The sequence below is a fragment of the Beta vulgaris genome, chromosome 5 (assembly GCF_026745355.1).
Source record: "Beta vulgaris subsp. vulgaris cultivar EL10 chromosome 5, EL10.2, whole genome shotgun sequence".
Classification (NCBI taxonomy): domain Eukaryota; kingdom Viridiplantae; phylum Streptophyta; class Magnoliopsida; order Caryophyllales; family Amaranthaceae; genus Beta; species Beta vulgaris.
The window spans coordinates 51,660,395-51,732,483 of NC_079206.1; the positions used below are offsets into that span (position 1 = coordinate 51,660,395).

General features: G+C 35.2%; 1 protein-coding gene and 1 long non-coding RNA gene across 3 annotated transcripts; one reads left to right on the forward strand and one right to left on the reverse strand.

Annotated features, from left to right (window-relative positions):
- Positions 1–3,842: 3,842 nt before the first annotated feature.
- On the reverse strand, positions 3,843–57,755 carry LOC130591624 (uncharacterized). 2 transcript variants are annotated; one of them, XR_008969551.1, is made up of 4 exons: positions 57,475–57,755; positions 57,276–57,345; positions 56,363–56,461; positions 3,843–5,076 (listed from the first exon to the last, which is right to left on the reverse strand). It is a non-coding gene; the product is annotated as an uncharacterized LOC130591624 (long non-coding RNA). The 2 variants fall into 2 exon arrangements; XR_008969550.1 differs by having other exon boundaries at positions 3,843–4,584; positions 57,475–57,747.
- LOC104908224 (transcription factor TCP18) lies at positions 16,305–18,434 on the forward strand. The gene is made up of 2 exons (XM_010697320.4): positions 16,305–17,915; positions 18,072–18,434. Exons 1-2 carry the CDS (start codon positions 16,949–16,951, stop codon positions 18,122–18,124), a joined length of 1,020 nt encoding a protein of 339 aa, XP_010695622.1. The 5' UTR covers positions 16,305–16,948; the 3' UTR covers positions 18,125–18,434.
- Positions 57,756–72,089: the final 14,334 nt, after the last annotated feature.

Consider the following 72,089-nt stretch of genomic DNA (forward strand, 5'->3'; position numbering starts at 1 on the left):
GAGTTTTGAAAAAAGGCTCATGGTACCAAAAGGGTTCAAATTTGAAGGGTTTAACAGTGGGATTTTCATTTGGGATAGACGAGCTACATTTAAGTAAAACAGGGGAGTGGTCTGAGCCCATTTTGGGAAGGTTCACAATATTTATTTCAAGCTAAGCCTCTAACCAATTATCATTGACCAAAGCCTTGTCCAGCTTTTCAAAGATTGGGTTTCTCATTGATTTATTAGTCCAGGTGAAATGAAGACCAGAACTTTTCAATTCAGTTAATCCACAATCATATATACAAGCATTAAAGGCCATACAACAATTAATCTTAGTTGGGTTGCCACCTAATTTTTTACTTTGGTTGCAAACTTCATTAAAATCACCTATTACTAACTAAGGCATATCAATATCCTCAGACATGTCTTTGAGTTTATCCCAAGTGAATTTCCTACGCTTATACTCAGTACCAGCATAGATACGAGACAAAACAAACGAGAAATTTTTAGGAATTACCTGAACCACACCATGTAGTGTATGGGAATCTTTTCCAATGGCTGAGTAGTTCACCCTTATAGAGTCCTATAGCAAAAGGAGTCCACCTGAGAACCTTATAGGCTCCGAGTAATCCCGCTAGTCATAGGGAAGGGAGGAATGATAGATTGGGTGTTAAGACCCGAGGTACGAGTTTCGGTAAGAAGGAAAAGGACAGGATTATGTTGATCAATTATACGAGGAAGGTTTAGCTTGAAGCTTAGGTGAGCAATTCCCCTCGTATTCCACGCCACAATATACATATTATTGGGGATTGTTTGGGATTGGATGGGATGCCCTTTGATCTCACTCTCTTTCAGTGATCTCACCTTCTTCATATGATCTCACTTGCTCTTTCTACGGGTGAGAAAAATTGAATATATCAGGTAATCTCCCCCCATTTCCTGTTTTTCTATGGAGATTTTGATCTCCAACTGGGATATATCCCCTAGCGTCTCCAGCAAGTCCTCTTTTTACTGCTGTGGAATGAATGACTCTGAGATTCAAAGAGTGAAGAATGTTTCTGGTTTCCCTGGCCTAGATGTTCTATGCCATTTAGATATCTAGGTGTCCCTATATGCTCGAAGAAAATCAATTCAGCTCATCAGTGTGATGTATTGATTGAAAAGATGATTAGCAGGATTAAAACTTGGAGTTCTAGGAATCTCTCATACATGTCCAGAGTTCAGCTCATCAATAGTGTTTTGATGAGTATACACCAATATTGGGCTCAGGTATATATACTTCCAAAGAGAATCTTATCTGAGATTGTAAAAGTCTGTAGATCGTTCCTTTGGAGTGGCCATTCTTATTCTTCTAAACCAGGGCTGGTTGCTTGGAATGATTTATGCTGTGCAAAGAAGATGGGTGGTTTAGGCATTCGAGATATTTTTCTGTGGAACACTGCTAACATGGGTAGATATGTCTGGGCTCTTGCTGCCAAAAAAGACAATGCATGGATAAGGTGGGTGGATGCTTTTTATATTCATGATCAAACCTGGTGGGATTATGTTCCTAAACAAGGAGCATCATGGTATTGGAAAAAGATTTGTGCCACTAGAGACAGGCTGAAGCTGGTGTTCACAATAGAGAAGCTAAAAAATATGCCTATCTACTCTGTTAAACTGGTCTATAACAAGCTAATTCAACAACAGCAGCAGGTGTCTTGGTGTAACTTCACTTGGAATAGGCTGACTTTGCCTAAGCATAGGTTTATAAGCTGGTTGGTTATGAAGAATAGATTGCAGACAGTTGAAAAGTTGAGCAAGATAGGTGTCTGTATGAGTGATCAATGCCTTCTGTGTGGGACAAATATTAAAAATTATCCTCATTTATTGTTCGAGTGCCGCTCTAGTAAGACATGTTTGAAGGCTATGTTATGATGGCTGCAGATCAAGTGTAATGCTACTGATCTTGGAAAGATTATCAGATGGCTTCATCACAGTAAGCTATCTAAATTCAGGCGAAATGTGGGATATGCTGCTATTGCTGCTACTGTCTATAGCATATGGCAATGTAGAAACGAAAGTTTTTGGTATCAAAAACTTCCTTTGCTTCATCATGTAATTAGAAAATTACAGTATGTAATTAAAAGTAGAGTGATAGCAATACTTCCTGAGAAAATTTCTCAGCGAGATAGATTTTGGATTGAGGAGCTAGTAATTGTATAGTTGCTCCTGTTGGGCCTTAGTTAGGCTTGTTTGGTTGTAAATCTGGTTTTTGGTCATAATACATCTATTCTTACTTAGCAAAAACAAAAGTCAATGAATAGATGTATCTCGATCGAGGTCATCGACTGAGGATCCAGACAATACAGAAGTTCGTCCTGTGTATGGATGTCATCGTCGCTGCTTGACATGCTTCTCACCCAAGATTTGAAGGCTTTTGCTGCTACTAGAAAGTATCCTTGCAGAACTTATAAATTTGGGAGATGAGTAAGAATTAATTCTCCTCCTCCGGATCTTCCATTAGCAGATCCACATACGGTAGATCTACTATTTGTGGGTTAATTATAAAATTCTGATGCACTGAGGGGTCACTTTGATCATGGATAATTGAGTATGGGCAAGAAACACTCTCTTTATAGGGTCTACTTCCAAGAACTTCCAAGTGGGTTTCTTGAAATATTGAAGGATTGGAGGGGAAGTAATGTGGTATTTGATGAGGATGGTTATTGGGGAGAGATGGACAGAATTTGGAAGTCGTGGTGTTCTGGCTCCATGGATGGAGGAGGAAAGGAATGCTAGAATTAGGTTTGAAGATTTGAGGGGGACACAAGATGGGAGTCATCAGGCCAGGGGGGAATAGAAATAGAACTTCGAGAAAAAGGCCTGAGGCCCAAATGTTAGGGTGAGGAGAAAGGGAGAGGGAGGTTTTGGTTAGTGTAAAGGCCTAATAAAATATTAATAATTTAGGGGACCAAATTTAGGCTGATCAGGAAAGAACTTTTCGCAGGGTTTACCCCTATTTTGGGTCCCCTAGTGGAAGATGCGGCGAACGACCCCGACGACACCAAAAGAGAAACATGCATCTCCTTCTTCTTCCATTCAACTCTTTTTCTTCTTACGATTCCTCTTTTTCCCTAAATTATGTTTTTCCTTTCGAGACAGAGGGGTTCTCTTCTCAACTTCCATAATGGAGACAATGCTTCCCTCTTACCCAGATAGTGTGACCCCTGAAGCTTCACCCACATCTTTCTGCGTCTGGAATGCCTACGAGGACTTCAGATTGGGATTTTCAATGTTTATCTTAAGCTTTGGGCACCCTTCTTTTAGATGACTCATAACTGAACATTAGGAGCACCAGGCAAGAGGAACCTCCTAGATCACTCTTTGGGGAACATTCCCCAACCAAACCCTCTCTTTAAGAGGTAAGGAGGCATTAACCATAATTAGGGTTCTAGAAACCGCATTTGTTGATTCCTTCCTCTAGCTTTAAGGTCAGCTGAGATGAAGGTTCCCAATTTATTCCATATCTTTTGTAGGAATTCAGAAGTATAAAATTCCACTGGAAGCTCAGAAAATTGAGCCCAAACAGGCACCTTGGAAATGCGAGCCAAGGAGGGCTTGAAACCAGAATGTCAGCCTTGCACCCAAATAAAACATGAGTTAACAAACCAGGGGCCTTTTTCCAAAAATTTTGCTCTAGCCTCCGGAGATTTCGTAACTTGCCTACGGCAGACCTCAAATAATCGAAAGAAAAGGAACCTAGCTCCGAGAGCTTTCAGGATGATACTCGACTCCCAGGTGGAAACAAGAGGAAGAAGACCTTTCATCAATGGGGATGAAAACATCTAGGTCAGGGTCAAATGATACAGGGGGGAATGAAGGTAGAGGGCTTTAAGGTTTAGAGAGGGCAAAGAAAGGGAGATGGCGGGGGAGGGCTAGGACGACGGGGGTGGAGAAATGACAGACGAGTATGCACTAGTACATAAAAGGCAATTTGCGTCGGATGTGAGGCGCCTATTTGCGTCGGACTATGGTGCAACGCCAAAGCCCTCGACGCAAATGACTCAAAAACGATCTGTGTCGTATGCGGAAACGACGCAGATGGTTCAGCTATTTACGTCGCACCTTTATACGGTACGACACAAGTGGTTCCCCCTTGCCCAACATAGAGCGATAATGTGCGTCGCACATTACCTAGGGTGCGACGCAGATAAGTGATTTGCGTCGCACCTTGGGCTACGTGCGACGCAAATTTCAATTTTTTTTAAAAAAATTTTTTTTATTGGGGAAGAAAAATTGATTTTATGAACAGAATGAGGCTCTGTGCAAACGCAATCGTATTTGTAATAATAAATTACTGAAAATAAAGAAAAAGAGATAAATTACAACTCCACAACAATATTATTTTGATTCTGCACATAATTTATTACTGTTACTATCAAAAAATGTATTACAAACTAATCGAATGAGAGAAAAAAAATATGTAAAATAAATATAAATAAAATACATTTTGCAGTAAAAAAAAGATGTAAAACCAAAACTGAATCTAGAATCATGAGAAATAATCTTGAAGAGGAAGAAGGCTTTGAGAACATGGCTTCGATAACAAGGCTTCGAGATCTGAAAACGAAAAAAAGGAATTTCAGAAGAGAAAATTTACAAGAAAATCCTAAATCTGAAAAATAAATCCTAGACTAGGATAAATACCATAAAAAAAAAAAAAAAAAATCAGATTTAATAAAAACGAAATAAAAAACTTAAATATTTAGATCTAACATACAAAAAAACGAAATTAAAAAAATAAACCTAAAAAAACAAAATCAGATCTAACATACAAGAATGAAATTGCACTAAATATATTTAAAAAAAACCTAAATCGCCAAAATCAGAGCGAGGAATTTTCGTTCTTTCTTCAAATCTCGTTCTTCTTGAATTTTCGTTCTTGAATTTGAGAAAACAGTAGCGGCGAATTCGGACTCGTCGGCAAAAAAAGGATGCTGAAGATTCGATGCTTGTCGGGTCTTCGATGCTGAAGATTCGCTCGCCGGAATTACAGTTGAGTGAGGGAGAAATTAAACGACTGAAGATTTGATGCTTGTCGGGTCTTCGATGCTGAGAGATGATGAGAGTTGATGATGATGAGATTTAAGAGAAATTATCACAAACAATGAAGATCTTATTCAAACATAAACAAAAGTGAAAATAACAATAATTTAGTGGGCGAAAATTGAAAATCGAAACTAAAAATTACCTGGGACAAGAAGAAGAAGATTTGAGTGTGACGGAGGAGAATTACAGTTGAGTGAGAGAGAGGGGGAGAGAGAGAGGGAGAGAGAGAGGGAGAGAGAGAGAGAGAGAGAGATGAAACGGCTGAAACGGCTGGAGATGAGTGAGGAATTAGGTTAAGTGAGGGAGAGGGACGCGTTTTTAGGGTTTGAGTTTATGGGCCCAATGTGCGTCGGATGGTGGACACGGTGCGACGCACATTAGGCTCAATCCCCCAAACTGAGAAGCTCAGTATGCGTCGCACGCGGAGCTGGGTGCGACGCACCAGGGGCGGAGCCAGCAGGGGGGACACGGGGACAAGTGTCCCCCCACTTTGGGAAAAACAATTCAGACTTTTAATATTATTTTTTTGAAAAAAAGCAGGCAGGAGGCGAACAGTGAAGAGAAGACTGAAGAGAGAGAAAACAAAAGAAAGACCCCAAAACACAGAGTGAAAACCCTCACACTCTCTCTCTCTCCTCCGCAGACTCACAGTCTCACGCCATTAACAACCATCTTCATCTTCATCGTAAACAATTTTTTTCATGTTGCAATTGCATTCAACACATCTTCATCTTCATCTTCCTCACTTCACTCGTTTTCTACTTTCTAGAATTTTCTCTCTCCTCTCCTTCATCAATGGCTGACGCCGCCGCTGCAACTACCACCACAACCGGCACCTCCACCTCCGTCTGCGTCGATGACGCCAAACTCCCAGCAAGTCCGGTCGCCGCGCCGAAGTGAGTTGTTCTAAAGTCTAAACCCTAAGTTTTAATTTCATTTTTTCAGGCACTATTTGTAGTTGTAGTATAAATTGACTTGTGAATTGTTATTGTTATCATTGTTTGGTTGTGTTTGGTTGAATACTTGAACTGATTCGTTCTTGTTCATGATTTGTGGATTCATGTTTTAGGTTTATTTGGTTTGTAATTTGTAAATTGTAAATAGTATGAGATTATTTGGAATTGGGCTGATAATATATTTAAAATTGGAGTTTGGTTTGATAATGTAGTTGATTCATGATTATCAATTTAATTAGGAAATGTCAAGTAATTCACATTCACCTAATTCAAAAAAGTCCAAACTAAGGGAAAACAACCCGAAGGATGCATTTGTAATTTTCATTTTTACTTTATGTATTTTTTTTTTTCATTTCTATTTGGATTGTAAGACTAAGCATTTTGGATTTTCGGATGTAAAATGTTAAGTATTAAACAATATGAGTTGTAGTGTTTTTTCCCAAAAAATTTCATCCAAATACTCGACGTCCGTATTTTGTCCCCCCACTTTGAGAATCCTGGCTCCGCCACTGCGACGCACAAAGGTAATTTGCGTCGCACTTACATACGGTGCGACGCATATTGCTCGTATGCTGATATGAATATTGATGTTTTGCGTCGAGTGCTCTTTGTCATGCGACACACAAAGGTAATTTGCGTCACTTCCGTGTCTGTGCGACGCAAATCTGGGGACGCAAATCATCCTTTTTCTACTAGTGATGATTTCACCGCCGGGGGTACTAAGGTGGATGCAAACGGGGGTTGGGGGTGGCGGAGAAAATGTTCACCCACGTCCCCTTCTCTCTCTCTCAGTACACTCATTTTCTTATCCGAGTAAAAAAAAAAAGAAGTATATATGAGAGCAAGAAAGTAGTTGATAAACTGGCTTAATTTATGCCATCTGGAAGGCAAGGGATGAAGTTACTAGAACAAGATCTTCAAATGGAACTGAGTGTTGCTATGTGGAGTGATATTATTTGTAGTTCTAATACTTTGAAAAACTGATAAGTAGTCTGATGTTATTGTTGGATATCAATGGTTAATTAAGTGGTAGTGTTGATAAGTAGGAGACTTTTTGTTTGATTTTTCTTTGATGTTGTTTCACATCCAAAGTAGCTACAAGGAGCTTTCACAAATCATAAACATATATACCCAGGATAATTTGCCAAGTATGCGCCCTTTCTAATCTTGTAATTATGAAGTTTCTTTGGATAATAAAGCTACCTAATCATTACCAAAGAGAAGATAAAGATAATTTTTATCGTGCAAAGCTTTGTTTTTTGTTGAACATTATTGTGCATAAAGCTTGATAAATCTTTCTTCATGCCTTTTTCCTACAAAGGCATAAAGCTTGATAAGTATATGTTTTTCCTACAAACATGCCTTTGTCCTGTTCAAGCAACTTCAACCAATAATCGCCACGTCGATTGTGAACATAATCCCCCACTACTTATATTTGGCACTTATTTACATATTCTATTTTAGTTATTAAATCATTCCTCTAATTTTCGACTCACCTTTCCTTCTTTTTGAGGTTTTTTTTTTCTCACAATCTAGAAAACATGAATTAATATTTCATATGTTTTGATTACATAAAATAAAATTACATTTTTTAAATGTACACGTTGAAACGAGTCTAATAAAAACGAAGGGAATACGCCAAAATTCTTTCTTTCTTATATTATTAAGCCAAGATTTAAGTTTTTCTTTTTTGTTTGAATGAGTCATACTTCTCTTAGGCTAGGATTTTACACTACCTTGTGGAGATAGCTATATTTACTTACTGGGTATATTAGCCATACACAACAGATAAACTTAAAACAAATGTTGCTACGAAGCTAAGGATACAGTGCATTTTCTTTAACTTACAAATATCGAGTTTAAGGTCTAATTAGGCGAGATAAATTCCAATAAACTTAATAAAAAGTTTTGATAAGTTCTAAGACCTCATAGGGTGAGTTGCAATAAAACTGATAAGCTCAAATTAATTTCATAGTAAATTTAACAAAATTAAGGTGAATAGAACACACACTAAGTTAGAGTATACTAACTATTATTAGTGTTTTTGAAAAAAAAAATTTGAGGGTAAACTATCAAGTGAGTAGCTAGATGAAGTTTTTATGCGATTTACCCATGCATCTAACTGATATGCAGTTGTTAACCAGGCAGGTAATCATCAACAATATATATGCAACTTCAAATATGAATATATTCAATGAAAACCAAAAAAGAGAAGATATTTTTGAGACAATCTATTCTGTTTAAAGTAGTTCATGACTTCATATTACCAATATATGATATGGTATTACTGTGCGCAAATTAAGGGCATGAGAAAGATTCATTTAAGGCAGAAGGATGAAGTGACAATGATGTACGAACGATAAAGGCAGTCTGATCTAATCTACAGGGGTGGATAAGGACCCTTTGCTTTGGGAGGGTTAAGGCCTAAGGAGATAGTGAAAGAACGGCATGCATAAATAGTAAAATTTGTAGGGCGTAAAGGGGTGAACATGGAAGGCATAATGCACAAAAGGCTTAGCTTTTAGAATATAATAATATAGATAAATTACTTATTTGACAATAACAACAATAAAAACACATATACATAGACGAGACAGAAGACATAAGTGGAAAGCACTAGCTAAGTAGGGTATGAAAATATTGTGGTGTAGAGAATTACAAGTACAAGCAACATAACCCAACATTTCTTCCTTTTCCTCCAATTGACAAAATTGAATAATGGTAGTTTTGAGTGAGATTCATTAACCCCATTTCCCAGCTTCTTTTTAACTTGTTTCTTCCTTCTCTTTTTGGAAAATAAGTTCAATTAATAAGCTTTTTTTAATTTTTATGATGTCCGGTAACATATTTTATCATTAATATTTTGAGATACATACGCTATTAAAAGTTACAAAAAGTAAATATTATATATTTGATTAGGGTTCTGGTATGTTTAGGATATACAGGAAGCCAATCAGCCATAATCTAAGTATAATAGGTTTAGGTCACTAGATCATTAATCTTCTCTTATTGACGTAGGATACAAGAACTTTTTATAGTTGGAATTGAAGAAGGGCTGCATGATTGTTTAATATTCTCTTCAAGTTGTAGTGATTAATTGTTTGAGAGGATAAAGAAACCTAATCCAATTAGAGGGATCATACTTTATCTCGTGGATAACTGTGTATTCATTGTAACTACATTAACTAATAAGACATTTTTTGTCCATAACTAACAAAAATAGTAACATCAGGTTAACGACGACTATGATACCATTGAAGCACATTTCATTGTCAGGACTATGACACATAACTTTTTAAAAGTAGAGGTACAATAAAAACAATCCGTCTTGTGTGGACCCGGTTCACATTAAAAATAGACTGGACCAGGCCTAGACACGTGTCACTATAAACTAGTCACTCCCGCTTTTCAAAATTAGTGCGATTTTCTCTCTCTTCAGTATGATTTTCTCGCCCTAAATTTTTAACAAAAGCAATTGTTCAGAATAAACATACACTATATCATTTTAAAATACACTATCATGTCAAACACTACTATAACGATCGATTATGATAATTTTGTGTAATATACAAATAACTATACTATAACATTTTAAAATACAATATATTACGTCAAAACACACTATATCATGCAACACTATCATGTCAAAAAACACAGCAAAACACTATCATGTCAAATTACACTATATCATTTCAAAATACACTATATCGTGTCAATTTACACTATAACATGCTATCATGCCAAAAAACTCAGCAAAACACTATGATTTTAAAATACACTATATCATTTCAAAATACACTATATTATTTTAAAAATACACTATCAGGAGAGTGAAGTTATCATAGGAGAGTGAAGTTATCAGGAGAGAGAAAAGAGCGGAAGACTGAACGCAGCAAAAACGAAAAATTGTAATCATTAAAACTCACGTGAGATGGACAATAAGGTATACACTAAGTTAGTGTACACCGAATTCATATTAGTTTTTTTACCGTAAAAAAATTTAAAAACAAAGAATACATCATATATAGCAAAACCTAAGGAGAATTTCAACATTAGTTCCCCCGGAGGTTTAGCCTAATCCATGTTTAATTTAGTGTCCTCATCGCATCTTTTCTTAATCCAACTTTAGTTCCCTAAAATTACGAAAACAATGCTACTTTAGTGTAGGGCTGGCAATCAGGTGGGGTTGGATCAGTTTTAAGTTGACCTGATTTATATTTCAGGTCATTTATCCCTGACCCAAACCCGGCCTGATTTATATTTCAGGTCGAAAGCCTCAACCTAAACCCGACCTTATATTTTTCGAATTGACCCGAAACCAACCCAAAATGACCTGAAATAAAAATCTAAATATTCAATGACAAAAAACTACCAACTTAATTAAAAAAGGTATTTTACATGTAGCATGTTTAAGTTTCAACATTCAAAGCCGGAATTTCAGCTTGAAGTGAGTTGGGCTTGGCCCAAGCTTATAACCTAACCGGCTAAGGGCTAACCTAACATAATATAATTTATTTTTAAATCAGTTCATTTTGGGTTACTATCAGGTTCAAATGGTCAACCTGAACCTAACCCATTATATTTTCAGGGCGGGTTGGGTCGATCCATTTTTTTTTCAGGTCGAAAATCTCAAATCAAACCCGAAATTTTCATGTCATTTTCAGATCAGGTTATCAGGTTGGGTCAGTTTTTGCCAGTCTTACTTTAGTGGCTTGAGGGCTAATAATGCTAAATTTCCTACAATGTCAGGTTCACAGTTCAATAATATTTAATGTGTTAGAATCATCTTTTCACTGTATTAATCATTAGAACACAATAAAAAAATTTATTGGCAAGTGTTTTGAAGTTAAGATTATTTGTGTTCCAATGAAATGATACAATGAGCACATGATTTTGACTTATTACAATATTAAAGGGGACACTCGACTATAACGAATATATAACACTTTCAGTCCTCGCATCATTAAAATTGGATTGTTTTGTAACCTCAAGATACTAAAGTTGAAATATATAAAGCTCGCTCAGAATACTAAACTTGAATTAGGTTAGACCTCGAGGCATTGATGTTATATTATGTGAATATCAGGATACTAAACTTAGATTAGACAAGCAACAGGGCACTAAAGTTTGGAATTCTTTCCAGAACTTAACATACATGCCATTGAAATGAGGGAAGGGAACCCAAGTACCCAACAATATATTCAATTAGAAAATCCTAATGGAGAGAGAGAGATGGATAGACATTAAACAACCTAGATAGATACCATTATAGCTGTAACTTCACTAGTTGTGATCAGAGAGAGTATGTGTGTGAGATGAAATGAGGGGCTGTTCACCCCTTTTTAATGAAAATGACCTTCAGGAATTCGTAAGGCCCTCATCTACAGTCCAAAGAAGGCTTTACTTTCTATTTCAATGGCAGGCCGAATTTTTGTCTTCACAATATAGCCCTCGCACTAGGGCTAAATCAAGCACATCCATATACTTGTCATACTCGAGTTTAAGAGAAGATTATATTACATGTAAATTTTTGCGGAATTCGATACTTACGATTTGTTTGGTAGTCACTTAATAATTTGCGGTTATAAGAATGAATTTTAAGTGTCAGGTTACAAAGGAAGTACACTGAAAATCTTCATGAGGACAATTTCAACCCCACAAGTTTGCGTTTTTTCTTTATAGGGAAGCAATCTCATTCCTAAGCTTGTATTTTTTTTTCTTCAAGAGGAAGCAATTTTCATTACCACTCATTACCAACTACAAGGTGGTATTAGATGAAAATGAAAATTCAAGAAGAGAAATAGACACTTTAGGATAATGGATAAATTAGCATTACCATGAAACGAACAATGATTTTCTTCACAAATTTACAGACAAATTCATTCCCATTACCACCATTCATAACCAACTATCAAATAGGCGGTAAGGATAACAAGAAATAAGGAAGAAACTGCAAAAAAAGAGAAATAAGGAAATAACAAGCTCATCTTCAAATTATTCCTATCTTTTACATTTGGTGCAGTTGTATAGAAAAGCAGTAAAATATACTAAAGCGGTTAAATATTTACACTTCGTATATGCCATACTGAATAAGTGAATATCACAAGGTCTCCCAAACCAACCTTAAACCATTAGTATATATATATGTTCATATTAAAAATTATGGAAAATCAATATCATGAAAATACATATTATTAAAATAAATCTATCTCATATATTAATGGATAAGCTTATAAACTCTTACCCTAAAGGTTAAATAACAAATATAATAAGTAAAAAAAAAACAAATGAGTATATATAATTTGAAGTGCAGTAGATTTTGTTGAATATATTATTGACTTGAAATATTCAGACTGTCTTGTGTAATTATGACTTGTATATGTCTAGATTATTGCTAATTACTCCCTTTGCTATTTTTACCTGCTAAATTTTTCATAAATGATTGTTTTTTTACAACTTGCTACATTGTTTCAACTTTCGTTATCTGGAGACTTGATCCACCAAAAAGTAATAATTTTTTATTTTGTTTTGTATTTTTTCTAGCAATAATTTTTTTTTTACTACTTTTCCCTTCAAAAAGTAAGACTATCCCACTTCATTCAATATTTAAAGGGTCAAAAAGTATACCAAAACAGATTAAAATTAAAGAGACATTCTCCTCAAAACTAGTAAAAACAATAATGTAGTAAGAAACAAAGGGGTATATGAAATAATTAAATCACATGTTGATCAACGAAACATTTGCAGCTCCAAAGAATTTATGAATTACTCTCCGTCTATATTTAATTACTACATATACTTTTGTAGAGTCTTTAAGACGTGCTTTTGACCATGAATATCTCTTTTTTCAGCAAAGTAAAAATCATAAAAAAAATTTGATATTATAAATCTACATATCGAAAACAAAAATATAGCAAGTAAAAAAAAAGAAGAAGAGGGAGTATGTGAAATAATTAAATCACATGTTGATCAAAGAAACATTTTTCTTTATAGGGAAGCAATCTCACCTCTAAGCTTGTATTTTTTTCTCCAAGGAGATACAATTTTCATTACCACTCATTACTAGCTACAAGGTGGTATTACATGAGAATGATAATTCAAGAAAAAAAAATAGACACTTTAAGATAAATTAGCATCATCAAGGAATGAACTACTAGAAGTGGATCACATGACCTAGGAAATAGTGGAATTTAAGAAGAAAAATAGACACTTTAAGATAAATTATCATTACCAAAGGTTAAAATGATAGAGAATTTCATATCTATTAGTAGAAATTATAAAAAATTGAAATCTTTTTAAGTGAAAAGGGTACCATCAAATAAATTAGTGGTGACTATAAAATAGCCTCATACAATTCGTAGCTGAAATGTTTCAACATAAACTAGGGGGAGAGAATAAAGAATTGATCAGATATAACATATTATAATATTTGAGATAGTTCTTATCCTTTGTGTAATTTTTCATACTTTAATTACTTAAGAAAAATAATTATTATGTAGGATCTTATTAGATATATTTTTAAAATATCAATTTTTCATAATCTACAATACATAATTAAAACATTTTTGTTAAAGGATGTGTATGGGAGATTTAAAAAGGCAAACTAGTAAAATATAAAACATTCTTATAAAAGAAATAGTTTTTTCAAAAATTATTAAAAGAGACGGCCTAATTTTAATATAAAAGTAGACATAATTACTAAATGAAATAAACTAGTCACTAAAAGGAAGTAACCTAGTCATTATAACATCATTGTAACAAGATACATCATATTAACCTAGCACAAGATACATTGTAACCGTAAAGCTTCTATCTTTCTATTTATTCTTTGTATTTTTGGGTAATTGCTAAAGCATCTAAGATGATGATAGGAGAAAATTATCTCTTACATCGTAATTTTTGAGTTAATGCTCTCCGTTAATGTGGATAATATATTCTTACTCATATATATTGGATTTTATATGTCTCTTCACTTTAGAGTTTAACTAGTTTTTTTTTGTCCGAAGTAGGGGTGCTTATCGAGCGAGCCGACCCTGAATAGCATTGGACTCGGCTCGAGCTCGTTTAACTTTTCATGGGCTCCGCTTGGGATTGCTTGTCGTGAGCTTGCCGAGCTTGGGGGAGCCGAGCTCGTGATTAGAATTTGCGGCTCGAGCTCGGCTCGTGAGCTCGTTTAGGCTCGGCTCGTGAGCTCGTTTAGGTTTGGCTCGTGAGCTCATTTAGGTTTGGCTCGTGAGCTCGTTTAGGCTCGGCTCGTGAGATTGTTTAGGCTAAGCTCGTGAGCTCGTTTAGGCTTAGTATTATTTTTTTTTTTGTTTTCTTTTTCTTTTTAATTGTTTTTACCTTTTCTTTTTATCTTTCTTCTATTAGAAACCTTAGTTAATATCTTAAAAGAAATATAATTTTTATATATATAAATAATTTTTTAATATATAAACAATTTTTTCGTATAAAATAATTTTTAATATAAAACATTTTTTTAATATAAAATATTTTTTTTAATATAAAATAATAATCGAGTTGTTCACGAGCTTTACGAGCCGAGCTTTGCCTAGCTCGGCTCGGCTCGTTTAAGTCTCGAGCCAAGCTTCAACGAGTTGAGCTTTGACCGAGCCTAGCCCGAGCTGCTCGCGAGCTTGTCAGGCTCATTATCACCCCTTGTCCGAACGATGCCTCGGGTCAATTACAATAAACAAATATGTTATTGTTTTTAAATTTCATAATTTATTTTGTTACGTTTTCTATTTTTTATCCATTAAGAAATTGAAAATTTCATGTTAAATTACGACGTGATAAGTAAAAAAAAAATTGAAAGGTTTGAGTTTAGAAACAATACCTTGAAAGGAATTGTGGTATGAGAATATGATATCAATATTCTCTTATAAGTTACGTAATAAGAGTGTTAGATATGTAAATACTTGCTTAACTATTTTTAGTTAATTATAATTATTACAAGACTTCATCATATTTTATTTGAAACATTAAATAACAAAGTCATAGTATATTGACGGTTAAGCTCTTATTTTTCATTTCAAAGGTCACGTCTTTTAATATATTTGCATATATTTTCATTTTCTACTAGTTGTTGGTCTATAACAAATTGATTAGTCTTTTTATTTTCAATGTTTATTTCTATTTTCTCTCTAACTAGAGCAACTCATATGTAGCTTTAATGATCCACACGCACATTCTTTGATAACTCCTCAAGAACAAAGTGGAAACAACGAGAAAACTGCAATATAAATAGTTTATATTGCCAAAATATTTCGAGGTTAAACCAAGAACTTGAAGATAAGAGCAATAGAACATTTGTTTGATAACCTACCAAATTAATTAAAACTAGTACAAATATACTGCAAGAGTCAAAGTGCTACTTTTATTTCGAATCAGACATTAAAGTGTACTTTTTTTGGGAGGAAAGAAGGAAACAAATATTAATGAATAGAAAGCAAGTCTATCAAAACATAAGGAGCCATATCCGTCGTCAGACAATAGTTCTTCTAACATTTTTCAACCCCAAAACAAACCTTGCTAGATAATGAGCTACATAGTTCCATTCACTTTTCACATGTGAAAACATAATTGAACTAAAAGAAGAACTAATAAACATGATATCTTCTAAGATGTTATCCAAGTCCGAGAGATAACATTGAACAAGAACTAATAAAGCAAAGTGTACTTTATAATGGATTAATTTGCTTTATTTTCAATCTATTCTCACATAGTACTTTGTTTTCATTATGAAAAAATTATTATCACATTTTCTTTCTTTATGTTGGTAAGGCGGAATACCTTACTTGACTAAGATTTTATACAGTTCAACACGATCCAACTATATAAATAAGGTCCTTGAAGTAAGGACGAGGGGAGAGTAAGATTGTAAAGGAAACTTGAACTCCCACAATACCTCTAGTGGAGTTTGTGAAATACAAATATTTACTAGTAGACAAATTTGGTTGGTTTTTTTTTTTTTTCCATTATCTAGAAGCGTGATTTAAAATGACAAATAAGTATACTTGATAGTGACATTAACTCCCATTTAAGTATATACTTGATTTAAAATGACTACCAAAAAAAACACACTCTATATTGATAGGCTGGTAAGAAAGCATTGAAAAGTTGTGGGGAGGAATTTGCTGTCAATATCTTCACATAGTCATTTGACTCCCACGTGAAGAGGCCCTTGTAGTTGTTATCATCCACTCAGTCACTTCCTACAGCAGTATTGTCTTGGTCTTTCTCCTTTCCCCCTCTCCCCACCCTTCCCCCTTTCCTTTTCATGGTTGCTGCAACACAACTCCAATTTCAACCAACTCAACTTTCCCCTTCCTAAATAAAGAGATGTGACACAAAAACAATGCTAGCATCTTACCTTTATATTCCCTCAAATATATCTTCTTGCATCTCCATTTTCTTTCCCTTATTCTCATTTCTTTTTCCAATTTCCCATCATCTTTCCTCCTCTTCTTTTGCTTTCTAAAGCTTCAATTCATGTACCGTCTTTCTCAAGCTTTCCTCTTCCACTTTTTTATCATGGTATAAGGTAGGTCAATTAACAAATTATCTCCTTATTTGTTCCTCTTATCTTCTAATCACATAGAATAAGTAGTGTATTCCATCATGAATTAGTTAGCACCTTGTCTTTGTCATGGAATTGTATGGGTGCAAGTAATATACTTGTTGTACTCATTATTGTATCTCCATTTTCTAAAGCTGTCTGTCTAGTTCTTTCTTTGCAAAAAAAGGTGAATGAAAAAGACATCAAGCTTATTATGACTTTAGTGATGGAACAAAGTACTTCTTGAACAGAAGCTCTTCAAAGTCTCCGGCTTATTTCGTTTTCCTTTGAGAGTTCCCTTTCATAGCTAGCTTAGTGTTAGTTCTTGTTTGATAATAACGCGTAAAATAGATCATCAATAATGTTGAGATCCTCTAGTTTCACCAACAATAATACTAGTCCCATATTATATGTGGACAATATATTGAGCTACCTCTTAGATGACTTGAACCCGAATTCCAAGCAAGAAGACCCTACTACTTACTCAACATCTTACTATCATTTGCCTTCTCCTTTGATTTACAATGAAATCGATGATTTTGTTAGCAACCATGATCTTGAGTTCATCCAACAAGCCTTGAATGCTAATAATAGTAATAACTCGTTTAATTTCACGGATGATTCTTCCATCTTGGATGTTGATAATAAGGTGGTGGATGGTTCAAACAAGGGTGATGAAATCAATGGAATAGTAGAAGATGGTGAAATGAATCACACCATTATAAGCTCAACAAAGAAAAGTAGTACTAGGAACAACAATGGAGGGCTGAAGAAGAAGAGAGCTTCGAATAAAGATAGGCATAGCAAGATCAGAACGGCTCATGGATTAAGAGATCGGAGAATGAGACTATCTCTTCAAGTTGCTCGCCCGTTTTTCAAGTTACAAGACATGTTAGGCTATGATAAGGCTAGTAGAACTGTGGAGTGGTTGTTGTTACAATCTAAATCCGCCATTGAAGAGATCCTTCATAGCAAGAGTACAAGCCCTAGTGGTGTGACCAAGTGTACAATATCTTCAACTTCTGATGACTGTGAAGTAGAATCAACAATAATTGAAGAAATGAAGGAAGATCGTAAGGAGAAGAGAGCTTCAACATGTGTTACTAAAAAAGATGAAGTTAAGCAGAAGAGAAAGAGAACTACAAAAGAGGAAAGAAAGGTGGCAAGAGAGAGGGCAAAGAAAAGAACATTAGAAAGGATGCAAAGTAGAGGCCGTGTTACAGGCGAAGGAAGCAATAATTTTGTTCTTGATGACTTTGATCTCACAGAAAACTGGAACCCCTTAACAACTTTTAGTTACCAACAAAGTTTTGAAGATTGCCAAACTGGTAAACATTCCATATATAATACCTACTTATAGCATACAATAATTGTTATATAGTACTACTATATATGTTGTTACTTTGAAGTAGACACACATACATATATACATTTATTCTTGAAGATTTTATAACTAATTTCGTGCAAGTGATCATCTTTTGCAGTTCCTAACTACACGATTTCGACACAACAGAACATGGTTCACGGCCCACAGTAACAAAAATCAAGCTGGCCTGACTGAGATGGTGTACAAAGTACCACTCTTAGATGGTTTACACCGAGTTTGCTAGGTTTGTTGTGCGGGATACCTCACTTTCTTTGGTGGGGGTATCGGGTATGTACTATATGTACGCATAAGGTGAAAACCCTTCTGCTGTCAAGAGTACTTAGATTTACTTTTTATGCTTCAAGTAATGCTCTAGTGTTGCCTTGGTCTTGAAAATATCTCAGAATGTATTTCATGAATGCTGTATATAGTACTAGTACCAAATGCTAATAAAGTAATAACATCAGATTATTTAGAATGAGTAAGAACTGGTTCCTCCTAGACATACAGATACAGTACTGTCAGATTAATGAGCTTGTTCCTGTATATATAACTTAGTGATGAAACTCAAATTTGAAGAGTAAAATAGTTAATATTTGTGAAAGTAATTTACATCGCATACATTATTTTGGAGTAATAGTAAGAATAATTTATGACACTTTTAATTGGTGTAATAGGATGCTCTATTCCCTGACCCCTTGTGGTGCAATCTCCCAGAGATAATACATGTAATAATACATTGTAGGCATTGAAAATCCACCTACATAAGCAACGAAAGTGTTTTGGGACCCTTTTCCAGGTTGCATTAAAACGTAAAATTATTAGGAAGATTTAGAAACCTATGATTCATCAAATTTGAAAATTGAATAGAGACAATGCAAGGTCGAAGGTTTGATATCCAATCATAGGTTTTCCCCCACTTATTGACTTCATGTATTGGTTCATAGTAAACTTAAGTGATTTTTTTCACAGGTTAGAGTGTGAACTTGATGAATGAATCCTAATTTGTCTGTGACCTTAGTGGAACAAGTCCTTGCTTGGATGTCGTTCCCGTTGCCATACTGATTTTTGCTTATGGGTATATGAAAGTTCAAAAGATTGGTGCTTTGATTTTACTCTTTGTAATTTCAGAAGAATGATCTTTCTACTTCTATGATGTAATAGTATTACAACCTTATAGAAAAACGGCTAAGGAGCTGTAAGAGACATTTATATACAAGTTTTAGCTGCCAACCCTAGTTATTAGGTATACAATAAGATAAAAGGCAAAAGATACAATCAACGAAAGTTCACAGCTTCACACCAAATCAAAACAAAAGAATAGCCAAGCATAACTCTAATATAATGTAGTAATCTGCATAGTGAACTCAGTACACTAGCAATAAATATGCATAAAGTAATTAGCCGCAATGCCATATTCTTTACACCCCTCCCCCTTTAACATGGAGCTTATGTAAGAAGACCCAACTTGAAAGACTAGTGGTTATGTTGTTGCTCGCTCATAACTTACTCATTAAGTGACGTAGGCAGATTGGTGGAAAAGTTTGAAAAGGATTTGCGACAAAAAGCCTAAACTATTTTGCAGAAAATGGGCCAACGGAGTCCGATTGACTATTGTGATACCTTTTCGGAAGCGGAACGGCCCAACGAGTCAAACACACCGCTACGCCGTGACGTATAGGCTTTTTAGGCCATCCGGGTCCGTTTAAGGCCCGAAATCAGCTTTTTAATTATTTCCGAATTTAATTATTTCCTTAATTTCGTTTTAGGGTTTTGTTTAACGTATTTAAACATTATTAGGTCAATGTTTGGAGGCAGCTTTTGACTTTTAATAATATTACAGAGTTTATACTCTTTTCTGGTGGATTCCGGAGTTTTACAGATTTATCGCTTGTAAATCTGTGTGTTCTTGATTCGAGAATTGCGCTTGCTTTTCTCCATTGATTCCGAATGCGTCATTAAGTCAGCTAATTGAAGAAAATATACCATGTGTAGTGTGTGAATTTTTTCATGACCCTCACATAGTGACAGTCTAGCTTTAAATGTTTTATTCTCTCATGAAATTCAGTTATGAAAAATGTAGATAGCTGCTATGTTATTCAAAAAAGATGGGATTTGTGCTACTGAAAATTACATTTGGTAACCGTTTTTAAATTTTTATTTAAAAAGCGACCTTATAGTTCTATTTTATAAGCAGGCGTGACATTAATGACGTTTTTGGTTAAATTTTCCATTAAATAGAGTTGCTAGTTAATTGTTGGCCATCTGAAAGTTGCTTGGTCTTTCTATCTCTTCGTTGTTGGCCACCTCTGTTGGAAAGTTTTAACAAAAATATAAGAGGATGTTAAACACACAAAACACTAGCTTATGTTACTCATGGCTTGCTTGCATACATATACAGAAGGGAAAACATGACCTAAATAGCCAAACCACTAACAACTTAATGCTTAAAAATAGGACCTAAAACCCATGATCTAATTTCGGAGGAATGATCTTTTTTATATCTATGATGCAATAGTATACAACCTTATAGGAAAACGTTTACAGAACTGTACAAGACATTTTTATATACAAGCTTTTTCTACAACCCTAATAATTAGGTATACTGTAAGACAAAATGACACAAAAGGGGATACAATTAGCCTAGGATCACAAATAAGCAAAATAAATTAAAAGAATAGTTGACATAACTGTAATACAGTGTAGTGATCTACATACGACACTTAGTAGTAATAACTATGCATAAAGTAACCACAATGCCATATTCTTTACATTTTGCTTAATGCATTAATGCTTTATTTTGGAAAAAAAAATCTATCTATTAAAGATATACAGTAATCACAAAGTCTTAAAAAGACGGTATCACGTTAGTCTTAACGTGAGACCTGACCAGTCCAAGAGATGTGTATTTTTAGAACGCGGACCACGTCTCACAAATTCTTACGATAATATTTTGGCACATTAGTTAATATTTTTAGTGAATTAGTTAATATTTTTGGCTAATTAGTTACGTATTTTAGGAAAATAGTTTAGAGCTGGTAATCTTTATGTAGACTTTCACTAATTCTTAGTTAACATATTCAATACATTAGTTAGTGTTGTTCTATAATTAGTTAAGATTAATTGAGCATTATTTTGGTTTTTAATATTAACGAAGAAACAACTTTTTAAAAATCTAAAATGTCAAATACAAAAGACAAACTGAAAAAATAACTTAAAACAAAAAAACAACCTGGCATTTGGAGTAATTATTGTACCAATTTCAGTTTGGTTCTTGGAATATATTTTTTTAGGCTTCTCAAAATGACTTTTCTTTCTTGCACTTCCTCTCTTTATTTGTTTTTGAACCATACGAGTATTAAATAATCAATGTAGTTGTACTTCATGAGCATCATTCTTCTACGATTGGTTTTATAGTTAAGACTTTGTTTATAATTGCAGTAGTATTTTCGTAGACTTCTTGGAGTGCCTTTCTTGCATCTTCATTATCCTGACTTTTGAGAATGAGATTGTAGAACTAATTTTCTCGCATGGGGTTACATTGGTTTATCTATTCATGTCTAGCTTTTTCGCACTTTCCTCTTTACATATCTGATCCACCATTTGCACATATATTATGTAGTATTTTTGTGATTGAACGCATGTGCATGATTCTTAAGGCATGAAAATACAACAATCCTAGCAGCATAACTATTACTTCATATTATTCAACTATTACGAATAAATTAATAACTAATAACGTTAGGTATTAGTTATTTATTCAAATAAAAAGTTAAACTTTCAAATGCAAAAGTTAAGTTTTCGGTACCAAAAGTGATCTGATCTGTTTCTTCAAAGTTTTTGCAAGTGCAAGTTATCATCTAACAGCGGGCAATATATATTACCCTTTGTGATGAACATGTGTCAATTTCTTCTTTCACTTCAAACATGATTAACATCTTATTAGGTGAAAAACAAAGTAAGTGTTTGTGGACATTGTCATTGCAAACTCATGCTCAAATATTTTACTTTGATCCAAATTAAACATCTAATGCAGGTTGTATGCAGAGAAAGGAGAAGGAAAATAATACAGGTTTTAGGGCGTCTCGATGGATTAGAGAAGAAAGAGATAATTTTTATGTGTGATACTGAAGTTAGGGTCAATAAAATGCATTATAATCTGGAATATATGATATAACTAATATACTCCACTGCTTAACTAATATACTTCAGTTCTTAACTAATTTATCCAAAAGCAATTTAAGGCTAGCATAACAAATAGGTGCAAGCGTTTAACTAATTCCACTAGTAGAATAATGCTTATTGTTGCGATGGTATTGCTACAGTTTTACTCATACGCAACAATATATCACGTAAAAAGAAAAGGAAAAATATAAAATAACTATATTGTTGCAGTTTCGGCCGAAAACCGCAGCAATATAGTTTCAACGAAAAGCTTTAGAATTTTTTTACAAAACATATTGATGCGGTTTCTAGCAAGAACTGCAGCAATATATTAAAATAATATTATTTTAATATATTGTTGTGGTTTTCACAAAACCGCAGCAGTAGGTCCTTAAAAAATATTTAAAAATCTAGGGCTAAAGATCTAGGGTTTTGACAAAAACCGCCTCTCCTCTCTCACTCACATGTCACGCCTCTCTCCTCTCTCACTCACATCTCACGCCTCTCTCCTCTCTCACCCTCTCAGCACCCTCACGCCTCTCACCCTAACTTCTCTTTTTTCGTCGTTCGTTCGCCTCTCCTCTCTCCTCTCTCACCCTCAACTCTCACGCCTCTCACCCTAACCTCTCTCCTTTCGCCGTTCGTTCGCTTCCTCCCGTTTCGTTCGTTCACCTCATCGTTCACGGTTCTCGGTTCGTTTTTCACTCCTCTCACCGTTTGTTCGTCGTTATTCTCGGTTCGTCGTTGTCCATCTTCATCGTTCGTGGTTCTCCGGCTTTTCACGAGAAACATACTTTTTCTTTTCCTTTTTTTCCCTTTTTTCGTTTTTTTTTCGTTCCCTTTTATTCGTTTCCTTTTGTTTCGTTTCCTTCTTTGTCTTTTTTTTCGATTTTTAATCAGCTTGTAAATTGTGTTTTAAATTTTTTTTTGATTTTTTGTAATATATTTTTGTAGATCATTTTCTAATTTTTTTTTTTTGTTATAGATTTTACAGACTATAGGTGATATGCTAATATAATCTCACACCTGCTGCAATAAGTATTTGTTATAATATGCAAAGTGATTTGATGATGGGTGAGTTTTACAAGAGAGTTTTAATTCTTATGAGTTGATTTGTTTTGGATGTGTCAGTTTCGGTTGCAACTAGCTCCATTTACAGACTACTATAGGACAAGCAAGTTACATGTTTGTAATGGTAGTTGAAATATTGCTTAAGACAAGCAGTAGAACTCCTTGATTATGAGCTAGAATAACCTCATCTGTGACAATAACCTACTAATTATGACTCCTTGTCATTGCATATTTTTATAATGGATTTTAATATTTTAAATTTAATTGCAAAATGCAAAAGAAATTTTTTTTGCCTGTATCGGGGCCTATTGCTGCGATTTTGGGCAAAAACCGCAGCAATATGTTGTGTGTTTTTAATAAAAAATAAATCTATTGCTGCGGTTTTGGCTAGGAACCGCAGCAATATCTTGGCCTATTGCTGTGGTTTAAAACCGCGACAATATATTTGTTACCTATTGCTGCCCCCTTAATTGTTTCGCGGCCAAAACCGCCGTAATAGGCCACTTAATGACCGCAGCAATAAGCATTTATTCTACTAGGGTTCTGCTGCTGGTTTGATGCACGTGCGTGATATTATCATGACATTAACGGTCTCACGTTCACACTAATGTGAGACCGTCTCTCCAAAAACGGACTCTACATTAATATATAATAGTGTACAACTCATCAATTTTGAAACTTTTTAATGATCTATCAATTAATTACTCCTTTGATTTTCACATGATTTGCTTTTAATATTGTTGTTGTATTTTGTCTTGATTATCATGACGTTGTCATAATTGCATGCTGATGGCTTTGATTTCTTGCCATGTTTTTACTCACCCTTAATTTATTTTCAAAAATTATTAATATATTCCTTCTCTTTTATATTTGGAATGTCTTGTCATGCTTTTGGGATAAATGTTACATTTGTGCTGGCCCACAATAGTTAGTTCAAATTGTTTCGATGACGTATTAAAAAAAATTGGTTGAATGGCAAAGATAATGTGTTGGAATTGTGGTTGAAAGGACACTTTGGCAAACAATACCCAAGCCAAAGAAGAACAACAATAGTAAAAGACTGATAAAGATAGTGATATTCGGCCATTCTTTTTAATCTTGAAGCTTTGTTATAAGTGTATATTGCTTGGTAGCTTCATGGATGTTTGATTCTATTATTTCATTTCACTATTCAACATGCACAAAGCTGTTCTAGAATCTTTAGTGTGGAAAACTAAGGTTGACGAGGTGGGTTCGTCCCTTGTTGATGCTAAACCAATGGTATCCATGGGGAAAGGTGATGGTGCAAAATATCTAATGGTTATTTGTAGAGTTGGAATAAGCCTGGTTAATCTCAAGTTGAAGAATAACTTGATATCTATGTGATCTCCATTTGATAAGGCCTGAGTACAAGGGGAACATTGTATACCACCAAGACATTTAAGCTAGGTAGCGGGTAAATGGAAGGGTTTCATGAATGTTTTTATTTGGACGAAACTCTATATACAATGGTAAAGTGAAAACCTTCCAGGGTAGTATGGAGTAAAGATAGAAGGTGGTATAGAAAGTGTTAAATGTGTTTGAGGAAGTCATTTGAATTTATGTGGTTTGAAAAAAATTGAATATGTGGGCTTTTGAAGTTGAGGGATGAATGTGTTTACTTGTTGAAGGCTTTGGATTACAGTGACTCTTGATACCGCTGTTAGAATGAATTAGGGGGGAGTTGATAATTTATATTGTGAGACAAAGCTTATAGTTGATGGAGGATTGGTTTTGGTGAAGTGGCAGCAAACATTAAATGTAAGGAAAAATGCCCCTTAGATTCGTCATTATATCCGATAAAGATACATTTTTCTCCTTTTCCATCGAGTTTTTCCGAATTTTCTTTTGGGATGTGGGAATATGCGATGCACCCGAATACTTTTAATTAGGTGCTCCACTCTTGGCTTTCTTTTATGCCAAGCTTCATAGGGTGTCATACCCATGACGACCTTCGTGGGAGATTAATTGAGAACGTAGATAGCCCTATGTACGGCTTCGGTCCAAAAACATTTGGGCAAGTTTTTGCCTTGCATCATACTTCGGGTTATCTCAACAATGGTCCGATTTTTTTCTCTTCGCAACACCATTTTGTTGAGGTGTGCGTCTTACCGTTAATTCTCTTTTAATCTAATTACCTTATATGTTTCTATTTATGTTTCCTTATGAATCTAATTAGGTAATGCTATTGTGTGAAGTGCATGTATATGAGAAGCACGTGTAGCTTAGATTTATGTGACTTTAAATTTACAATGAAATTATTGTTAGATTAGTACATTTTAAGCCAAAATAACTCACTTTAAAGTCCAACGAGTGATTTTTCAAGTCAAGAGGGTCAAGGGGTCACTTTAAACAAAGATTAACTTTTAACCTTAAATGATTCACTTCTACATGAGTAAAAGTGACTCATATATAACAAACAGCTTTACCGTATAATAGGTAACTTTTTATATTAAAAAGAAAACTTTATCTAAGTGATTCATTCAGAAAAAAAAAAGTTATCTCATTTTATAATAAATTATTATATACCCGTATCATACAAGAATTGTGGTTGTAATATTAATGCAATCAAGACAAATTCGTAGAAAACATTAATGCACTCAAGGCAGATTCGTAGAAAAATGTTATTTCTCATTTTATTTTTTTCTTCTCAGAGACTGCTTTAATAACATGTCTACTTAAATAATACCAGAAGGGTTAGATTCAATATCTTATGCGACGCAATTCAACCTATTTGTATTACTGTTAAGACACTTTATACATTGAAATAGAAGACATTTAAATCGGATGATTCCACAATGTCTCATGAATCGGTTTAATTATGCACATCTTTGAGATGGGGTAATTTGTTAAATATAGAGAGAATAGATGTTGTATTATTGTACCCTCATTAACTACAATTACATTACTTATATATAGAACATAACATAAACTTAACCTAATAAATTTAACTTAATGGGCCTTGCCCGTAGATATAGACCTACGGTCCAATATCCTCTAACACCCTCCCGCAATTGTAACGGCAGTAAAACGAATGTTACAATTATTGGATAAATAACGATAAAAAAAAACACCAATAAAAATAAAACCAAACTCAAAGTCTTCAATTCTTCAATGAATAAACCTCGTCTCCAGGTACAAGGAGAACCCATAAACCGTGTCTCACGATACACGGAGAGCTAAAACATGTCTCACAATCTGTTTTGAAACAGATCTGAAATTGAGACCAAAAAATCATTTTTTGTGAAAGTTGTGATGGAATGATCAACATCACATAAACAAAAGAACAAATTTTCGATGGAATGAACATCATCGACAGTTTGAAAGAAACTGATCTGTTTTGAAACAGATCTGGACAGAATACCGAACAAAAAAAACACCAAATTTTTGAAGAAAAGAAGAATAATAACACACCAACATCCTCTACTACCACATACCGGAATACCAATTGAAACAAGTGTCTACTACGAAGTATTCTAGACAAAAGAAAGGGACCGACACCAATGGAACTACAGAGTATCTGAGAAACGCGGCGGAAAAAAAAAACATATACCGGCCGATGGGTGTTAGGAAATCGACCACCCATCGACGGTGAGAGATAGGAAAAATAACGAACCTCTAAGATCGAAACCTGCTCTGATACCATGTTAAATATCGAGAAAAGAGATGTTGTATTATTGTACCCTCATTAATTACAATTATATTACTTATATATATAACATAACATAAACTTAACCTAATGGGCCTTTCCCGTAGATATAGACCTATGGTCCAATATCCTCTAACATAATTCGATGTAACTCTTCTCACGTGTGAGAAAAAAGAGAGGAAGGAGTAGGAGACTGTCATTGAATGAAAAACTCATTAGAGAGTGTATAGGTTGCCTAACACTCTTTACATCTGAGCTATATTTGTCGTAAAAGTATCTGAAGGGGTGAGATAATGTATGTGCCTAGGTTTTCGCTAGAGTCTATTATGATTATATACAAGGCTAGTGACTTTCCATCTTAAAAACAGTCAATAATAAATGATGAAAAGGTGTAGCTTAGCAGATTTATATGTTAGTCATCTTCCATAACCTTTTTGAATATATGGGACCATCTCACATCTAGGTTTTCCCATAACACGCCTTACATCTGAGCTATATTTGTCGTAAAAGTTGAAGATATCATAATATCCTTATTTAGCCGTCTTTTGAATTTCAAATACGAGGTTAAGAGATCCCCTCTTGGAGCAATTAATTTATTTGGCTTCGTGCTCCAAACATATATCTCTCGAGTTTACTTTAGCTTTACAAATCAAGGGTTTTGATTTTTCGGAATTAGTAATAGGCCAAGATGTTTCTAATAAGTAATAGCACAATAAATGTGCATTCCTTGCTCGACTGATACATTTTAAGAAAAGATTCGAAAAGAATGGGATTGCTAATCTGACAAATATTTGATAGGTCCAAATAGAATCTTGTTCACGAACAATTGAATGTTTGCAAAATGTTCGAAAAGAATAATGTCCCTCATCAGTCTAATATTTGACGAATTCCTAAAGAATGACAGCCACACTTGGATGATATTTGATGGATTCGACACAAATGATGTTATGGAGAAAAGGAAATAAATTGGTTGATTATATTCATTTTCCTTTAAATCATATCATTCGTGTTATTATTATGGGTGACAATTAGGTCGTGTTGAGTAAATTTAAGGTTGACTTGATTTCTATTTCAGATCATTTACCCACCTAAATCCGACTTGATTCTAATTTCATGTCAAAAACCATAACGTGAACCCGAGCTTTTCGGTTTTAGGTTCACCTGAAACTAACCCAAGATGACCTAAAATTAAACATTATCAATACAATAATTAAACACGCTGAGTCGGCCTTAAATTCAAATGCAAATTTAATCAAATTTAGAAGATTCTCTTATATTTTTATAAATTTAGTAGATTTAATAAACAGGTTTGGTCACTTCAAGTTAGAAAACACAAAAAATAGTTTATAAGGAATATACTAACTCAATCCCTTATATTTTCAGGTCGGCTAGGGTTGATCCATTTTTTCATTTCAGGTCGAAAATGTCAATCGAAACAAGGAATTTTCAGATTAGGTTCAGGTTGGGTTATTAGGTTTGGTCAATTTTTACCAGCCCTAGTTATTGTTGTTATAGTTACATGCTGCTATTAGAGATATAAGGAATATACTAACTCAATCCCGTACTGATTGTATTAGTTTGACTTTTGTACTATAATTTATAAATAATTCATCTGTTCCATCATAATTGATAAATTAAAAAAAAATCATTTTGATAATTTTATATTGATTGACTATCATATTGGGTAATTGATTCTCTCTAGTGTCCTATCACATGGGGCCTCTTTGTTTCTATATCTTTACCTCTTTCTATCTCTCTTCACATGGGTTCCTTAATATATATGGCTAACCCTAATAATGTAATATAAAAATTGATAGGAATAATCCCATCTTTGGAGGTCTTCTTAAAACAATCCCACTTTTGAGTTAACTCAATTAAATCCCACCTTTTTGTCTTATCTTCTTAAAATGGACCTTTACCTGTTGGTGAGCTACACTTGCAAGTTAACTCAATTTTAATTTTAATTAGCCTAAATAAAAGGAATCTAACAGCCAACCAATAATCTAACCGCTGCCGACCCCGACCAAAAATACCTCTAAGAACAACACCACCACCGCCAACACCACCACCACCCATCTCTGTCTCCACCACATTCACAAACCAACACCAAACCCCACCCTAGCTCCATCCCCACTAACCAAAATCCACCCTACTGCAAGGCCAAAATGTCGAATATTTTTGCGACTGTGAAGATGTCAAAGGACTCACTCATTCATCTCGGTATTCTCTCTCCTTCTCAATTTATGCGTTGTGCATTTTACTTGAACACAATGATTGTTGTTATGTGTTTAATTTATGTTTTTGAGATTAAATTTGTCATTCCATCAATTTGATTGTTTTTCTGGGGAATATGATAATTTTAGAAGGTTTTGTGTCCTTTCTATTGGTTGGCACTGTCAATTGGTATGTTTGTCTTGATTCTTAATTTCATTTTTGTTGTTGTTAATGTTTCTATGGCTGGTAAACTATGTTGATTATGGTTTTATAAGATTCATGGCGATGTGAATTCGAGAATTTCTTCGCTTGTTTGGTGCAGCACGAGTTCGAAGGATAATCCTTCTGGGAGGTTGTTTCGTTCAGCGTTGATGGGTCGGTTTCGGAGTGGGATCTTTATCAATTGAATCGAAAGGTAGTTTTGCGCTCTCGATTTCGATACAGGATTTTGAATTGCTATTGGATTTGGTTTTTATTCAGCTCATTTTGTTTGAATTTTGTAATGGCAGGCTTTGCTAGAATCAGTTGGGGTCCACGGGAGATAAGAAGGGAGGATGTGTCGTGGTTTGGAGGAAGAGAGAGAAAGTTGTTGAGGAGGAATGGTGGTGACGTGGAGAGGATGAGGTTTGAAGGAGAGAGGAGAGTAGGGTTGGAACCGTGTAAGTGTTGGATAAAGGAGAGGATGATGAGGTTGAACACGAAGAGAAGGAAGATTATTAGTGAAGATTTTCTTGTTAGGAGTTATTTGTGGATGAGCTTAGAGCCCAAAAATGGTGATGGTGTACTTGACATTGATGAAGAGGAGGAAAGAGAAACAAAGACATATTATAAGAGCTTCCACTAAGATGGAGATAGGAGAAGATGGACAGAGGAGTTAGTGTTTAGCAGAGATGGCCCATGCTTTTTATTTTGTTTAAGGAATCATTAATGAGATAATGAAAAAGTAAAACCTATTAATATTGAGCAGGTTATCAATAGGTAACTAGTTAGTGGAGACCATTTTAAAAAGATAAGACAAACAGGTGGGATTTTATTGAGTTAACTGATCAAAAGTGGGACTGTTTTAAGAAGTTTGTCCAAAGGTGGGATTATTCCCATTAATTTGGAAAGGAGAAGGTGTATAATATAATATATATATATATAATATATATATATATATATATATAATTATATATATATAATATATATATATATTATATATAATATATATATAATATATATATATATATATATATATGTATATTATGGTGCATTTTTGTGTATTATTGGACCATTCACATTGCATGTATGCATATTCAAGTCTCTTTTCATAAGCTACGATGCTTTCATGAGTTGTTTGATCTCTTAGTGTAATATCAAGTACTCTGGACTCGTATTTGGAGACACGATGGTTAAGACACTTGGTCACCTTCAAAACGGTATATGATATGACAAAACGAATTGGAAATGAAGAAGATACAAAAGACTTTGTGTACTAACATGAAATATGACACCTATTCACTACTTTGATCCTAACTTTCGACATGAAAACGATAATGAGGTAATTCAAACTGGATTAGAAACTATACTTCAAGAGCCTTCTGACGACATATTACATGTGCCAAACAAAGCTATGCCTCAAAAGTTATAGTTATTCGAAGTTGAGCCGGAGAATTTAACGATTATATAATACGACAGCAGGTATGTGTCACTCTAATTTCTTCGATGTAGTAGCTCCTATCTGTACAATAGTTTATATGGTTACAGGTCAACATGTCCCTGTCATCATATACACATCAATGTTGGTCCGCTCCGTAGCGCATTCCATTTATTCGATTTTGTTATTTTAGGATGTTATAAATACTATTTTATTTGTTTTATGAGGAGATATTTAATTGTATAAACTTTTGATGGTTTCTAGAGAGAAAATTTTAGAACTTCATTATTGTTTTGCAATAATCTACCTTTCTTCCATTAATTCAAGTATTTATTTTCTCTTTCTTTTCCCTTTTGTTTATTATTGTGAATTTTAATTATTCTTTTGTAGCTTGTTTATTTATTTAAATTAAGTTTGAGTAGTTCCTTAATCTATACATTGTTAAGTTGAATCCTAGTAGGATTTAATTCATAACTATTTATTTAAATTCTCAAATTAATTATTTAATTATTCTTGCTTAATTGATTGTGCATATTTCAATACTAGATTAAGGATAACTATTACGTACTAATATGATTTCTTTATTTTCATCACAATGAGAGTTGGATTTTGACGGATTTGAATATTACAATTAAGAACATGAAATTTTCCATGGGAGTATGTAGAATGGATTGTTAGGAATTTAATTGTGATGATATGCTTAATGTCTCTTTCTTGCGTAAATCCATGACAATAGGTATGATCAAGTGCATGTTTAGGAAAATCATAGGTACTCAGAAGAGGTTTATGGTACTTTTTAGGGCGCATTACTCCTCTTGAATAGTTAATATGCTTTTAAGGCGCATTACGCCTAGCAAATTTTGGCCAAGTTGTCGGAAAGATAGTTTGTTTTATTTAGTTTTTCTTCATGGTGAGTCTAAACTATATATATGTATATATATATATATATATATATATATATATATATATATATATATATATATATATATATATATATATATATATATATATATATATATATATATATATATATATATATATATACATGCACGCGATGCGTGCGATAACATGGGAGAGCAAATGAAGTAGAAAATAAAATTATTTGGGAAGAAAAACTGTTTTTACATTTTATTTTCTCAAAAAACTGATGTTCGGTTTAAAGGTCCTACTTCCCCCCTCCCCTTTTTTCATTCAAATGAAACAATAAGTTATCTTTTAATTTTTTTTTTAGTTTTTTTTTTTTTTTTTTTTTTGGTGTCCCCCATGTGTTTATATATATATTTTTTCGTTCTTTCCTTCTGTGAATTATTTTATTTTTTACTTTTTCGTATCATGGAGTGCTATCATTTTTATGATAAGCATAATTCTTTTGATAGGAAATATAATTATAATTCTTTGGATTCTCATGTTATTAATTTTGATATATATGATATCAAAAATCTCCCAATATTTGTATGACTTCTCATGAATTACCATTTATGTTTCGTGAACTCTAAATTTATGCTAGTAATGCTAGTGAAATTTACTTGTTCTCGCTTAATTGCTTGTGCATATTTCAATACTAAATTAAGGATAACTAGTATTCTTATGATTCCTTAGTCTCGATTCAACAAGAGTTGAGTTTTGATTGATTAGAATATTTCAATTAAGGACATAAAATTCTCCACAGGATTAGGTAGAATGGATTGTTAGGAAGTCATAGTACTGTCACGTTTAATGTCTTTAATTTGCATGATTACACGGGAGTTGGCTTGAGTGCAGATTAGAGAAATCATAGATACTTGGGAGAGGTTTGTGTTATTTTATAGGGTGTATTTTTCCTTCTGAACATTTAATTGATTAGTTTGGGGTAAAAATTATTATTTTATTAATTCATGCTAGCTAGTGGGGATACTTAACTCTAAAGTTTTTATCTATATATGAATTAGTATAGTTGATTCGACCATCATCAATATTACCCTCATTTAGTCTTACCATTATTTAAGGGTTACTCATAGAACAACTTTCTCTTTGAGGGATCGACCTTGACTACCTACTACATAATTAGGAGGATGACTTAGATTATTTATTTTTGTTAGGTGTGGGAGACGACTACTAATGAATGATATAATTATTGGGGTGTAGTCCATGCCCTAAACTAGTTAATATAAGAAATAATGATTGTATAAAAAATTGTCACTATGTTAGGAAATAGTAGTTTGGAGTGACTTTAAGTTTTAATATACCATGTTTGTAGTTTAGAGCCACAATAATATTAGCGTGAACTAGGTCAACGCAAGACTTACTCATTAATGTGCAAATTTGCTATTTTAGTTAATTCTCTTGCATAATTTTTCATAAGGTGAGTAAAACAATGTCTATATGTTTAGGGTTGTAGGTGACTAAATAAGTTAGCTATTTTACTTTTTTCTTAATTGCATAAATTTGTCATAAGGTGAGAAAAACATGATTAAACATTTGGGGTTGTAGATAACTTGAAAGTTAAAGTTGCTTAGGGTTCCTTGTGAGGGAAAGTCCATTTTCGGTGGATCGTCCCTCTTGGAATGCCTTATAATTAGTTTGTACCTGTTTTGTTTCTTTTACTTGCAATACCTTAACTTTCACTTTAGCTAATATATAACTCAAACCATTAATAACTATGATTGCCGATAATAAATAACTATAAAAAATTAGATATTCGAAAAATATACATTGAGATGAATTTAACAATATTTCACATTAATATGCTTTTTTCTTACGGTTTTTTCACCATATACCCCTAACAAATTATTTATTTGTCCCATATATCCTTTCGAATTTTCAAATTCACCATATACCCTTAACTTTTCAAAAAATACATTATCTCACCCTTATGACTAACGGAAGGCTAACGCCATTAGTCATTAAACCCTAATCCTCCCTCTAACCCTAATTAGTTACCCTTAGCCTAAACCAAATCCTAACCCTAACCCTAATCTAATACCCTAAGTCCATAACCCTAACCCTAACGACCCCTTACCCCAGCCTCCACTCCCCCACCTCTTACCCTAGCAGGCAGCAGCCCACTCCCCCACCCCTTACCCTCACCACCCTCTCCCCACCCTAAAATCCCACCACATCCTCAAATACAACACCACCGCAACCCACCGTCGAAGCCCATCCTCGAAGCCCGCCCCGCCCCACCCTTTACCCCACCCCCGAAGCCCACCCCCGCCTCTTATCCTCTCGCCTTTTTTCTTTCTCACCCTTCTTCGCACATCTCTCGCCGGCATTTCCTCGGCTCACCGGAGCCTCTTCTCCTTTCGCCATTTTTCTCTATCCTCTTCTCTCGCCAGTCTTCGCCGCTCGGAGTACGTTGTTTGCCACCGGAGTTGTGCTGCTGCTTCCCTTCCCCTGCTCGCATCTCTCTCTCTCTCCTCGACTATTCCTCCCTCTTTTGTTGTTTCTCGTGGTTGGTGATGGTGGTTCTGAAAGGGAGGGGGAAGGGGGTGGCGAGTTTGAAAGGGAGAGGGAGGGTTTATAGGTTTAGAGGGGGAGGGGGTTGTGGGTGGCTGCGAACTGGTGGCGTTGTGATGGGTAAAGGGTGGCTGCGGGCTAGTTGGGTAATGAGGGGTAAAGGGTGGCTGCAGGCTGGTGAGGTAGTGAGGGGTAAAGGGTGGTTGCGGGTTGGTGGGGAGCAGTGGGGGCTGGGGTAAAGGGTGGGGGAGGGGGTGGTTAGGGTATTACGTTAGGGGATTAGGGTTAGGATTAGGATTTGGTTTAGGGTAGCTAATTAGGATTAGGGGTTGATGACTAAGGACGTTAGCCTTCTGTTAGTCATAAGGGTAAGTTAATGTATTTTTTTTAAAGTTAAGGGTATATGGTGAATTTGAAAACTCGAAAGGGTATACGGTGGAAAAAAAAAATTGTCAGGAATATATGGTGAAAAAATCGTTTTTCTTAACTATAGATCATAAAAAATAAACTAAATATAGTTTATGAATGATGTAAAAGTTAAACAGTTGTAAGTAACAAGAAATAGAGAAAGTTAAGAAGTGTCAAAAGCTATTTAAAATAAATTAAACAAAAAATCCTTGAGACTCAGATCAAATTTAAATAAATGTGTTACGAACCTAGCTAAACAATCCTGGATTTCGTTTCACATTGTTAACTCCCCCAGAGGACGCATATATTGCTTAGAAAACAAAATTGTACTCCATTTCTAAGAATGAAGTGATCACTAGATTATCCTGGAATAAACCATCTTTTATATCATTTAAGCATTAAACAAGTTGGATTACATTATGACCTGCTAATGCAATGAACAACCGGTTACTCTACCCCACCCTTGCAAACACCTTCTACCCACTCCTGCGAACACCTCCCCTTCCTCCTGCAACCACCTCTCGCCCAGTCCCCCACCCCTTTGCTTGCCACCACCTCCTACCCCCACCCCCTGCAAACACCTTCCCTATCTCCTCTCCCCACCCCCTGCAAACACCTCCCCCATCCCCTCCACCCACCCCCACATCCCTCCCCTGCAACTCCCCTCCCCCTCCCTCTCAGCCCAGCAACCTCCTCCCTCTCCCTCTTAGTCTCGCAAAACTCACCTACCCCCTCTGCTTGCCTTGCCGGAACTCTTCACATTTGCTCTAGCAGTGTGACTAGAAACTCAGGCGTAATTGAAGCAAAGCTAGCGGCAGGGTGTGGCACAACATGGTGGTGCAACGCGACACCAAGCAGAGGAGGCGGAGCAAGAGAGAGAAGAGAGGAAGCACAAGAAGTGAGGTTGCGGCTGTACTCAGCTGTGTATAGTCGGTTATTGGCGGCAGGTGTGATGCTCGTCGACAGAGCTGCAAGTAGAAGCGTCGATGGGCGGCAGCGGTGGTGGGGGAGGGTGGGTTATGGGGGTTGGGCGAAGGTGGGGTTGTGCGATGGTGTGGGTCGAGGGTTTGGTGTTGGGTTGTGGTTGAGGGTAGTTGGGGTTAGTTGGTTAGCCATGGAAGGAGGTGATGCGAGATGAGAGATGAGAGAAGGAGGTGATGAGAGATGAGAGAGAAGGAGGTGAGAGAGGATAGATGAGAAATATTAAAAACAAATAAGAAAATCTGGATTTTTTTTCTTTCTTTTAACCGATTAAGTAGGTTATAAGTCATCTAACTCATTCAAGGCTTAAGTGGTATCAAAGTTGACTTATTTCAGGATAATCCAGTGGTTAACTTATTAAAAGAAGACCGGTTAAAGGTTAACTTATTTTTAACAATTTTTCCTTTTCTAAAAGACTAAAACCTAAACTAAAAGACCAAAACACCCATTTTGAACTCTTATGTTAGTTGTGTTTGTTTCGTATTTTTCAGTTTGTATGTTGTGTTTGTTTTTTGTTTTTTTTTCAGTTTATATGTTTGTGAATTGTGTTTGTTTCGTTTTTTTTCCAGTTTATAAGTTTGTGTTTGTTTCATTTTTTTCAATTTATATGTTTGTGTTTGTTTCATGCGAATGCTTGTGTTTGTTTCATGCGATCTTTTATGTTTGTTTCATGCGAATTTCAGATGATTATTGATATTAATAATGCTGAAAAATTGGCAAAATAAAGAATTTAGGCATGGACCCTCCAGACCCTCCAAACCCTAAGGGTCTGGGTCAGGGTCCAATTTTTTCAGACACTTAGGGTCCGAGTCTGCAAAAAAAAAAAAAAGGTTCCGGGTCTAGGGTACGGTTGGACCCAACCCAGACCCGACCCTTGCCCATCCCTAACTAAGATATCATTCAAATAGATACTAACAAATTCCAACAAATTATAGAAATAACTCATTTGCACAAAAAAAAAAAAAGCTAGAAATAAGATTCAAAATTCAAATAAGTTTTGTTAACTTCAAATAACTTTATATAGATAAAATAAATATGTTCAAAAAAATCCAACTCATCTAAGTAGAATACTCCCTCTGTTTTTTTTTTTCATCATTCTCACTTTCCTGTGTGCATCTCCCAATGCACCTCTTTGAACTTAAATATCTTTCATTATATATTAGTAAAAATTATAACGATTGAATATTAATAATGTATTAATTGAGACGAATCAAACAAGACCCACACATGACTATATTTTTTCTTATAAATTGAACAAAATTGAGAAAATTCTCTCTAAAGTATGAATAGTGTCAAGATTTCAAGTGAGAAAGATAAAATAACAGAGAGATTACTTCCTAAGGGAAAAAATTCGTAATAATGTAGTTGGATGATCTAATAGACAGGCTTGTATATCTACTCAAAAACACCTTCAGTTTATCTAATTATCAATGTTAAAAACCAAAAAGTTTATCTAAAAATAGACGTCTAAGACCTTTAAATTTTTTTGGAACCCGTCAATTAATATTTAGTACTTCCTCTGTTTCATAATACTCGCTACACTTTCCATTTTAGAAAGTAGGGGTGTTTGCAGTTTGGGTTGGTGCGGTTTGGGATGTAACCCAACCCAAACCACAAATATACGGTTTGATATTTTTCCAACCCAAACCGCACCGCACTTTTGCGCAAACCAACCCAAACCGAACCGTGCAAAACAGTTTAGTGCGGTTTGGTTTGCAGTTTAATCATTGTTTCCTCCACGACAGTAAATTTGTAATATGAGTAAACAAAATTGTTAATAAGAGTCCAAATAGATATGAAGTTGACTTCATAAATAATGATTTTATCAAAAGTGTTAATTCTTTACCTCAACTTCTTTTTTCAGTTTTATATTTGTATGCCACCTTGTCAAGTGTATTTAAATTGTTTTAAAGAAAATCATATAATATTGCAGTTTGTGATGCGGTTTTGGTTTACTAAAATTAAAACCCAACCCAAACCACAAATAGCGGTTTGCTTGAAATCATAACCCAAACTGCAATTTTAAAACCGCAAATCAACCCAAATCGCGAAAAAACGGTTTGGGTTGTGGTTTGGTGCGGTCCAGAACGCACTTTGAACAGCCCTGGTAAAAAGTATCACATTACTTGTTACACTTCCTTTTTGGGCAATAAAGTCTCTCTATCTCTCCTCTCACATGGATCCCTTTCCTTTTTACTCTCTATCCTTCTCTTCTCCAAATATTGCTTAGGAATCCGTGAATTGAGAAGTGTAGCGAGTAAAATGAAACGGGGCTAAGTAGTTAGATTTCATCCTAATGGTTATGGATAAGTAGTTGTTGATTTCTTTCTACAAGGTATCTTAACTTTAGCGGAGCGTAATTCCACTTAATTATATGGCTTACTGTTTACCTTTAAAAAAATGTGTTTTCTCTCTCTATGTTTAGGGCATCTTAGTTTCCAGGCGACCCATTTCTGCATTTCACCACTGTCTTTGAAGAACTCTCTTTATATAACTTTTTCTTGTAACAACGAAAAATGCGGAAGAAGAAGCATATCTATCAGATGATTCAGATCACCCCCTAATAATATTGTGATAACTTCTGTAGTTATAGAGTTTTCTAACAGTGAAAGATTCTTAATCTACAACTTTATCTCGTTCCCCTATCAATAAGTTTCACGCCTTCTGTTTCATTTTTTTTCTTTCTTTGATGGTTGAACAGAAGAAAAGAATATATGATATACAGAAAGAAATAGAAGAGAAGAGTTAGTTTTAGAAGAAGTAATTAATCAGGAATGAGTAGCGAATATAATCTGATGAAAATAAACATTGATTGCTAATTTTAGGCTCATTAAGAGAAGAATTACAAGAATATTCAAATGATGATGCAAAACTTCACATGGCAAAATATCTGATAGCTTTCCATTTAAATCTATTTCCAACATGGTGCAATATATAAAAAAAAAAATTAAAAAAAAAAAAAAACAAACTGCACCATTGGATAATGATCAAAACCACTCTTAGTGGAATCGATTGACTAGTATATCCAGTGAAATGAATGCTAAAATTAATTTGTTCCCCTCCCCCTGCCAATTGGAATGGGATGTGAAACGTCATCCAGCAAACAAATTGACATATGGTGTAAAAAACACACACACGCACGACTCATACACATGAATGTATGATGTGGGCTGATCTATACTCACGGAAAAAAGTATCTTCTAGGGATTTTTGCTTGCATAACGCGAAAGTCTTTGAGAAATAGAACAATTATGTTATTCCACTAAAGCTATGGCACTATGAAGAAAGTATTGGTAATTCATAGTGAGATGCCAATATAGTATTTGACAAAAAATTTGATATCAAAACTAAGTCATAGTGGTACCAAAATAAAAATTTGATACCAAACAAACAAATTTACACTTTGGTACCAAGTAGAGGTGTTAATGAGCCTCCCTGACTCGCAAACTATTTGAGCTCGGCTCGAAAAAAGTTCGAGTCGAAAAGTTCGTGAGCAGGATAGAAATATATTTTAACTATATTATTTTCAATATTATAAATGAAAAGTAATACTTAAATTGTGCACAATACTTGTGAAAAACTTACTTGTGAAAAACTCAAAGTAAGTAGTCTAAACCTATTGATTTTATATTATATATATATATATATATATATATATATATATATATATATATATATAAAATTTAATTTTTTAACTTAGAATAAGTTTTAAGTTAAATCGAACTAGAAAATTTAAGCTCGAAAAAACTAGTTGTAATTTATACCCTGTCACTATTTCATCTCCACAAAAGAAATAAAAAAGCCTTGTAAGAAAAAGTGTTGCAATAGAGATTGATAGGTAAAGAAAAAAGCCCTTTTCTTTTTGGACTTATTTTCCAGTTTTTCATTTATTTTCACTCCAATGTAACTTTTGTAAAGATTCATTTTGATACAATTTCAAATACACGTTAGGTAAATAGAAATATTTTTACTACAAAAAAAAGATCTGAAAGATTTATTAAAACGAGAGACAGATATCAGAGAGAAAAAAGACACATTTGTTCCAATACTCCTTAACTCTTAATTACTTTTGGAATAAAATAAGGCTAGATATTTATGGTTGGTTTTCTCTCATAAATCCCACTCTCTTCCACAAGTCGCTTTCATTATCTTTTAGGGAAAAATATTGGACAACAGCATAATTACAATTCAACAATTAGTACCCAAAATTGTGTCCTTTGCCCTAGATGTGCATTGAACCTACCCATGACTTCTTTCTTACTTAGTAGGACCACATTCTACATACATGTGTATCTTTTCTTCTTTCTTCTTTCTAGATGTGATAGAGACTGACTTTTTTTTTCTGTAAAAGGAGAGGACCACAACAATATAAGATAGAGATACCATTATCCATTGTTTTATTATTAGATGATTAGTTGACATTAATAATCAATGGTAAATTCTTAGATAACCCTAATATTTAGATAACTTAGGTACGTTTTACTAATCATGTACCCAAATTAAATAATGTAATATAGTTTGTGAATAGTGTAAAACTCATTTACACAAAAAAAAAAAAGAAGCTAGAAATAAGATTCAAAATTCAAATGATTTTTGCTAAGTTCAAATAACTTTTAAATAGATAAAATAAATATGTTCAGAAAATCAAACTCATCTAAATAGAATACTTCGTAAGGGAAAAACTTGGTCATAATGTAGCTGGATGATCTTATAAAATCTGGTCAATAACACCTTCAGTTTATCTTAAGTATCAATTTCAAAAACCAAAAAGTTTATCTAAACCTTTATATTTTTTTTTGGATCCCGTCAATTAATATTTAATAGTTAGATTTCATCCTTCGAGTGCTTATGAACAAGTGTTTGTTTATTCCTTTCTACAAGGTGTTTTAGACTTAGCGGAGCATAATTCCACTTAATAATATGGCTTACTGTTTACCTTAAAAAAATGTGTTTTCTCTCTCTAGGTTTAGGGCATCTTTAGTTGCCAAGCGACCCATTTCTGCATTTCACCACTGTCTTTGAAGAACTCTCTTTATATAACTTTTTCTTGTAACCAAAAATGCGGAAGCTAAGAAGAAGCATATCTATCAAATCACCCCCTAATAATATTCTGATAACTTACTGTAGTTTTAGAGTTTTCTAATAGTGAAAGATTCTTAATCTACAACTTTATCTCGTTCCCCGATCGATAAGTTTCACGCCTTCTGTTTCATTTTTTTCCTTTCTTGATGGTTGAACAGAAGAATATATGATATACAGAAAGAAATAGAAAAGAAGAGTTAGTTTTAGAAGAAGTAATTAATCAGGAAGAAGGAGCGAATATAATCTGATGAATAAAGCAACAAGCTAAGATAGGCATACTTATGAGTTGTTTGATCTTTTCAAAATTCTTAATCTGAAACCCTAAACTGAGAAAAAGAAGGGATAAAAAGATAGTTGTCTCGTCTGGTGTTACTGTTAATTAGAAGGGTTTGTTTAACAAAAGGATAAAATAGGACAAATTGAACCGGCCTAGCTAGCTAGCTTACATGCTAGTGGCCATAGATAGTGCAGAAAATAACAGCTAATTTTGTACTATGCTTGACTTGATCCCTACCTCTATACTTATTGCGGACCAATAAAAGAAGTACGGGCAGGGCTTAGTATTTTCAAAAGCCATTTTTCTGAACTGGTGTGCTCTCAATTAAACCTAGCAAAACTCATCCAACTTGAACAATTCGACTTAAGACCTGCATAAACTTGTGCTAGAATTGTGTATATATATAAGACTATAACAATGAGTAACAATATAATGGAACTTCCATCTACATATTTAATAAGATTTTTATAAATTATTTTTCGACTCATTAAGAATAACGAGTATCATAGATTCATATAGTAATATTTATATAAGATACGAACAAAAAGCAATTGAATCTTGGTTTTGTTAACAATAAACAATCAAATAGGTGTTTGTATGGTGATTTTTCCTAAGAAAACACGAGAAAATTTCATTCTATTAGAAAGTAATGAAAATTATTTTCCACATGTATTAGACAACAATATGAAAGAGGGTATTTGGATGAGTTATTTCTGCTCAATGATCGTAGTTTTTCCGGATTAAAATTGTGTTTCTATCAATTTGATCTTAGTTTCTGACTTCTATAGATGTTGTATGACTTCATCTTAATGAATGAATTTCCACTTAAAAAAATGACAATCCCCTCTACGGTGTAAGATCGGAGAAGTACAGAGGAAATGTCTGAGACAATATATTATTTTACACCAAAATGCACATCATTAATACGCAAAAAATGTGATGACTAATAAAGGTGCACGTGGACCTCTAGGAACTTTTTACCATTTTTGTGGCTAACTTAGGTGTGGGAACAACGAAATAAAGTATGAATTTTTAATCACTTTTTCCATTCATTTCTTAGGTTAATTAATTTTAATAACTTATTCCATTCATTTTTTAGGTTAATTAATTTTAATAGCTTATTTCATCCATTTTAATAACTTTTTCAATCCATTTTTGAGGCTAATTAATTTTTAACACCATTAATTCAAATTAAAACTTTAAAACAACCTAACCCCCCTCCCCACCACCTCTCCTATTCCCATCCCAAACCCACCCCCTCCCCCGCCCTTAAAACTACCCCCAACCGAAACCACCCCATTCCCTCTCATCCCCCACCGTCGAAACCACCCTACAACCAAAATCACTCCCCCTCCCTATCCCCACCCACGAAACCTCCCCCTTCTCTCTCTCTCTCTCTCAAATATAAAAAACAACAGGGAAGTTTCGGTGGTGAGGGGGGGATAAGGGATGGGGTGGCAATGGTTGGGGGTTGGTTTTGCGGGTCGAGGAGGGGAGGGATAGGGGTGGTAATGGCCGATTTCGGGGGTCAGGGAGGGGAAGGAAAGGGGTGGCAGGGGTCGGTTGGATCATTTCGAGGGTTGGGTAGGGGAGAGGAAGGGGTGGTTGCAATAGCTACCAAGTGAGGGAGGCGGGCCTAGGGTGACAACAGGGAAGAGGGTTAGGGGTGGGATTGGGTTGGGTGTGGTTTAAATTAGGTTAATTTTCGAAAAAAGTTAATTAATTATTTATTAATTAGATTTATGCCCTGTTTGAGAATTATACTTTGATTTGAAATTCTGAATTTGGCTAAAATAATTATAAAGTATTTGGAAAATCATGAGATTTGGATTTGAAATTAATGCAATTCCATGGATATATATCAATAGGGCCAAACCTAAGAATTTCAAATGCAACCTTCAAAGATGTTATTTCAAATACTTTTTGCTGCATGTGGTAACTGATCCATCTTCATCGTCTACCTCTCTCTTTTTTGTGATTGAATATTATGTTGTATTTCTCTCTCTCCTCCTCCAAGTTCTATTTTTCTCTTTCCTGGCTTCCTGCAAGTTGTATTTTTCTCTCTCCTCCCCGCCATTTCTTTGTTCTTTTCCTCAGCCACTATTCCACCTCTATTTCTTATTTATTTTCGTAACATAAAGATTACAGATTGAAGAACATTTGTTTTTATCAAAATTTATGTTGATTACTTTCAATGACTGGAATGCCATGAGAGAAAGTGTTACATAAAAAGCAATGATTTCTCATAATCTGGTGGATGAGAAAAAATAGGAAAGTTCTAATTTAAATTTTTGAATTTGGAAATGAATAAATTTATTCGCCTTTCAAACAACACAAAGAATTTGAAATTGTGGATTTGAAATTTATTAATTTTTCCAAGCAAGTTATTTGAAATTGAATGTTGGAATTTCAATTTTCAGAATTGAAATGAAGAAATTTAAATGAAATGTGTAATCCCAAACACCACCTTTAGGGTTTTAAAAATTGATTAACTACAAAAGTGGATGGAAAAGGTCATTAATGTTACTTTTCTTTGTAGATACCATAGGGTCACGTTGTGTAATCCGAATTTCAAGAATTCACCATGTAGTATTTTTCAAAACTAAAGACCATCGCGTAGAATTTCCCAAAATCAAACTAAGATGGCTAGCAATAATAAATGTTGAAGCAAAATTCTATCACTATGTCAAATCCTAGAAATCCTTCTTCTAATAACGTAATTGTATTCAAAATATTCTACACAATCTTATCCACATTAAGCTCTTTATGATTCCATATGAAATCAATTTTGGCTTGCCAAATGCAATAAATCAAAGCAATTAGGACAATGACAAGCACAACTCTTAAAAAATTACTTTCATAACTTGCCTGACCCGATTGATAATGCCGTCGTATAAGTATTGAGCTTGAGTTTTCATTCTCAACTAGTTCTCATTTGAAATAAACAAGCCTTGCTAAACACACATTTATAAAATTAGGCTTATGTACAAATTATGCATAACCACCACAAATGAAAGCATCTAGACAAACCACCAATCTTATAAAGGTATCCTTTGTTTGTAATCTCTAAAAATGGCCAACCAACAAATGAAACTCCACTTTAGGATGGACAACCTAATCCACATAACATCAACCTAGAAAAACTTCACATTTTCACCTTGCATCTTCTGTATCCAACTTTAAATATATGTAGTATTAATATATAGTTCTTCATTTTTGCTTTTGATAGAGTATAAATCTATTCCTGGGGCATCAACCATCAGCTTAAGCTTTTGGTTGAGTTGGTCCTTTGACATGGTATCTAGAGCCAGCGTGACAAAAAGGTCACGGGTTCGAATCTCATCCGCCCTTCCTTTCTCAGTGGAATATTTCGCGCCAGATATGGGGGAGGCCTGTGCTGCATCCACACTTCAAGCACAAAGGGCTCTTGCGTGAGGGGGCGTGATAGAGTATAAATCTATTCCTGGTGCCTCAACCATCATCTTAAGCTTTTGGTTGAGTTGGTCCTTTGACAGCTTTAATTTGGTAGATATTATTCCAATACGACAATACCAAGTTACCAACGATATGTAGTAGGTTGATATGTCTGTCAGTCGGTATCAAGGATGTGGACAACTCCTATCCATTTAAGCCACATTAAGTCTTGATTTAAAGCAAAATCTTCATCATACTTTCACAAGGCACCAACATTCCAACATGTACACTTAATGTCTCTAAAACCTAATATCCCAACAGATTTAGGTAAACACTCCAAGTAAACAACCTAGATTATGACCAAAGCATATGATTTGATAAGCGAAATCCAATTTATCAATTTAGTTCAACATCAAGGCCGAATGAAAATTTGAGGCCAATATATATGTACGGACACTCGTTAGAACTATCCATTGTACATTCTTAGTAAAAACTATTGGAGGGATAGAGGTTTGTTGTTTAAAGCTATTAAGTAATCATTTTCTCAACTAAGCATTCACTATCTGACTCTTAAATGCATTAGAGCATGCACATACGAAATCTTATAGACTATAATTTAGTTGAGATTTTAAAGAAGTCAGAAATAACATGGGTACATTGTGAACAAGTTTGTGGACTTTGGCTTAATTATAGCCCTAAAGTTACCCACAACGTAAGAAAATTCATTCGCGAAACATAAATGATAGAGCTTGATAGAGGCACACATCGAAGATGAAACATAAAAGCAGAGAGCTCTCCAATCTTGTTAAGGATTTCCCCTACCTCATCCCCCCCCCCCCTTTGAAATTCAAAGATTGCTGACACATACCAGCACCAAGATCTCAAGATGATCACCATTTTCTCTAGAAATCCCATTCAATGGTTTACTATATATGCTTTCATTCTTCACATCTAACCTTCTTTCTCCCAATAATGCTTCACAAGATCCTAACATAGCATGATATTGTGAACAATATGCCAATACTCAACAAATGTAACATGCTTATCAGTAATCAGCTAGGTCATGAAGAACATATTTTAACCTTCACACATCAATTTTGTGTTCCAGATTCAGTGGCATCAGTAGCACATCTATTCTTACTTATATGGCTTTTTTCCAACATAATTCTCTTGACATGTTAGTTGCAAATGAAGGAGTAACAAGTCCAGCAGGTCGAAGGGCCAGGTCTTTTAACATATGAGCCTCAGGTTAACATGAGCGCACTCTTTAACACAGTTTAAAACCTAACAAATTTTCTTAATATTTGAGAAAAGCTTCATTTATATGAGCAATTCTGCAATTGTATTTATCCATTTTCTATGTTCACGGGAAAAAGTATCTTCTAGGGATTTTTGCTTGCCAAACGCGAAAGTCTTTGAGAAGTAGAACAATGATGTTGTTCCACTTATTATGCCATGGCACTATGAAGAAAGTGTTTATAACTCATAGTGAGATGCCAAGATGATATCTAGCAAATTTTTTGATACCAAAGCTAAGTCATAGTGGTACCAAAATGAAAATTTGATACCAAACTAACAAATTTACACTTTGGTACCAAGTAGAGGTGTTAATGAGCCTCCCTGACTCGCAAACTATATGAGCTCGGCTCGAAAAAAGTTCAAGTCGAAAAGTTCGTGAGCAGACTCGAAATATATTTTAACTATTATTTTTAATATTAGACAAAATAAATGAAAAGTTATACTTAAATTGTACACAATACTTGTGAATAACTCAAAGTAAGTAGTCTAAACCTATTCATAATATATATATATATATATATATATATATATATATATATATATATATATATAATTATATATATATATATATATATATATATATAAAATTTAATTTTCTAACTTAGAATGAGTTTTAAGGTAGATATAACTAGAAAACTTAAGCTCGAAAAACTAGTTGTAATTTATACCCTCTCACTATTGCATCTCTACAAAATAAATAAAAACGCCTTGTAAGAAAAATAATTGCAATAGAGATTGGCGGGTAAAAAAACCTTTTCTTTTTTGGACTTATAATCTTGTTTTTCATTTCATTTAACTCCAATGTAACTTTCGTAAAGATTCATTTTGATACAATTTCAAATATACGATAGGTAAATAAGAGATGAAACAAAAGTAATATCAGCTTTTCACTACATATAGATCAAGAAAATCAAGCATTAATAGAAGAGACTTCAAATAGAACTATTCTTACTACAGAAAAAATATCAGAAAGATTTATTAAAATGAGAGACAGAGATTAGAGAGAAAAAAGACATATTTATTCCGTTACCCCTTAACTCTTAATTACTTTTGGAATAAAAAAAAAGGCTAGGTTTTTATGGTTGGTTTTCTCTCATAAATCCCACTCTTTTTCAAAGGACGCTTTCATTATCTTTTAGGCAAAAATATTGGACAACATATAGGAAATATATTATTATAATTTAAGTTTAATTATTTTTCTGTAAATCAGTTTGTTACACTTTCTGTTAGAGTTAGTTATAGTTATAACTAACTTTCTTTCTCTCCTCTCTCTCTCTCTTACCACACTTGTATATATACATCTCCTAGAGGAAGTTTGTATCAGTTTTTCATTTCTGATAAATTCAATTCTCAGATAAATGAGATTTCTCTCAACAATCAGAATATCACACATATTCTTCTTATGGTATCAGAGCTCCAGTATTATCGATCTGGAAATTCAGAAGTTTCTTCTTTAACTCATAATTCTTCTTCTTTAACTTTCTTGATTTTTAGATCTTCTCATCTTTCTCAAATTCAAATTGATCCAGTTTATTGAAGCTTTTAAGCATCTGAAAATGGCAGAAGGTGATTCGAATTCTGAAAATAATTCTGTTGGACAAAATTCTGGTTCACAGAACAATGCGATCAACTATAATGATCCATACTTCATCTCCAATGGAGATCATCCAAAGCAACAGTTAGGAACTCATCTCTTTAATGGAGATAACTTTGTTAATTGGAGTAGAGGTGTTCGTTTGGCTTTAGGAGCCAAAAACAAGCTTGGTTTTATAGATGGAAGCTTGAGTAAGCCTGCTGCTACATCTGATGATTGCCAGAAGTGGATCAGAAATGACTACTTAGTCACTTCTTGGATTCTTCATTCAATGGAATCCACATATTCTGAGAGTTTTATCTTCACTAATTCTGCTAGACAGCTTTGGGAAGAAATCAATGAAAGGTATGGCCAATCCAATGCTCCTCTCTTATATGATTTGCATAGAAGTCTTACTTCAATTGAACAAGGTAATCTTTCAATTGCTGAATATTATGCAAAAATGAAGTGTGTGTGGGATGAGTTACAAGTTTTAGATGAAATTCCAACTTGTAAATGCGGTGCAATGGATGCTTGTTCATGTGGTCTATTAAAGAAAATGTTAGCTGCTGATCAACTCAAGAAATTAATCCAGTTTCTTGCTAGGTTAAATCCTACTTATGATCAAGTTAAGGTCAATATCCTTAGCATGGATCCTTTACCTCCTGTCAACCGTGCTTATCATATTTTACAACAAATAGAAAAACAGAAATCTCTAGCTGTTCCTATAATTCAGATTCCTGAAGTGAGTGCATTATATTCTCAAAGACCACCACAGAAATATAATTCTGGTTTTCAGCAGAATTTTCAGAGAAGAGACAATAACAAGAAGGCTAAATTTGATAGATTCTGTGATAATTGTAAAATGAGAGGGCACAATATTGATCAATGCTTCAAGATCATTGGATATCCTGAGAAATTTGCTTATATGAAAGGCAAAACAAGTTCTTCTAAGGTTGCTAATGCAGCTGTTGTTGAACCTATTGGTAACACACCTCTTGACTATGATGATTCTGGTGGTTCTAAGGATCAATCTGGTTCTATTGATTCTCAAGAAATGATTTCTGCAATATATAAAGGAGTAATGCAGATGATGCAACAGAATTCAGGTTCAGGAGAATTTGCTTGCTCAGCTTTTACATCTGCAGGTATGAACAATGTGTCTAATGTTCTTCCTTCCATTCATAATTTTGATAACAACTCTTGGATAATTGACACTGGTGCCAGTGATCACATGTCTTCAAATAAATCTTTGTTTTCTTCTTTCACAAACTTACCTATCCCTATTCAAGTTGGTTTACCTGATGGAACTGTTAAACAAGTTACTCAAACTGGAAACATTCAGTTAACACCTGAAATCCTACTCAAACATGTCCTTTTTATCCCTGATTTTCATCACAATTTGTTATCAGTAGGAAAACTTTTGGATCACAATCATCTTGTTGCTCACTTCTATCCTTCTTATTGTATTTTTCAGGACCTTTCAACTAACAAGTTAAAGGCCACTGGAAAAAGAGCCTCTGGATTATATAAATTCAGTAGCAATACTTCTGCATCATCTTTTGATGTAATTTCTTGTCATGTTCCTACTGTTTCTCATGTTGATAATAATGTTGCTAATCAACATGATTCTTCTGTAAATAATGTTGACATGAATAAAATTCCTTTGTCATTGTTACATGCTAGACTTGGTCATCCTTCTTTAAGCAAGATTAAACATCTAACACTTTCATATGATGGTAATGCTCATGATTTTTCTTGTGAACCTTGTATTTTTGCCAAGCATCACAAATTACCTTTTCCTATTTCACATTCTCTAGCCAAAAAGTCCTTTGATCTTGTTCACATGGACCTTTGGGGCCCCTACAGAACTCTTACTTTATCTGGTGCATCTTACTTTTTAACCATACTTGATGATCATACTAGAATAACTTGGACACATTTAATTCATACTAAGCAACAAGTTCCTTCTGTTATTTCTGGCTTTCTGAATTATGTGAAGACTCACTTCAACACTGACATTAAATACATCAGAAGTGACAATGGTACAGAAATTGTTCAAGAAGTGTGTCTACTTTATTTGCTGAAAATGGAATCATTCATCAAAGGTCTATTCCTGGTAACCCTCAGCAAAATGGAAGGGTTGAAAGGAAGCATAGACACCTTCTTGAAACAGCCAGGGCAATCAGGTTTCAAGGCCATCTTCCTCTCAAGTTTTGGGGTGATTGTCTTCTTTCTGCTACTTTTTTAATCAATATGCTTCCTAGTTCTGTTTTGAACTGGAAAACTCCTAGTGAGTTACTTCTTGGCAAACCTCCTGATTACAGTGCATTAAGAGTGATAGGCTGTCTTTGTTATCCTCTTGTAAAGACTGGTGATAAATTTGCTTCCAAAGCCAAGAGATGTGTCCTTTTGGGTTATCCTTATGCTCAAAAAGGCTATAAGCTTTATGACCTTGATAGTCACAAAGTTATTCTTAGCAGAGATGTGATTTTTCATGAGCACACATTTCCTTTTCAGCCATCAAACACTCATATTTCTAAACCTATCTCATCTTCTATTGTGCAACCTACCACTGTTGCCTTAGATTTTTTTCACCTTCACCTTCTACTTACATTCCTCCTCTCCACAATCCTATAATCTCTTCTACATCTTCTCCATCTCCTTCTGTTCCAGAGATATCTTCTCCCATATCTCCTATTTCTGCTCCTTCTTCACCCACTGTTCCTATTAGAAAATCTAATAGAAATGTTACTTTGACATCAAAATTTCAAGATTTTTTACTTTCTGCCCACATTCAACATTCTGCTAGTCTTTCTACAGTTCTCTCTACTGTTGAACCTAATTCTTATCACCAAGCTAAAGATAATCCTAGCTGGGTTGAAGCCATGAATAAAGAATTGTCTGCTCTAGAACAAAATCAAACTTGGGAACTAACTACTTTACCACCAGGCAAAACAGCAATTGGATGTAAATGGGTTTATAAGGTCAAGTTTAGACCTGATGGCAGTATTGAAAGACATAAGGCCAGGCTTGTGGCTAGGGGTGATAAACAGATCAAGGGCAAAGACTTCAAGCATACATTTAGCCCAGTTGCTAAATTTACAACTGTCAGGACCATTATAGCCTTAGCTGTTGCTCATAAGTGGCATTTACATCAATTAGATGTAAATAATGCCTTTCTACATGGTTTTATTGATGAAGAATTGTATATGACACCTCCACCAGGTTATACTACACAGCCAGGTCAGGTTTGCAAGCTCAAAAGATCCTTGTATGGTCTCAGGCAAGCTCAAAGGACAAAACATATCAAGTTAGATGTGCACTATGTAAGGGAAAATGTTCAAGCTGGTTTCATCAAGCTTCTTCATGTGTCTTCTGCTTTGCAACTTGCAGACATCATGACCAAGGCTCTAGGGGCTGATCAACACAAATTTCTTTCTCTCAAGCTGGGGTTACTTCCTGGTTCCTCATCCACCTTCCAGCTTGCAGGGGGGATATAGGAAATATATTATTATAATTTAAGTTTAATTATTTTTCTGTAAATCAGTTTGTTTCACTTTCTGTTAGAGTTAGTTATAGTTATAACTAACTTTCTTTCTCTCCTCTCTCTCTCTTACCACACTTGTATATATACATCTCCTAGAGGAAGTTTGTATCAGTTTTTCATTTCTGATAAATTCAATTCTCAGATAAATGAGATTTCTCTCAACAATCAGAATATCACACATATTCTTCTTACAACAACCTAATTACAATTCAACAATTAGTATCCAAAGTTGTGTCCTTTGCCCTAGCTGTGCACTGAACCTACCCATGGCTTTTTTCTTACTTAGTAGGATCACATTCTACATACATACATGTGTATCTTTTCTTCTTTCTTCTTTCTAGATGTGATCGCAACTGACTTTTTTTCTGTAAAAGGAGAGGACCACAACAATATAAGATAGAGATACCATTATGCATTGTTTTCTAGTTAGATGATTAGTTGACATTAATGCAAATTAATCAATGGTGAGTTCTTAAATAACCCTAATATTTAGAGAACTTAGGTAAGTTTTACTAATAATGTACCTAATTAAAGTTCGCCAACATAAACACAAACTCCTCTGTTCCTTTATTCAGTGCACAACTTTGACCATTGATATCTCCTGTGTTTGAGCTAAAAATGACCTATTTTAAATTGTTCCCATCCTTCAGTTTCCTTTTCTTGACTTTGGAGGGGATCTCATAATTCTAAAAGAGAGCGTTTTGCAGAATCTTGTGGCTGTCTGATCCAAACACAAACACAGTGTACTTAGTTTCGAGGTATACAGTATATCTAATTAAGTGTATGATTAACATGCTGAAAAAACGATTTGGGCTACTTTGCTTTTAGTAGTTCAGTTTCTAGTAACTCTTGTGCAGAAGGTTTGTTAGCTAGAGCTGGTGTGTGTATGAATACAGATTGCCTTCTGGGTGGTAATGGAGAAGATTCCTATCAACAATTATTTTTTAAATGTGTGTATAGTGACAAAGTGTGTAATCTCATCATGTCTTGGTTGGGGGTGAGAGTCAATGCTCAAGAGAATTTATACACTGCCTGGAAAAAGTGGGGCAGGAAATTTCATAACAAGAAGTGCAGGAAGGTGTGTTATACCACAATAGCTGCTATGGTGTATCACTTGTGGAAGGTCAAAAATTAATCTATATTGGATTCTACAGTTCTGCACCCTAATGTTGTCAGCAAATGCATTCAGCTTGATATGTGCGGAAGATTTAAGAGTTTAGTGGAGCTAAACTGGATTGATGAGGATAGTAATTGGCTTCATAGCCTTGTTCTTAATTGTCTGAGTTAGGTAGTTGCTGGAGTGTTCTGTTTGTTTTGTTTTAGACTTGTGTGTTTGATGATGTCTGTATTTATTGCTTGGTAGTTTGGTTTGTTTGATGTAGCTTTGTTGGTTGTGGTTTTCTTGTTGCTGAGATGTCCTGTACTTCAATGGCTTAGGTTGTATGGTGGCTTTTTGTGCTCATTTTGGTAATATACCCAAAAAAAAAAAAATAGATTCCAACTAGGAACATAAATAAGGAATGGAAGAAGTGAAAGATTGCTGCTTGATCCACAAAAATGTTGTGGGTGTTACAAAGCTCAGGCTAGATAAAGCTCATTATGAGCTTCAGTTGGAATTACAAATGAGCAAGCTCCAGCCGCTTGAGCAAACATAATTCTTAAATAGCCAAACTCGAATGTCACATTTCGATGCTTGTTTGAGCTTGACTCATGCTCGAACACTTACCATCCTTATTCAATGGAGCTCAGAAACAAAAATACTCTACTCGACACGTGTATAACCTTAACCACTCTTTTTGTTCACTAGTTGAGATGAACAATATAGTAATGTATCAGCTTAGAGGCGTCATAGTATCTATTGTCTACCCGATTGTATGTTCACAAACAATAAGAGAAATGTAAAAATAAGTCTTGAAATAAGAAGATTTGACATGAAATCTCGGGAATTGGGAGAAATAAACTAAATAATGCACTAGATATATCAACTCTGCGTATGGTATGGTGAATTACAATGCTTCCAAGTTGATCTAACATAATCACAAAAGAACCTAAAGCCTTGATATATGTAGATTTAGAGTAATATAGTTTTTATTGATCTGGGTGCAATTACAATAGCCTCGAAAATTTCAGGGTTAATATAATTTGAATAAGAGCAAGTTTATATGTGTTTTTTTTTTGGGTCTCCTATGCTAACATGAAGGACCCAACTAGACTTGGAACCTTTCGCAGGTTAACACAGTCTGGTTTTGCGGGCTGACACTTTGAGAATGGAAAGACGGTAAGGAAAAACCTTCTCTCGAAGTTCTCCTAATGGGAATGGAACTCCCAACTTCAAGATGTTTTTTTTTTTCTTACCACTATGCCAAGCAAGTTTATAAGTGTTTCTTGTGTCTTATAAATAATGATGTACTCCCTCCGTCTTTTATTAGTTTACCCCTTTTGACTTTTGACACTATTCACATACATGACTTTGACTATCTTTTGTAATTTGTATTTAAGGAAAAATATAGTCATGTGAGATCTTGTTGGATTCGTCTCAATGTGTATTATCCAAATATCAACTTTTTGTAATTTTTGCTTATCGAAAATTAGAGATTTTAAGGTTCAAAGTAGTATCTCAGCAAATGTGCCCCAAAGAAAGGGGTAAACTAATAAAAGACGGAGGGAGTATATGTGTATAATATCAGTGTATTGTGTATGCATTTCTAATGTAGACAACATTAGCTACATAATATTAGGACATCAACCATTGAAGTCCACAACAATCAAGATAATGGCCTTACCTAACATTAGGCTGGGCTGGGCTGGGCTTACCTAATTGTAGGAGGATCCATGTATTTACGATACGGACTTGATTTCATTATTCATCAGCACAGTCTACAGCATACTACAAACTATAGCACCAAAAAAAATAAAAGAAAACAGTATACAGCATACAATGTCAGACCAAACAGTTGGTTAATCACCAAAATAATTCACGATCTCAGAGGAGGAACCTATCTATCATTCACTGATGTTCTAAAAAGAATTTTCTACTACTATTGGCGTAAATTCTGGGAAGAGAGTGCACAACTTTATGAACATGAGCATTGCTGTTTTGGCTGAAAATAAATATTTCTAATGTAATATGACTTTTAATTTTAAAAAAATTGTGTCAAGTATTATGAAATAGAAAAAACATAAATTGGATGAGATAATCCATTTATTATCAATTGATTTCAAGATGTAACCTTATTATTAGACTTATATTTCTATATGTTCTCCCACATACGGATGGTTGTATGTACAAACCTATTAATTTTTGTAAAAAATTTCCTCCTAACCAAACACTATGCAGGAGGAAGTCAAGGATGTAAGATATTGCACAAAAGATTTTCGTACGATATGAGAAACATATAAAAGTAGACAAGTAGTTCATGATATTGTAGCGTATCATCTGTTCATCTAAGTAGCTAAGATTAAACAATAGCATGATGTGATTGGATCATCTGTATGGGACCATACCACAAAATTATATTTCAAACTTTCAATGAACCAAACCTCTACCAATGAGAAGGCGCATGATGTACCCATTTTTTTTTTTAAAAAATTTACATAGTGCTATGCTCAGCTCTTGTAGTTGGATATATTGGACATGTTTGTCAATACTAGATGAAAATAAAATAATATTGATAAGCAAAATTGAAATTGATAAGATAAAAGTTAAAACTGATAAGCTACTGAAACTAATAAGGTAGCTGACTAGGTAAATTGTTCGGCAAAAAGTATTTGCTTACGTTGATAAATTATTTTGGCAAAATTAGTTGATATCAAAATTCTTAAAATATTTTTCCGAACTTTCAGTCACCTTATTTTAAAAAGGTTAAAATTTAACCTATCATTTAATTCATTTTAACCACTTGATATATTAGGTACTCCCCCAAACACTACTAATCATTTAGCACATAAAATATGTTATCACAATGTATTGAAATGCTTCCCCAAACATAACCATTAATTTAAAAGGCCTAACCTTAATATAACTTTTTTTTAACCACCCAGTTCGATTTGATGTTTACTAACGTACAATTTGATTATTATTATTATATTTAATTATCAATAAGTAAAAATTATGAAACTACTTAATTTTGAATCTCACCAAATAATAAAATAAGCAAAAAATAGTATTCAGTGTACTTAGATCTAAGCATACCATTTGCATAAAAAAAAAGATCTAAGCATACCACTACATAGAAGTGTTCGGTAAGGACTAATGAGGCCCTTCTTTATGATGTAGTCGGATGTATAATGAAATTTGCAGTGGAGAAAAGAGTGACAAAGATCAAGATTAGCTTTTGTAGCCGGAAGAACAACCAATATGCCGACCTAATGGCTAAAGATTGTAGGCGATCTGACTTAGATTGTACGAAATTGCTATACGGAATGTTATGATGAAATTGTAACGTAAACCTTTAACGTTATGGTAATTTAAGCTCTTTTTCACCAAAAGAAAAAAGAGTGACAAATAACCGTATCAATTATAATTCAGGCAAATTTCAATCTCAATAATCAAGTGTAGCTCAAGCTAGTCTTATCATATTTATTTGTTTGGCTTTCTAGTGCCTAGATTTCTACTGTTATTAATCGGGTCGTGCATATCTATATACTACCTCCGTTCTTTTTTAGTTGCAACGTTTGACAAATTGCACTATTCATGTTCTCTTATTTGACTACATTTATTGATTTATATGTTAAACAAAATATAGTCATGTGGGGTCTTGTTTGATTCGTTTCAATGTAAGCTTTCATAATATCAAATTTTTATAATTTTTACTTACATACAATTAGAGATAAAACGATTTGAAATTGTACATTGGCAAGCGTGAAAGTCAAAACGTTGCAACTAAATAAAAACAGAGGTAGTATATAAGGGGGCGTTTGGTTCACATTACGGGTTTGGAATCAGGAATGAAATCAAGGTGATATAGGTTTGGAACTTGATACCTAATACCATGTGTTTGGTTTTATTTGAGAATAAAATTTTTTCTTCTATTTAATACCTAAAGGTATTGGTATGAGCCAAACCCACCACCCCTTTGGGTTTCTAAACCCCATACCTTATGGGTTTGAGGTATGAGTTTTAAATCTATAAAATTATTAAACAAACACTAGGTATGAGTTTTGCTCATTCTAAACCCATACCTCATACCAAAATGATATGGACCAAACATTCCCTAAGATTCAACCTTTATATGTACAGTGTCAATATAATCATGTATTTTATGTCCTTTGACTCAAGGGTAAAGTTAAAGTATTGTTTGGGCTCACATGATATATAGGCTCAATCTGTTGTGAAAATACTAAAACATTCATGCATTTTTGTAGATCTTGCTCTTCTTAGATCAAATTGTAATTGCACGTTATTACGAACATTCCCTCAACAAGCTAAGATGAGGAGCTACTGCAATTTAAGACTTCTACTATAAATAAGAGACTTCCCCCATTTATTGTAAGAAGTAATTGGCGCTATTCACAACTTCTCACACTATTTGTCATTCTAGTATATTATTTTCTTCCTGTCGCATTGTACTTAATTCCACAGTTCCACTAGCTAAAGTATAAAGGGTTTCTATGTACAATTCCGAGTCAATATACGTACCTTTTTTGCAAGATTGGACCCAACTTGATCCGAGTGACCATTCTACTTGTACTATTGGAATTTGGCAATACATATTCTTAATCCTCTCATTTGAGTGTTCTGTAATTTAAAATAAGCATAACTAAAAAAATTAGGCATGTAATTAGTGTCATTACTGTCAATCGTCATACAGTGCTTCAAGTGATAGTTCTTGCAATTTCAAACTAAAAAGTCACCACGATAACCATTGATGGGGCTGAAACATAACATAGATTAGGATTTATAACAGTTAGTCAGTCATTTATTTACTTTGATATCTTCATGAATTTTGTCAATAAATCATCTTTATAAAGTCAATCAATGCAAGGATATTCTCTCTTAATTTTTTTGTGATCCACCAGGCACCAAGAACAAGAGTTAATAATGGATCTATAAAGTCACAATAATAGTGGTTTTTAATTTTGAGGGGAAAATTAAGAGTAAGCGCTTAAACTTAAATTTCTATTATATGTTATAAAATATAATTAACTAGTTATTAGGCCAGGGCTATGTTATGGGTAAGAAAAAATTTCATTTATTAATATAATACTTTATAATAATAACATTAAATACAACTTAGCCTAGTGGTTAAAACTTTAGTATATCTGTATATATATACTTGAAGTCTTGGGATCAAACCCTATACTAAGCAATTTCTATTTTTTTTTTATTATACATGGATTACATGAACTATAACTCCCTACAGAGAGCGCCACTTGACTCAGTTTCTTGTTTATGCACGCCTTTTAATATATTTGTATAGATTTTGATTTGTTTAACCAGATTGTAAATCCAAATTTTGAATATCAATATTAAAACTCCATAGAACTATTGTTTACATGATATGATGATAAGCGTTTCTAAAAATAAATAGGAAAAAAAGTTGACAATTTACCCTTTTCTATTAGGGTTGCGGCCCGCATATGCTACTTTGACTTCCAAATAGATTATATGTATGAAGAGTCCTGTCAAAAAAACAAAACCAAAAATGTTTGGAATTTAGATAATTGTCCATAAAATAACTTCAATTTATTCATGCATGTAAAATATATAGTAATATATGAGAATTAGCAAGAGACAGTGAAGTTGAGTACCTCCATAGCAAAATCTCACTGCAAGGAAAAAAAAAACCCTGTAAAGGTATGAACAGCCTACACAAAGCGTTCTATAATTTCTGTGCATCTACTATCTACACCATATTTTTTCTTAGTTGAATGATGCATTAGAACAAGGAAGACATGAAATGAGGATAATATTCATATTGACTATATATGGACAGTTGTAGGAGATAGCATGGTCATGTAGTAGCTTTCAAAAGTACTCGCTTCATGCCGTGGTTACTCATCTTTTCAGTACTATATTTCAGAAGCATAGTGAGGTGGAGTGTATCTGGTTCGTGGACACATTACTCGTAGAAATCTTATATTTTGATACTATATGTGGCTAAGCTAGCTAGTATGTTATGGTTGGCTAGCACTTTTACAAGCCTTGTCGTGTAGTCAATTTTATTTATTCAATTTCTTTTTACTTTATTCAATGATTAACGGGTTATTTGACAATTAGATTTTTGGGGCAAAAGAGAGATTTGGACCATTTTTAGAGTTTTTGATTAGTCAAAAGCTCTATAAAGGTTTTTGGTAAAGAGAGTTTCAAGATAGAGTTCTGGGGTGAAAACTCTCAAAATGAAAAAACTTCTCTTTGGAACTTTTTCTTTAAAGGATTAGGTGAGAGAATGTGTGAATGACTTTTTTTTCCATAATTATAATACTAACATATCAGTTGACATATCCATAGATGTCATTTTATACAAACAAAGCGTAATCAGCTTTTAGCAACCAGCTAAGTTTTACCAAACACATTTATGTGAAAAGTTAGTTAAATCTGCTAAACAAAAAGGTAAAACTCTAAACTCTATACTTTATTTGGCAAATAGGGCCTAAGTACGATTGTTCCGGTATGAAATGAATGATGGTGGAGTGAACCGGCGGTATCCTTCAATTGTGCAAGCCGGTTTGATTACTGTTTATGCTAAAATTTGTCTCTTACGACAGAATTAAAGTTTGGGACGATTTAACCAGATTACGAATATGACAATGCAAGGAACGAATGCAATGGGGATCAAAGGGGATGAACACACAAAGATGGTGACGCGGAAAACCCCAATGAAGGTGGGTAAAAATAGCGGGTGGATACGGATCCACCAATAATCTACTATTGTTGATTGTCGCTACAAGTTAGTGACAATCGTTACAGCTTATGCTCTCTTTTTCTCTTAGTACAAAAAATGCCCAGTAGTCTAGTCTAATGATACTCGTTTTTCTTTTGTATGTCCTTGGCCGTATTTTTCTCTTTTGGCTTTTTCCAATTGAATGCACTAATTAATTCATAGTTTATTACAAAGATAACGGTCCCTTGATTATAGGAGATCTTTCTAATTACACTCCAACGTCGCAATCTCCTTTCCTCCTATGTGCAATTTACTTTCATCAACGGCTCTCATGGCTGATTTGATGCCTCATTGAAGTCCTTCCTTTTTCGGAAAATCCGTTATTGTCTCTCAACTGGCTTTGTCTTCATGTCTCTCCGTCGTGTCTTCACGTCATAGTCGTCACGTCATCATGTCATCATGTCAATGTCATCCTGCAAAAACTCAGCCATAACAATTACGTGCAAGACAAACACGTAAACTAACCTCGGGGGATTGATCCAAAAAACTCCCCTTCGATGCCTAAGTCAGTAAAGGATAATAGCCGGTATTATCTCAGATAAAGTATATTAGTATATGTGAACGAACCTTATGACTCAGATCAGGGGGTATTTATATGAACCGACAATGTCCTTGTTAAGATAGGACACTACTCCTATTGGTTGGATACAATTCTATCCTCTTCAATACTTATCTTCAGGCCCATAAGCGCATTGATTAAGCATTGGATGAGACCCAGGCCCATTGAAGAATGGCCCAAGTTAGGAACATCGCCAAAGTATCCCCGTGAGGTCAACATGACATAGTCAACAACCTTCGTATACATGAATTGACCATGACGGTCGTTAACGGTTCATCAGGACTAGTATGAAACTTAGACAGCCCCATACAAGTTGCCCCCAGCCGGTATGACTAGTATTTGCATGTCCTGCTTAGTCAGTGATAAACCGTCATGGATATAACCGTTGAAAATTTGTGGAGAATACTAATTGTCGTCTTGGAATTTGTGCGCAAATTGCATGTGACATGGATTTTGGAGTAATCGCTCCACAACTGTTTCCATACTTCATACCACGTGGCATGATCGAGGACGGGAAGACGAAGAGTCGCCTAATCTAGACCGCGAATATCTCTATAAATATGGCGTGGATAGCCTCCGCTGCTCATTTTCACATCACTCCTTACTTGTTTGCGCTCTCCAAATAGTATCTCTCTGTGAACTGCTCCCATCTCGCTCGCAAATAATCTTCCAATTTCCCTGCCGGTTGGTCTCAGTGCTCGTTTGGATATCTCTTTCACCAGTCCTTTGCTTCCAGGTATTTCCCACAAATTTCCTCTATCTTTCATACATCTTCATTATTAACTTGCTGTCTTCCAACGCTGATTCCCAAAATAAATCTGAGAGCCCCTCTTCCATGATCGATAGCGATTTTAATTCCAACAGTACCTCCTCTAGCCCCGTAGTGCCTGCTAATTCACCGGTAGTGGACTTGACTAGAGAACATAGGAGTAAAACTTACCATGACAGCAGTACCTCTAGTAGGGCTACTGAAAGAGCTGGTAGTACATGCTTCCCCTCTTACTGCCATAACGCCCCTTGGGAATGCCTTAGGAGTGCCCATCTCGCGTTAATATGGGACCATGGTAAGGGTTAGTCGAATTCTCTCATCTAATCTTTCCCCCTAGTGCTCATCCTCCAAGCCGACAAGGGCGTCGGATGAGGGTGCACCCATTTCGGGATCGTCAAGATATGAAGACAGTATAATTGATGAGGTGTCGTCTGTTGATCTGGACGAGGTATAGATAGCGTGATACGTGCCTTAATGTTAGATGGTAAATCTACCACCATAGAGGCTGAGGAGGACGAGGATCCCCCTGAGGTCATCCCGGAGGATGATGATGACACCCTAGATGACCTGCATATGCCACCAAACGAGGCCGACAACACGACCTCTGTACAAGTTGACTCAGATTGGATAGAGATCTGTCTGGAAAACATATTCTGTACTAAGGGCTCTAAGTTCTTCGCGTTCCGAGCTGGCTATGATTTGGTATTATCCGTCGTTGGAAGTTGGGTAACGGATTGCGCAGCGGGGCATTTCGCAATTTACTAACACATGTTGGACTTCGGCCTCCGGTTCCCGGTAGATCCGTTTATAGTCAAAATATTCAAGGCCTGGAACATATGTCTGTCAGAACTGACGCCGCTAGGATGACGTAACCTCATAGCTTATGCATGGACTATACAGTATAAGAAGTTCCAAAAACCCTTAACCTTTTCCGCAAATTACATTGGATTAAGGAGGATGGGTCTGCTAGAGGTAAGGGTGGTGGCAAGAGGAAGAGATTGCAGGTCGACAATGACTTAGGTCGGGGTGGGTGAATGTCATTATATACAAAGGGTGGAAAGCTGGCGCTATATCCTAAGCTTACCTCCCTGAAGAAGTGGCGGCCCAGATTCTTCTAGGTAAGGGTTCCTGCCGACTGTCCTTTGCGCCGACAATGGACCAAACCCCGCCCCCAGATGGAGCATATCCCAGACCGGCGTTTAACACGCAGCGAGAAAGAGACTTTGAACTTTTCTGAAGCTTCTTCCATACCGACGCCTAAAGGCTCTAAGAGGGTGCCAGTGCCGCTTGTCTGGCTGTCTCATCCCAAGTATATCTTGAGCAATGTTGTAACACTCCGATAATTCTCTCTTTTCCAAAACTAATTTTCAAATATAAAACTTAGAGAATCATCACAACATCATCTCCCGTGTGATAACGTATTGGCTTATTCAGAATTTTGTAGCGAAAAACATATAACTGAACTTTAGAATTGAAATATAATAACTAACGAAAAGTAACTTTAAAACCAAACAACATTGTTAACTTTAACTTCAAACCAAACTTAAATGTAAATGTATCTACTAAAATAATAAATATATCAATATGTTACACAAGCTCTCCATTCCCGAAACCCCAAGATGCATCATCTACACACCTGTAAATGTTAATGCATTAAAGAATCTGCTCACCAAGAATGGGTCATCACAAGATCAATAAGGCAAAACCATGATCAACACATTCAAACAAAGCACGTAGTCAGTAAAACTGAGTACTACATATTAATAAATAAATATTCCTAACATGATACTAATAAGTATTAAGCATGGATAAATAACAACATAACAATCTAACAATCTGCAGATAACTTTTACTGAACTAGACTTTAACAATCTTTATATTATTTTAATGGAATAGTCATTGGACCGAGTTGTCTCATCTTAAAACCAGCCTTCACCTAGGAAGCAAAATACGGGCACGACTCCGTATTCCATAATGACCCACGATATCAAGGAACCTTTTTAATAAAAATAGGAATGGTGATCAATCCAATTCCTAGAAAAAGCCATGGAACGACCACCATGTACCACAACAACAATCCGCGTCTTTAGCGTCTGACCTTCGCGTCCGTCTAACAAAACAGACGATATCCGCGGAAATAGCGTCCGAAATAAAGTCAGACGGTAAATAGCGTCCGATATAGCGTCCGATATGTTCGCAGACGCAAAATACCGTCCGCCCTGTCCAGTCAACGTCTGATTTTACGACAGACGCTAAATAGCGTCCGTCTGGCGGACGGTAAAGTCAAAAGGCGGACGCTATTTCGGCGGATAAACCAAACACCCAACGACCCCTTCCCAGAAATTTTCGACCGCACTTAGAAATTTTCGAAAACTGCTTTCTCTCTCTCTTTCATTTTCGCCACTGATTTCTCTCTCTTTCGCCGGCGACTCGACACTTTGCCGGCGACGCGTGACTTTGCCGGCGACTCTCTCTCTTCTAGCGACTTTCTCTCTCTCTTCGCGTGGCTCTCTCTTCACGTGGCGCCGCATCTCTCTTATAGGGCTGATTTGCCGCCGCCGAGCCGCCGCCGAGCTGCCGCCGAACCGCCGCCGAGCCGCCGCCGTGCCGCCGCTTCTTTTCTCTCCCTTCTACAGTTGTTTAAGGTATGGATTTATACTTTAATTTTGTTGATTTTTTGCTTGAATTTCTTGTTGTTAATTAGGGTTTTGGGTATAGTTGTTGTTCATAGTTGTTATTCATAGTGTAGTTGTGTGTTGTGTGTGATGATTGTTGTTGTTTTTAATTGTATTGTTGTTGTTGTTTGATGAATTTGATGTTGTTTTTAATTGTATTGTTGTTGTTTAGTGAATTTGTTGTTGTTTTTAATTGTATTGTTGTTGTTTAGTGAATTTGTTGTTGATGATTGAACATGTTAAGTGTTGTTGTTGTTGATAATTAAATATGTTAAGTGTTGTTGTTGATAATTGAATATGTTAAGTGTTGTTGATAAAAGAACATGTTTAGTATTGGTGTTGTTCATCAACTTGTTTAATTTATTCATAATAATTAGTGAATTAATGTTATTAATGTTACATGTTTTGATAAATTGAGTGATTAGTTTATTACACTTATATTTAGTTGTATCGAATTGAATTGATTGTTTAGTATAATAAACTTAGTGTATATTTAGTATACGTACTTCCATTAACAAGTAGTGAATATAGTGAATTGATACTTGCTAGTTGTATGTAGAGTTTTAAATTATGAAAAGGAAGGAACGTAGCTGGATGTATGAAAGACTTGATGGGCGTGCCCTTAGAACTGAGTATGTGAAAGGAGTTGATAAGTTCATTGAGTTTTGTTTACAACATCCTCATTTAAATGACGGTGATAAGATAAAATGTCCATGCATGAGGTGTAATAACTTGCGTTATTTGGATGTGGACACGGTCAAAGTACATTTGTACAGTAAGGGTTTTAAACCGAATTACTTTGATGGTTATGTCATGGTGAACGTGCTACGGGGTCCTCCTCATCTTCTGCTCAGTCAAATCCTATGTGGATATGGTTGTGGATGCTTTAGGGAAAACTGAAGATCATGCCATGCTTGCCGGTTCAAACTCAGTTGAAGAAGAACCAAATGGTGAAGCAAAGAAGTTTTTGACCTTCTTAAGGCGGTCGAGAATCCCTTGTATGAAGGGAGCAAGATGTCCGTGCTGGAGATGGCTTCTAGAATCAAGTTTAAAGTGTGAGTATAACCTACCACACAGGTGTGTTGATGGTTTTCTTAGTTTATTGAATGAGGTGATACCCCAGAACAACAACATGGGAAGAACTTTCTACGACACAAAGAAAGTTCTAAAGGGTTTGGAGCTTCCTCATGAGAGGATACATGCATGTCCTAAAGGTTGTATGTTGTTTTGGAAGGGCGATGCTCACTTAGATAAATGTAGTGTATGCGGTAGTGATCGGTACAAGAAAACTTCTAAGGGCAAACTTATTCCTGCAAAAGTGTTAATGTTACTTTCCAATCACACCGAGGTTGCAGAGGTTGTTTGCAACTAAGAATATCTCTGAGAAAATGACATGGCATGCCGACAATCCTCGAATGCGGTACCTTAGCACATCCAAGTGACAGTGAAGCATGGAAACACTTTGATAGAACCTTTCCCGATTTCCCGCCGAGGCTCGAAATGTTAGACTCGGGCTGTGCACCGATGGATTTTCTCCATATGGTAAGTTTGGAGGGCAATATTCATGCTGGCCAGTTATCCTCACACCATACAATTTGCCTCCATCCATGTGCATGAAGAAACCATTCATGTTTCTTTCTTTGCTCGTTCCGGGACCTAAAAATCCCAAAGGAAACTTGGATGTGTTTATGCAGCCTCTAGTTGAAGAGTTGAAGCAGTTGTGGCATATTGGGGCTACGACCTATGATGTTTCAAGGAAGCAAAATTTCAACCTTCGAGCATCGTCGCTTTGGACAATTAGTGACTTTCCTGCGTATGGTATGTTGTCCGGATGGTCTACTGCTGGAAAGAAGGCATGTCCTTATTGCATGGAAAAAGCAAGGCATTCTGGCTTGAACATGGGGGTAAAGTGACATGGTTCGATTGTCATCGACAATTTCTTCATTCTGACCACCCATTTCGAAGGAATAAGACTGCTTTTTGTAAGAATAGGTTGAGAATGGCGTAGCTCCTCACATAATGTCTGGAGAGGAACTGTGGCAGTGCGTGAAGGACTTACCTAAAGCAACTGATGGTCCCGAGGCGCTGAACCGATTGAAGAAGGATAAAAAAGGTTGGTTGAAACAGAATATTTTGTGGGAGCTTCCATATTGGAAAGATTTGATTATCCGTCACAACTTAGATGTCATGCATGTTGAGAAGAATTTTTTCGACCAACTCATTAACACTGTGATGGATGTGAAGGGTCAAACTTCAGACACCCTTAGTGCAAGAAAGGATATGGCATGTTTGCAAACGCCGGGAACTGGAGCTTGTTGATGATGGTGTGGGGAATTTGGCCAAGCCTAAAGCACCTTACACACTCGACAAGGCTCAGAAAAAGGTATTTTGTGAGTGGGTACGTGATTGAAGTTTCCAGATGGCTTTGCATCGAACTTGAGTAGATGCGTGGATCTTAGTTGCAGTAAATTGCAAGGATTGAAGAGCCATGACTGTCATGTATTCATGGAGAGGCTGTTGCCGGTTGGTCTAAAAGAATTGCTTCCTTTGCATGTTTGGAAGGCGATAACCGAAATAAGTCAATTCTTTCGAGACTTGTGTGCGTCCACAATCAAAGTCAGTGAGATGAAGCGCTTAGAGAACAACATCGCTGAGATCTTATGCAAGTTGGAAAAAATCTTTCCTCCATCATTTTTTAATTCAATGGAGCACTTGCCGGTTCACTTGCCTTATGAAGCAAAAGTTGGTGGCCCGTCCAGTATAGATGGATGTACCCTTTCGAAAGGTAATTGAATTTGTTTTAAGTGTCATACAATACTGAATTCATACATAAAATGCTAATCCTCACCTTACTGACAGGTTGCTTAACCATTAAAACGTAAAGTGGGAAACAAAGCACGTGTTGAAGGTTCAATATGCAATGCCTACGTAACTGAGGAGATAGCGAACTTCTGCTCCAACTACTTTCAGCCCGGGGTTGACACAAAATCAAGGGACTTAGGAAGAAATGTTAATCCTGATGTCGCTAGCACACATGGTCTTGGTGTCCCCGAGTTGTTCAGGGAAGACTGCGGTCGACCGGGAACAGATGGACGTTTGCGATGGTTGCAAGACAAGGAGTACGATCGAGCACATCTTTACGTACTTGCAAACAGTGGCATCTTAAGTGATTATGAAAGGTGATTGGTGAGAAGTTGTAGACCCATTGTGTTACATTCTACTTGTCCTTTGCCTAACGTGTGTGACATTACTTACTCAAGGCGATTCGAGGATTATATTGTCAATTCAAGACCGAACATTGCTAAGGATGATGTGTGGAGCAAATGCGAAGCCGAGTTCCCTAGTTGGTTCAAGACAAATGTGAGTTTCGTACATTATTTGTTATAACCATTGAGATTCCTTCATGAACTAACTTAGTCCCTAAAATCAGGTCCTTGGTGCCATGACAAGTGACGATGTCACTCGAGCTCTTGCTATGGGTCCTTCCAGACAAGTGAGAACGTGGAATCAGTTCTTTGTGAATGGATATAACTTTCATACACAGGAATATGGCAAGAATAAGTCAACTATGAACTATGGTGTATGTGTACAAGCTGCTGATAGAGCTGATTACTTTGGCATTTTGGAGGAGGTTATTGAACTGGTGTACCATGGTAATTTGGCTGTTTATAAGACAATTTTGTTCAAGTGCAATTGGATGGACTCGGACAAGGGTATGAACATTCATGAAATACAAACTTGTGGAAGTCAATCACACCAAGAAATACCCAAAATATGATCCGTTTGTATTGTCGTACCAAGTTAGCCAAGTATACTACGCGCCGTATCCCAGTCTTAGGAGGGATAAATGCAATGGTGGGCTGTGTTTAAAACAAGGCAAGGTCCGAAGTTGATGCCCCGGTTGATTTGGATGTTCTCCAGGAGGAAAGAGTTGATACCGCTGCAGTTCTTTGTGCTCCGGATGAGATACCAGATTATGATGCTGGTGACGACAACAATAATGATGAGATCATGGAATTTGAGGCGCCGAATGAACAAGGAGAACCAAGTGAATATGAAAGCAGCGACGAGACTGGTGATTTGAGTGACGATGATGATGACGAGGATGATTTGTTTGATGACGTTTAGTGTATTTTGTTACCTTATGTAGTTTGCTTTTGTTGTAAGACAATATGTTTGTCATTTTATCGCTAGTGCAGACCTCTATGTGTAAGACATATTATTTATTTTTATTATATGTGTTTTAGTCATTTAATATGTTTTTAATTTGAAGCTTTTTCCAAATTGATTAATTATGTGATTTTCAATATTTTGTACTACGGTTTTATAATTTGTTTATGATTAATTTCATAGTTTATTGATTATAATATGTGATTACTTTCAAGCTTTTGCAGATGTCATCAGGTACCGGATCCGGAGGTGGTCCTCGTGATGGGGGTAGTGAGCCTCAGCCTGAGCGTGATGGCGAGTTGGAGAGGACGAGGATAATCATGAGGCTGGGGTAGGTGACAAAAAAAGGAGTTGGATCCCAATGGACTTTGGTAAGTTATATTATGAGCGTAATACTTTATTACTTTTAATAGATTTTATTGGTGTTATTCACTTGGTTTTAATTGCTTTTTATCAGGTTTGAAGACAATGGAGTCATTCGCAACATGACTAAATGCTTCAAGCAACATTTCCATCATCCATGGAGGAACTATTCGCAGGTTGATGACGATACAAAAAACCTTTGGTTCTCTATTTTCAAGGTGAAATCATTTTGTTAAGTTTATAATATGTAAAAATATTAACTCGTTGTGCTTAGTTTTCTTATATATGTAAACTAACCCTTTATACTTAAGTTTATAATATGTAAACTAACCCTTTTGATTGGTTTCTTATATGCATGTAGGGCTCATATAAATGGAGGGAGGAGCTTCAATCCCAAGTGAGTCTACATACGACAGGAAAATGGCCAAAGATTGAAAGATAATCACCACTCGATAGTAAAGAAGAAGGGTGGTGTTTGTCCGACATGGTTGTCTCTGAGCATTCACGAGCAGATGATGAAGAATGCTCAAGACAAGGATTCAAAGCACGATCTCAGAAGGCTAGCAAGAACCGGCGAGGAGGTGACTTGACCAGCAGCGTACCTCCTTCTCATGTCCAGGGTCTATTTCCTCAGCAGAGCGCGCCAAGAGATTGGTAAGTGTAACTTGTTTGAATACATTTAATACAAAAACTTGATTTAATTAATGTCTTTGAACGTGTAGGCCGCACAGCGTGGAGGGATGCTGCCTTCCGCTGTGGACTTGTTCATGGCACACACATGAGGGATGAGTCTGGAAAGAAGGTCCGATCAACGACAAAGTCCAAAAAATCAAGGTAAGTGTCTTAAACTTGCTTAGAATCATACAAACAAGTAGTAGAAAGTTTAAATGAGTATTCTAGGACTTGCATAAGCAATAAGAACTTGAAATAGGCATAGAGGTAGGATTATAGGAACATGAAACCCAAAAAAGGCTCGAAATGGCTTAGTTTCTATCATTTTCATTGGCTAAGTGTTATAAACTTGCTTAGAATCATACAACCAAGTAGTAGAAAGTTTAATATGAGTATTCTAGGACTTGCATAAGCAATAAGAACTTGAATGGCATAGAGGTAGGATTATAGGAACATGAAACCCAAAAAGGCTCGAAATAGCTTAGTTTCTATCATTTTCATTGGCTAAGTGTTTAAACTTGCTTAGAATCATACAACCAAGTAGTAGAAAGTTTATGTATTCTAGGACTTGCATAAGCAATAAGAACTTGAAATAGGCATAGAGGTAGGATTATAGGAACATGAAACCCAAAAAAGGGCTCGAAATGGCTTAGTTTCTATCATTTTCATTGGCTAAGTGTCTTAAACTTGCTTAGAATCATAAAACCAAGTAGTAGATAGTTTATATGAGTATTCTAGGACTTGCATAAGCAATAAGAACTTTGAATAGGCATAGAGGTAGGATTATAGGAACATGAAACCCAAAAAAGGGCTCGAAATAGCTTAGTTTTTCTCATATTGATTGGTAAGTGTCTTAAACTTGCTTAGAATCATACAACAAGTAGTAGATAGTTTATAGTATTCTAGGACTTGCATAAGCAATAAGAACTTGGAATAGGCATAGAGGTAGGATTATAGGAACATGAAACCCAAAAAAGGGCTCGAAATGGCTTAGTTTCTATCATTTTCATTGGCTAAGTGTCTTAAACTTGCTTAGAATCATACAAACAAGTAGTAGATAGTTTATATGAGTATTCTAGGACTTGCATAAGCAAATAAGAACTTGGAATAGATAGAGTAGGATTATAGGAACATGAAACCCAAAAAAGGGCTCGAAATGGCTTAGTTTCTATCATTTTCATTAGCTAAGTGTCTTAAACTTGCTTAGAATCATACAACCAAGTAGTAGAAAGTTTATATGAGTATTCTAGGACTTGCATAAGCAATAAGAACTTGAAATAGGCATAGAGGTAGGATTATAGGAACATGAAACCCAAAAAAGGCTCGAAATAGTTAGTTTCTATCATTTTCATTGGCTAAGTGTATTAAATTGCTTAGAATCATACAACCAAGTAGTAGAAAGTTTAAATGAGTATTCTAGGACTTGCATAAGCAATAAGAACTTGAAATAGGCATAGAGGTAGGATTATAGGAACATGAAACCCAAAAAAGGCTCGAAATAGCTTAGTTTTTCTCATATTGATTGGCTAAGTGTCTTAAACTTGCTTAGAATCATACAACCAAGTAGTAGATAGTTTATATGAGTATTCTAGGACTTGCATAAGCAATAAGAACTTGGAATAGGCATAGAGGTAGGATTATAGGAACATGAAACCCAAAAAAGGCTCGAAATGGCTTAGTTTCTATCATTTTCATTGGCTAAGTGTATTAAACTTGCTTAGAATCATACAACCAAGTAGTAGAAAGTTTATATGAGTATTCTAGGACTTGCATAAGCAATAAGAACTTGGAATAGGCATAGAGGTAGAATTATAGGAACATGAAACCCAAAAAAGGGCTCGAAATGGCTTAGTTTCTATCATTTTCATTGCCTAAGTGTCTTAAACTTGCTTAGAATCATACAACCAAGTAGTAGATAGTTTAAATGAGTATTCTAGGACTTGCATAAGCAATAAAAACTTACTTAATCCATTCTTGCAGGAAAGTTATGAATCCACTCTTGCTCAATGTGAAGAAAGAGGTGAAACCAAGGCCCCGAACCAGATTTTCTTTGAGACTGTTGGTGGCAGAAAGAAAGGGTGGGTTCCTGGTTTGGGGACGAGTGCAGACCTCTATTTTGAGAGGTCTTCGGGGGAGGAGGTAGTTCGTCCTCCAGTTGCACTCCTTCCATGTATTCTCAGTTGTCTTCGAAGTTTGAGGAAGAGAGAGCTGAGATGCAAAGAGAACGTGAGCGGATGTAGAAGGTGATAGAAGAGGAACGCATCGCCAGGCAAAGGGAGAGAGAGGAGGATCGCAGGGTGTATGATGAGTACCTGACGCAGATGAGGGCCACTATGGAGACATACAGCCAGATGATGAGCCAGTGTGGTGGTTCATTCCCCCCTCCCGGCCTCGAGACCCCCCGACGGTGGTGATGCGTGTGCGACTTAGGATCCTACATTAGCTTGCACTATCTTGTTTATATTTCGGAACGTGAAAAATATAATTTAGTTAAAACCGTTAACTTATTTTTATGTATGTATGAATTTATATTAGTGTATTTATGAAGTTATATTTAATGCAAACAGGTCATTAGTGCAGAATTTGGCGCATTAGCGGACAGCTTGAGTATATATTTGATTGGAAAACGAAACAGGTTAAAAACTATTAAATTACAATTATTTAAAAAAAAAAAAAAGGAATTAGCGTCCGCCATTTGGAGATTAACGTCCGCTAAAACTCATTGGACCTACAGAAAAGGGCGAGGAATTAGCGACCGTCTGGACAACGAGCGTCCGATTAGCTGACGCCAACTAGCGTCCGCCTGTGGCAGAGGACGCAATTTACCGTCCGCTGAAGCCGACGCTAACTAGCGTCCGCTTCCGAAAACGGACGCTAAATACCGTCCGCTGCTAAGGACGGACGCTAAATACCGTCAGTTACGAAATCGGACGCTAGTTGTCGAAAAGCGGTCGCTATATTTTAGCGTCCGTTTATCGGACGCTAATCTTGCCATTAGCGACCAGGTGTTTTGCATCAGCTGTTTAGCGTCCGTTATCGGACGCTAATATGTTTAGCGTCCGACTCCGCATTTTTACCGTCCGATTTTGTCGGACGCTAAACCCAAACATTCTTGTTGTGTACCCCAATTCCTGATTGTCCAACTTCAGACGTGCACCAGTATAAAGTTTTATTACTATCCAAATTTCACTTTACATGATTTACCAATTATTATTTGTTATGACACACAAGCATTACAAATAATATATAATAAAACATTCACAACTTTATTCCTTTTATCTTAGGATTAAATAAGTGATCATACAACTTACAACCCAAAATTAATTCCTTATTTATTTGAATCCTTCTTATTTGTTGAACCTAGCCAACAACCAGCTTACCTTCACTAGTAGAATAAATGCTATTTGCTGCGGTCAAAAAGTGGCCTATTGCTGCGGTTTTGGGCACGCAGCAATTAAGGGGGCAGCAATAGGTATTAATTATATTGTTGCGGTTTTAAACCGCAACAATATCTACAAATAAGGCCCACAATCCTCATAGAGTAGTGAAAATAATAATAGAAGGGAACACATGATCCAACTTAATAAATAAATTTATTGCCCCATGTGAATTAATAAATAAAGTTCCCAAGCAACATGCTTGCATCAACATTCTATACAAACATGATATAAATCTCATAATTAAATCTCATACTTAAAATGTTCGCACGCAGGCATAAAACATGTAAAATCCAACATAATCACAATCATATATGATGAACTCACAAAGTTCATATAAATGATACTACATAACTTTTCCTTTCTAAAATCATGATACTACATCAAACAACACATAATTATGTACGTACCTTGTGTAGAAAAATTGATAAGCCACTTTTTATCAACTTTAAAAGTCGCCTACAGAGAAATCTCCGCCTAAACCAACCAATAGAGTTTATAATCAATACTCCAAATAGATTTCAGCAACTTTAAAATACTTTACATACTTGTTTTTCACAGTGACGTTATTGAGTTCTCTCTAGTCAATGTATAATAATACGGTACCATCCTTCTTCTTCACGAAAGGAACTGGTGCACCCCATGGTGATCCACTAGGCCGAATGTATCCTTTATCTAACAACTCTTCTAATTGAGTTTTCAATTCTCTCATCTTAGCAGGCGCCATCCGATAAGATGGATTAGAGATAGGTCCCATTTAAGGTACCAAATCGATGTTGAACTCCACTTCACGCTTTGGAGGCATATTAAGATTATTATATTGAAACACATCTTGAT

Excerpts from the sequence above, each read along its gene's own strand:
- LOC104908224 (XM_010697320.4), top strand. The coding sequence starts at position 16,949 with ATGTTGAGATCCTCTAGTTTCACCAACAATAATACTAGTCCCATATTA. Across the intron at positions 17,916-18,071 it reads TTTTGAAGATTGCCAAACTG|TTCCTAACTACACGATTTCG; the intron begins GTAAACATTCCA and ends CATCTTTTGCAG.